Source organism: Phalacrocorax aristotelis, chromosome 6 (genome assembly GCF_949628215.1).
Source record: "Phalacrocorax aristotelis chromosome 6, bGulAri2.1, whole genome shotgun sequence".
NCBI classification, from domain to species: domain Eukaryota; kingdom Metazoa; phylum Chordata; class Aves; order Suliformes; family Phalacrocoracidae; genus Phalacrocorax; species Phalacrocorax aristotelis.
The window spans coordinates 25,425,970-25,498,058 of NC_134281.1; the positions used below are offsets into that span (position 1 = coordinate 25,425,970).

The following is a 72,089-nucleotide window of genomic DNA, read 5'->3' on the forward strand; positions in this document are numbered from 1 at the left end:
GCGGTGCCCACCGAGCGAGCAAGCGAGCAGCCTGCCCGCCGCCGCCCGGGCTCACACCGCCCCGCGCCCCTGACGTCACACCGCCTCCAGCTCTGACGTAACACGGGCGGCGCCAACCCAGCCCAGTCGCCGTGAATCATAGAATCATTAAGGTTGGAAGAGACCTGTGAGATCACAAAGTCCAACCGTCAAACCAACACTACCATGTCTCCCCTAAACCCTGCCCTGAAGTGCCACATCTACGTGTTTTTTGAACACCTCCAGGGATGGTGACTCCACTACCTCCCTGGGCAGCCTGTTCCAATGCCTGACCACTCTTTCAGTGAAGGCATTTTTCCTAATATCCAATCTAAACCTCCCCTGATGCGGCTTGAGGCCATTTCCTCTCATCCTATCACTAGTGACTTGGGAGAAGACACCTCAAGCATTACCTCATGGAGGAACGTCAAAGGCAAGTCATGGGCGGTAACAGCAGAAACAAACCGCCCCATCCTCGCACAGCAAACATTTCAGCCGCAGAGCAAGCAGGTGGGCAGCACAAAACCCGCAGCACATTGTGCTGGTAGGGGTGGACCTGGGGTTTTGGCCACTGTTTTCCATTTGCAGTAGCCAGCAAACATTTGCAGAACAGCCGAGACGCCAGCTCCGAGCTGGCAGCAAGCCCAAGATCCATCCAGAGAGCTCAACTGCCTGACCCTCCTCAAACTCAGCAGGAGGCAGTACCACCTTAGCAGCAAAGGAAAAGGGAGTAGCACAAGATTTCTAACAAGGAAATAATGGATTTTTTTTCCTTAATAACAAACCAGACATTCTTTCTGGTTCTTCAGGAATCAATGCTTTTTAGAATAAAGCACATCATGTATATACACAAACACTGCGGTATCTTGGATGTGGTACCTGTATTGCAAAGACACTTCCCAGCAACTAGACTTGAAAGTGAGAAAAGAAGCACAAAACATCATTAGTTACTTGATACTCTGCAAAGCTGTCTCTCTTTATCTTGCTCATCTGCTCATACCAATTAGGTAAATCCACTTATTGCCTAGTACTCCCTCAAAAATATTGCTCACCACCCTGTCTCTGAGACTCCAGGGAGAAACTGATCCTCCAGTGATTGCATTGCATGCACTGAGACAAAGATTAAGGAAGGTGTCTTTCAATCTGCACCACTTACATGGCTGGCATTAAAGGAAACAGAACTGAATGCATTTCTAAAACACAAAAATAAGCCAAAACCGATGTAAAGAACTGAACAGTTTGGGAGGTTATCCCTTCAAAGCTCAAGCCAGGATCATGCACAACACAGAACTCTAAGGCAGACAAGAGAACAAGCTACATATTAGCCCATATAAAATGACATTTATTTTATAATCACATGTTCAAGGCTGAGGCATTTTACACATAGTATGAGCTATAACCCAACATATGTCTAAGAGCAGCTGCACACTCAAAGAAAGAGTTAATGCAAAGCCTATGCACCGTTTCATTGTCTAGGACAAACTACAAGATCAGTTTCCTGGCTTTGGCTACAGAAGCTTCCCAGCCCCAACTCACCCAGCAATTTAACAGCTGTACAGCCATCAGAACACAGGCATTTTGCTATAGGCCACTGCTGGCAAACAATTACTCTGCAATTTGTTGGCTCAGATGCAACCAAAAAGAGCATTCAGCTCAAAAACACTTAGTACTCAGAGCTACAGAGTGAATATTTAGTACAGCAGGTTCAAGCAGCAGCCACAGTTTGCATTGCACAGTCCCATATTGCATTTTTGTACATTTATTCCATTTCTGTGTTGGTCAGCAGAGATCAGCACTGCCTTAAAGTCTTCTCTGTGTAGCTCATGCTGTTCTGGCTCAGGGCTGGTAGCTACTCCTCTGAAACTGCATGCAGTTACTATCCTGTCTCAATTTTCTCTCTTTCTTTCCATTTATTCTATTTTTATGCCTTCCATCATTATTACTCTGTCCCTGGTCTGTCTTTACCCTTCTGTTTTCTGTCTATGTTATACATTCATATAGTGACAGAAGGGACCAACCATGGGTATTATCAAACTCCCAGGCCATAAACACTGTCCAGCAGTTTTTGGTTGTTTGGTTCCCCCACTATCTAGTTTGCTTATCTCCGGCACGTGGTGCCGTAAATCTACAGCAAGACTGGCATTCTTCTTCCAAGCACTGTTCCCCTGGAAGAAGAACAGTTGTACTGAAGAGAAAAAAACAAAAAAGAAAAAAGCGTACGGTCTAGCAGAAGCATGGTTAGCGAGGGGCTGCTCACAACAGAGCTTTAATTCTAAATGCCTTTTTGACAAGCCCATTTGGCTGCTCTAGTTTTTCCTGTTGGCGTCGTGCCCCGCCCGCCCCGGTCATACCATTGTTTGGTGACCAACACTCCTGAAGCATACCAATTTATTAAGCTTCAGGAACTCAGTCAGTGGTTTAGTACAAGGCAACAAAGCCTTTATCCTCCACATACTTATCTTTTCCATAGATGAAATACACTGGTCTGATGCAGTACTGCTAGACCATAAACCTGTTAGCATATCCATCATGAGAGGAGCCTGTTTCTTCATTCTCGGTGGCCAGCAGTTTTAGGGAAGGAACTCTGGGAAAGAGTGTTGTCTTTTATCCACACGCTGTTTGTATCGCTGTAAAAACATGTCACCTTCTCTAAACTCAAGAACAGAAAACACTCAAGGGACAGCAGCAAAAACTAAAACCAACTTTTGATAGGTGCTTGCAACTCAGAGCACACAAATTATTACAGGTCATAAACATACTCATTTGCTGCTTTATTACAAAGCAGAAAAAGCTACGCTGCTAACAGGAAGAGAGAAGAATGTGTTTGTAATGTTAGTTGTCTGCTCACTATCAATACTTGAGTTTTTGATTCTTTTTTTTCTTTTAAGATTTGAGTTTTGCATCTATGCTTCCCACTTTCTCAAGGTTTTGGTTTTTTTGTTAATCATTTATATCAAGTAAGACAAAGCCTACCTCTGTAGTTTAGAGCTTTGATTGTTCTGGAATGGATTATTTACAACAGATTGAGCTGAATACTAAGAGCATCTAAAAACTCAAATCAGTCCTGGATACAGTTACTTGGTTGTTAAATGCTATATTCCTTAGATAGCACTTCCATTCCCAGGCTGTAGATGTCCAATTTAAAATTTCATTCATTCAGACTTGTATAATGATAGTAATGATAGAGCCTTACAGGCAACTAGCAAACAGACTTGGCAACTAGCAAACAGACTTGGCTGTAATCTGCATCTTGTCACAGGATACACAAGCTAAGAGCAGTAGGGGACGCAGAGCTTCACATCCCTACATGGATGGCTGTTCTTGATCCCATTCTTTGACTACAATCAAGGAAACAACACAATCCCTCAAGCTAGAATGAAACAAGACATCAGGTTATAAATAAGTTTTACTAAAAATATGTGAACAAGGTATTGCAAAGTTGAAAGTATTTACAAGAATTGCTGAAATATCCAGCATTTAAGCAATTCAACCAGGCATGGTTACAAACCACAAAAAGGGTAACAGTTTGTAGACATATTGCATGTGTTATACAAAGAATCAAATCAACTTCAAAGTCACTCATAAGATCTGCCATCAAGGTATCTCTAAACTCTAAATAGCTCTAAAGCTATTCTGGTAAACTGCTCTGTTTTGTGGTTCTGTCTGCAAAAGGCACACCTGCACAGATCCTTTTACAAAGTGAAAGGATCGGAGACAGCTGCTGAAGACGTAAGACACAGGTTAACCTAGGTTTGAGCTTTTTCAGCACTGCAGTGCAAGTCATCTCAGTGGATAAACCAAAATGATGGTTTTCCTTCTACAGAATAAACTTCACCAGTTTACCCTTAACATCCAAAGTGACTATCAGAGCTAAAAGTGATTGCTGCCAGAATATATCAACCTGTTGCTTTAAAATGGATTATATAAAACCCAGGACATACTGGTTCAACATTACAATCCTAAAAGTGTTTTTGCTTCTTCACTTTGCGCCATAAGGGTTTCACTGGCATACTTCTGAAGAAGCTCCATCTTCTTTCTCCGTACAAGAGCTTCTTCAATCTGCAAATAAAAAGACAGGATGACATTCAGCTTAACTGAGATGCTGAAACCTAGCATCCTTAGCTATTAAGACAGGAGGAAGAAAAACATAGGAAACAGCCTGTGAAAGTTACAAGTGTGTATTAGCATAAAACTAGTTGAATTAAGATGAGCCAGGAGTATTTTTTTAATACTCAGCTGAAGCTCATGGAAGTCAAAAGTAGGAATAAAACAGAGGCCTCCATTTCAGATCTCTGCTCCTACCCTTTTTAATTAGGACGTTAGCTGCAATTTTATTTTACTCTCAGTACAGTCACTTGAATTTTGTTTCAAACAACTGCCTCTGATATAGCTTTAACAATTGCAGACAAGTGGAGTTATGCCACACTAGTCCACGCCCCTGAAATAAGAGTTTAGCAAGTGTACCTTTCACATTAGCAACAGCTATAAACCTCTCACCTGAATTTTGTCCAGAAGTGCCAGCAATACCTGAGTCTTTAACAAGCACGTTCTTTAAAGATCTACTAATAGCAACCTGTGAGACTTGTTTTAATCTCAATAAAGATTTTGTATTTGTTCAAATCGCACACAGTATCTCTCAAAAATAGATGTTCTGAACCTTAGCTTTTTGTAATTTAGCATCTAGAAGGCATAATTCCATAGGCATAAGGTATGGAGTGATTTGCCACTAAAAGAGAGAAAAGATTACACTAACTACTGTCTAATTAGAAGACATTTCTATGTAAATCAGTGGTTACATATTAGGAAGCCAGTTTTGACTCTCAATTATGCTCTCTTCATTAAAAGAATATCATCTGCCAGAGAGCAAAGTTTTTAATCGTTATTTCTCTCCTACGGTTTTGACAAGGCATTACATGCATATTTTGTTGAATGTGCAGGATCATGACTTCACAGAATACAGCACTGTTATCTGACAAGATGACAACAGGGGACAAACTGCCACATGCTATCTGTGTGATGTAAAGGCGTGCCTACCGAAAGATACCTAACTCCAGAACCTTCTTGCCCAAGTTATATTTCAAACAACCTAGCAATATTAAGGTAATATATACCCTAGAGCAGTTTCAAAGTATAATAGTCAATTTAAGGTCATGCCACCCAAATAATTTAGAAAACTTACAAGAGCAATTCAGAAATCATCCCATTAAATTAAAAATTAGACTGTCAGCAGCAAAGCACAGTAACCAGGGTTAGCTTGACCGTAACACCACAACACTTTCCAATTTATGTAATACTTACGAAGGCTTTTGAAATTTTCAAATGAAAAGGGGTATAGCAATGGTACCATAATGCTGGCCAGTCCCACAGTGTTTGCAAGAGGATTAAACAGCAGCAGAGCCAAGTCACAAAAATAACAAATCAAGGACATTTTTACTGATGACCTGGCACAAATTAAGATCTCTGTCTTGCAAAAGCCAGAGTGCAATTCTGCAACTTAGTCTGCTTATGTCTTACCTCCTGTTGAGATGGCACTGGAACATGTGCAATAAACTTCTGTTGGCCTTCTTCACCTTCTTTTTCCTTGCCACTCTCCTCATCAGACTAACAAAAAAAAAAAGCGCCACATCAAGTTTACTTACTGAAGCGCTCATCACCAACACCTTTTTTACTTGTTCTGCCAAGAATGAACCAGATAGAGAATGACTGATGCTACAAACACAAGAACTAGGTGAATCGGACCAAACGACAAAGGAATATAACAAGCATCACATTCAGATCCTGCTCCTTGACATTTTCAGGATTGTTCCTTTCCCTCTGCTGTGGCATGAGTGTGAATGGAAAGCTATATTCCCTCCTCTTCCATATCTCTCTGGCTGCCATAGCAAAGCTATAAAAAAAAAAGGAGCTAGCTAACTAAGAAACAAGCAGGTATCTTAAAAATATATGTACCACTTCCCTGTACACCTCTGTACTGCTTCCTTCTCACACCTGAGAGCTCAGCTTAAGAATCATGATATAATACAAATAAAACAGGATACTGAAAGAACCACCAGTTTTACCTTATGGACTATCTCCTTTTTATTCTTGTGATAAACACACTTATGTACGGACTGCAAAATAACGACTTGCTTCCACTACACCTTTTACAGGTCTCTAAGAGGCCAGGCAATGTCCCTCACTTCCCTTACTGGCACTGGGAGCAGGAAGAATAAAGCAGCAATAGCCATGTCACACCAGTGACTACAGCATCAGCAAAGCCTTGCTGTATCAGGATTCAACTATAAACAAGACCCTGGCAGCCCTTGGTTTTGCTACGCATTGACAGTGTGAAATCATACTGTACACAAATCTACTTGTGCTGTAACTGATATAGATCGTACTTTGAAGCAAGACTGATCAGTGTTAACAACACACTACCTTACAAATACCAGCGTTCCAGGCAGTGACAGTTAAATCGCAAGGTCTCAGCAGTTAGTTGTTTCTCACTCGCATATGAAGTCTCCCCTAGCTGCCAGCTTTCATCACTCTCTACACTTAGAGCCAAGCGTGCTCATTTTTACTAGCGTACTGATTTTTACTGAACAGGGACAATTGTGTAGTAAGTTAGGCAGAGAGAAGAGTAGAATGCAGCAGCAGACAGATTCTCAGCAAAATACCTCTGCTTCCAAGAAGGCAGTGTAGAAGACAAGAAATGTCACATCACCTTAGCCATCACATACCTCATCATCGTTGACAGCATAGATATTTACTTCCTCCTCCTCCTCCTCCTCCCCTCTTGCAAGCCGTGCTTCTCTCTCCATTCTCCATTTTTCCACTGCTTCTGCTATAACTGGTTAGCAAAGGAAAATGGCAAGTGTATCTGAGAGCAAGTTAAAGCAGCATGGGCCACCTGAAGCCCCTGTTTCTTTGACAGCAGTTCTGCAGCAACTGAAGTTAGACCTCCCTTGCTTTCCCTCCTACTTCAAAAGCTCTTCCAACAGACTTAAGCTTCGTGCTTAAATCCTCTGCATTGGTAACATGCACTTACTGTAGAACCTTGATGTAGTATCTAATAAAATAGATCAATGTAGTCTGAGCAAACCCAATGCTAGAGTTGTGAAAGTGTGGTACTTGCTAATGCCCTAATTTGGGTATATTTTAGACTCTAAACGTCATGGATAAATATCAACCTACTTTCTGAACTGAGTAACAGGGGTTTTCAGGACCAGGCTAAGCAGTTCATAGCTTTGTAGCACGTCAAAAACTATAGGAATGTGATCACCATGTAATTAAACATGATTATGTTCCTTAGAGTGACCACCCACCTAAGTCTCATTTCATCTCATAGTGTATTTCTTTTCTTTTGTAGCACGATTCCAATTCTGTAACTCCCTGCTAGCTATGAGCTGTTAGGCGGCTACTCTCAACTACACAGCAGAGCGCTTGTAAGCCTGCTAAAACAAGCTTTAAGAAGCTTAATTAGTGACATCACCAGTACCTAAAAACCCTAGGGACCTGCAAGATTAATGCAACTAGACAGTATGAAATGCCTACAACTATGGAAACCAGCAGCCATTTCCCCTGGCTCTCAGAGATTAAAATACTCTCCCTGAAAAGGCAAAAATCTAACTAGTGGCAAATAACTGCATTTTTAGGTGGTTTTGTAACAGAAAAGGTGCCCAAACTAAGAAGCTTTTTCAATACTTTGTGTCACAACAATTTTATTCTTCTGATAACAAGGTAAAAACTACAAGAGCCTAGACAACATGTGACCCTAAGAGAATCTTCACTATTGTGCATTAATAGTACACTTACTGGTTCTGTTAGCACCTCTAGCCTTGTTATTTCAAGCGGCAAAGATGATAATTTTCTTAAATAACCATATGAATCCAGATGAGCTACTTCTCCTGTCTGCAATTCGCAAGGTGTGCAAGACGAGCGCAGAATGGGACGCCTTTCAGGGACCACTGCACCACCCAGCTTCCCTTCTTACACTATCACTTGTCTGCCAGCCATCTACCCTTCCCTTGGTTTAAGGCTCTAAGCTATGCTGCAGGACACACATAAGTGAAATATTTCTGTTATCCTCCTCTTCCTCCCTGTCCTATAATCTAACTGACAAGGCATGATCTCTAACACACAATACTCTGAAGATCTCACACATGGAAAAGGGATAAATATTAGTGGATGACCACACCAAGAGATACTAAGTATTAATAAGATACAAGCTCAACAGCTTAAAATCATTTAACAAGTCGCTTCCTGCAGTTTCATTTAATGTTTTTGTCTCTAATTCCAGAGATAACTGTAATCAAAAAGAAGCACCATTCAAGCAAAACCTGATTTTTTTATCTGCTGCGTTCTATGGAAAAGCCTGCCAAAGGATCCTGTACCATGACATTTCCTACACGCACTGAGGAGCTGCCTGCAGCTGAAGCTTCAGAAGAAGTTATTATAAAACAAACACAAAATGCAAACAGCAAAAACTTGCCAGGATCAGACCATGTTCACCAGAAGTACTGAAAGAACTATTTAGAAAACAGCTAAGCTCTTAAAGGTGGTAGGTGGCTTCTCGCTTAAAGCTACACAAATACCAGAAGATGCCAAAAGGAACCCAAAAGGGTTTCAAAAGGAAAAGATTCACTAATGTGTTGAAGTTCCAAGATAGACAGCATGTGGATAAATTAACATAGGCCACCTAGACTTCAGGGTTTCCAGAAGGTCCCCTCTAACCTCCAAGGAAACTAAGCAGCTATGTTTACAGATAAATAATCAGGTGAGACAGGAAACAGATGGTACAGTTGGTTTTCACAAAGCAGAGAGGTAACCACTTGAGTTCCATAGATCTCCCTGCTGCAACCTACTCTTACCTTCTTAAGCATGAAAAGGTGGGGGAGGGAAAAGGGAGATCTTGCTTCAGTAGCGAATCACTTGTTGACAATATAAATCATTAACAGTAGTAAAGATGAAAGTGAACTCTAAAGCATGCTCGCTCACCCCTGAAATGCCTTACACAACAGTGATCAGGATACCTATGTGACAGATGAAATCTGACAGCTAAGCACAAGAGACAACACTCACAGGGGAATAAAGAGGTATCTTCAGAGTCCATCACCCCCCCTTCTTCAACTGATTTATGCAGGTTTTGAATCTCACATACCTTTCTTTTCATGTTCTTGTTCCAGTGGCTCCAGAATACCATCATCTTCATCCCTGTAGCCATAATATTCGGCATCAATGGCTTTCATAAGCTCAGCTCGAGTTTTCCGAGGTGGTGGGAGGGCTAAAAGAACACACAACTGTCATTCATCCAGGTCCATCCTGACCACAACCAGGCATGCTTAGCAAGCTATCAGCCTCACAGCAACTACAGCTGTGAGCTAAGAACCAGTGTGAGATTTGAACTGCTGTCAATATTGGGAGTACCGGTATTTTACTCTGGCCTGCACAAGTCAGTTTAAATACACGACCCAATGCTTCATATTTCACAGTTCCCACGCAGTGGCAACTCCACACCGTCATGCATATGGTTGTTTTTCTCCCTGTACCACAGTCCCAGTACTAAGCAAGACTACTATATGAAAGGAACTAAAAAACTGTCCCAAGCTCCCTCAGATCAAGTAGTACTTCCCATAATTTTTCTTTGCAGATAGCAAGTAAGAAATAGCTGATTCAGTAGGCTTGTCTCACTTTTGAGGGCCATGTAATTCCCATTTATTCTAAGACAAATCAATATATAAATTTTTATCTACCTATGTCTAGTTTTTCTTATTATGAAAGCTGATTCCTGCTTCTAGAATTATGTTCAAGCCAACTTCCTTTTTTTTATTTTTAAATTTTGAACTCAGAGTACTATTTAGAACTTATCGATAAAGTTAACCTGTTATGCTGGGAAGTTTCTACAGAACACCAGTCCTTACTATTTAGAACTTCCAGTAGAAAACAGACTTTACTCTTTTCTACATTTCTTTTATTTTCTTTGCCCAAAGAAATAGCATTTAATTAATTACTTGTGTTCAGCATTTCATTTAGCTGATCTAAGACATAGGCTAGAATACACTGTTACTAGCATTCCCCACATACTACAGCAGACATTTTACTCAAGATATACTACTATGTAGATTCACTCTGGGTAGAGTTGCTATTTACTTACGTTCTTTCTCAAAAAGTTCTCTAACTCCTGGTAAATCCTTTGCAGCGCCAAAATATTTATAACCTCTGTTTCCTGGAACTTCTTTCCCTTCATGATCCAACATTTTTGGTCCAATCCGCTGGAAAATAAACAGAGTTCATTGTTTAAAATTTTATTCCTCTTGCATCTTCTACTTCCTGTTTTCCTGGACATCTTAATAGATTAAAGGATTAAGAAAGGAGATACACTACACCAGTTCAAACTACCCCACAAGTAAAACGCCCTCATACCTCATTTATACACAGGTTCTCTACCTTTACTACAAATCACACATTTAAAATGACCATACAAACCACAGACTGCCCACATCAGATTAGCCTTCACAAAAAAATCGAAACCTGTCTTATTCTCTGTACTAGTATATTCAGGTATCAGATAAACAAACACTACTAAATCTGAAAATAAGCACACTTCTGATGTTTCAGCATGCCAGAGCTAGAGCCAACATTTTGTTTTCAGCAGTAACTAGGTGAGCCAAGTGAACACCCTTCTGCAGACTGATATAGACAAACACCTACTGATGGGTAAAATCAGACCATTGCTGCAAACTCTTCACAGGAAGGCAAGACCCATTGAAACAGTGTTCCAGATTAAAAGTCTGATTTGCTCACCATGGAAACAAGTATTTTTTCTAACATAACCTAACATTTTTAGGGGCTGAATAAGTTCCTCTCTAATAAATGTTGGCCAAGAAATAGGTGGTTAACTAAACATTGCACAGGTTTTTCTCATTAGTCACTTTACTTGTAAGCAGAACCACCTTGTAGTACAGAATAATCTATACTTACAGCATAATCAGGACCTCCTAGCTCCTTTATTCTGAATTCCCAGTGTCCTTTCTCCCTCAGAAGTTTGTTTATTTCATCATTCAGGTCCCGAATTCTGAATTCGCCTAATCCAGCTGTTAGAGGGGAAAAGGGCAATAAGTTATGTGGCATACCAGAAGCACCAGAGAGATTTAAGAATTTATGCAACGGAAACAGTATAGTTCATATGAAATACGATTTTTACTGTAACTGCTTAGGACAGGAGATTCAAAAAAGTAAAACATAATTAGAAAAATCTTACCATTTTGAATCTGCGCCACTTTCTTGGAAATTTCCCCAATGATCTAGTTAAATAAGAACACGGAAGTGAAAAAGGCTGAAAACAACCCCAGAAAGATCTAACTTCTAAGCTGGCTTTTTGATCTAGTAAATGGACCTGAGCCTATCAATCTCAAATATCAACACAGATTTTATTCAGACACAAATATGGTACCTCAGAAGCTTACACGGGGATATTTTTACAGCTGTACATGTGATGAGGGCAGAAGCACATGTAGTACAGAGGAAGGCTGAGAGAGAAGTGGGCTTGATCTGCCTTAAGAATAAAAAGGAATAACTTATTGCCAGCTTCAACTACCTAGTGGAGGGTGTGAAGAAGACAAAGCCAGACTGTTTGAGGGGTGCATGACAATAGGACAAACAGCAACAAACCCAAGCTGGAATGGGGAAAAATTGGATTAAATTTTACGGGGGAAAAAAATCATTAAGAAGGTAATCAAACACTATGGAACAGGGGCCTCAATAAGCTCTGGAATCCAAATCCCTGAAGATATTAAAAACTCAGTTGGACATAGCCCTGAGCAATTTGATGTGGTAGGTCCTACTTTGACCACCTTGGTGAACTATATGATCTTCCAGTCTGAATTATTCTGTGATATAACTGTCAGCATACTGAAGAAGTCTGAAAAAAAAATTGTAAGCAGGCTGTCTAAAAAGGAAGTGCTAAATTTCTACCTACTATAGAATTGAAAAATATCTATAGCTTGACATTACCTGTCGCCTCCATTTCTCAGCTTTAGGCAATTCATTACACTCGGATGCAAGGAAAGGTCTTCGTTCCTGTTTGACAGAAAGCCACACACCATGAAGTTTTAATATAACATTAATTTAATATATTCACAGCATTTCATGCAAACATTATTGCTGGATTAATCCCAAACTATGCTACCAAGCTCTGGTGCCTTCTGCTTCCACCAATCTTTACTAAGTGGAAAACAATGATCATTTACAGCCCTGCCAAACTATCAAAAAAGAACCACCTACTTAAACTCACTTTATTCAAAACAAAATCTGTCACCCTTTTTTTCAAATCACACCAGTCTCCTCCAATGCAAATAATGTTCCATTTAGGACAGCTGAATTACATCATTTTCAGTATACTAGCATCTAAATAAAATCTGTGATTTTCCAAGTAGCTATTGAGTTTAGGCCTTCCTTTCTCAATTGCTACTACCTAAACACTGTAATTTTTTCCCAAGATTATTTTTTGTACTCTCCAGCTACAGTTTATCTAAAAACACTTTTCCCCCCAACCTTATTCACATTCGACTTGCTTACACAAACTAATACTTCATCCTACCTCTAGGACTCTGTGTGCAGTTATTTTGTCTTTCCCTAGAGTACTCTCATAGCTCTACCTTTTATATATTAAAAAGCCTTACTTTGCATAATATACAGGAACTCTACTCCACCTTATTCTCTGGCTGTTGTTCATGGAATCTTTTCCACAACAGTTTCCCAAACTGTTATTTTCCACTTTAGTGTTTCATATTGCTCAAACTCATGTGTAAAACATAATTTCTTAAGGCACAAATATAGGACACCTCAGTTAGTTTCCAGAATTCCTTCGTCAGTTACCCAAAATTATAAACCTGTCCAAAAAACAGTTATTGAGAGTACTCTGAACCTCACATAAATATTCTTGCAATTTGAGTTATGATTCAGTGAAAAATGTACAGGAATATCCACAGATAGTTGAGAATCTGTCTCTAAGGTTCTGTGTGGGTTTAGGGGCGCTATTTCTTTCACTACAGTGATGGGTTTTTTTTAAATTACAAAGTTGCTAAGTCCATTTTTTTTGGTCAATCCTACACCCATCAAATAAAAAAAGCTGCATGACAGCGAAGACAATTATGAACAGATGCGCAGCTATCATGTGTTAATAACATGCCAATGTTATGTCTCACACAAACCTCAAGTTCACACTGATCCTGAAGGCCCTCTGCATCGTGGTTACTGTTCTGTCAGAATATTACCAATGAACAAGATTATGAGAACGATTTCTCTCTACCTCTTCTGGGAAGAAATCCAAGCAAACCTCGTGATTACTGACAGTAAAAATAAGTGTATGTGCATCAATTTCCATAAGTAGTTACCAAAGATCACTTCAGTCTCAGAAATAATTTTCATCTCCTGCTCAGCATACTGCCTCTATTTATAGCATTATTGTAGTTTGCTTTTTTCCCCAAACTATTACATATTCTACCAACATGACATAAAAAATTATGCTCAATTTGCACTTTCGTCTAAGCAGCCAAGCCAATGTACCTCTGAAACATACACAGACATAAATTTTTAAACAGGCTATTCAGTTAAGAAACTTCTATTTACTATTTCTGTTTCATGGCATTGTGAAATACAGCCCCTGTATTTCTGTCAGACTCCTATAGGATACCTGTACCTGGCACACAACCTTTCTGACAGCTGTCACACAGCTCTGTACAGGGCTTCCATTCCACTCTTGACTAGAGCTAACAAAGCTTTAGGTTTTTTTACATCATACCTTAACTTTTCCTTCCTCAAGCTGAGCTTGGCGAAATCTTGCCAAGGCCGTCCTAAAGAAAAGAAGCAGATTTACTTTTACAAATCTACATTCCAACAGGAACAAATTTTGCTCTGGATGTTTATTATGGACTTAATTACAGTCTGTAGAAAAGAAAGGCTTGAAAATATTCATTGACTAGCTCTTCTGGCTAGTGACTTCTTCAACATGAGAAATCTTCAGTGGTTAATTTCTTAGATAAATATAAATCCTGGTAAGGCACTAGGTATTTTTGTTGCTGTTTAGCACAGCCAGCCTGTTACACATTAGCGGCAAAAGGACGCTAACAAGTTATAAGTACATGCATAAAGTTTACATATCTTAGCAGGAGATACATCAAAATGCAAACAAAAAACTCAAGAGGAAAAAGCAGCTTTGGTAAGGAAAGCAGCAGTTAGTAATCGAGTTTATTAACATTACCAAATATTTTGAGTCTCTTGCAACTGAGCTGAGACTACACACACCAGTCTTAAATACAATTTTATTTATTTACTAGATATTTAATAATTATGTAAAAAGCACAGAACAATTGAGCACATTTAAAACCTTTAAAAGCATGCCTATACCCTGCACCTAAGCCAATTATCCAGGCTCCATCTGCTATTGAGAGGCATTTCCAGAATGAAAATCACACCATCTAATCCAGTGCCCCAGATGCACCAGAGAGCATCACCATAAAAGAGCACCTCGCAAGGTATTCGATTGCTGTAAACCCTTCAGCTGCTCTCTGAGTTACTGTTACAAGCTTGGAAAGTGTTTTAGGGAAAAGAAGAAACATAAGACAAATGTACTGAAGAAACTCTAATCTAGTAGTTCTAAATATGTGGTCTACTAACTTATTTGAAAAGTACTTAAGAAAGGCAACGCAAAAATAAACATGTTTAAAAGCATTGGTTTAGCCCAAGCCACTCCCAAGCAAGAATAATTATATTTAAACTAATGCTGACAGATTCCTATTTAGCCTGGCATCTCTGTTCCAAAAATGGGAACTACCTAAAACCATAAAGGACTCATTAGAACATATTTCACCACGTTTCTAATCCAACCCTTACTGGAGCTTCTCCCTGGCGCTGGTTAGCACAGCACCGTCCCGCACAGCTGCACGAGCTCCACGCCACCAGGTGCGCAGATGCCTCGTACCCCTTCTACCCCCGGGGCTGGAAGGTCTCTCTCTACCCTCAGGCCAAAGCAAGCGGTGCTGGTGCTGAAGTGCCCGCTCAGAGAGTATGAAAAAGGGCGGCGGCCCGTCCCAGCCGGGAGCCCCAGCCCGGGGGGGCGGAGCCCCGGACACACTTACATGGCCTTTTCCGCGTTCCGAGCCTGAAAGAGAGAACAGACGCGTGGTTAATGAGGCAGCGCCTCACGGCCGGCCCCACGCCGAACCACCCTCGCTTCTAAGCGCCTGGATGGAGGGAACGGACCCCCGGCCACCTCATCACCCTCACCAGCCCCAGCTGCCCGCCCGGCCTCCGCCCGCCGCAGGAGCGGCATGGCTCCCCACGGAGCCCCCAGCGCCGGCCGAAAGCGCCGGCGGGGAGCGAGGCCCGGGGGCAGTGGTGGTGACAGCGCGGCCCGCCGGAGGCCCCGCACTCACCATGACGCCCACCGGAGCCCACCGCCAACCGCTCCAGCAAGGCCCAGGAAGGAGACGCGCCGTCACCCCGGAACTGAAACCGGCCTCAACCGCGCACGCGCGCACACACCGTCCGGAGGGGCGAGGAGCTACGTCACAGTTGGTGTCTACAAATTGCATCCGTCTAGCGCCTTTTTCCTCCCCGAAGCCGCGGAGACCTCGCGCGGGGCTGGGGGTCCCGCTCTCCTTTGCGGTGCAGCTGGAGCTCCGCCCTGGCTCGGCTGCGGGTGCGACGCGTCTCACAAACTGCAGTTTGTGAAAACAGGTCTGTGCTTCCAGACGTCAGATTTCCGTACCGCAGCGGTTTTTAACGCGGTGTCAAGAGTCTCACTTCCCGCCAGCTGGACCCGGTTGTACCGCGTTGCTCTCCAGGGCCGGGGCCCTGCCCGCGCAGACCGTAGCTGCTGTGACCCAAAGAGCGGGTCCATTCGCCCTGGGTGCAAAACGCCACACTACGCACAGGGCGGAGGTATTTTATTCAGTTCATTTTTGCACAAAGACAGGTGCTAGGTGGTAACTTAACAAAGCACAGTGCACCGAGAAACTACAAGGCATTTATACAGTTAAGTGTGTCAGTCACAGCTAATATTCACAGCCCCCAGCTAATAATTTGTTAATTTCTTTGTCATTTAAAAGTACAGCTCCCTTTAAATTTGCCATGTATGCTCAAGGAGTAAGGGGCTGATTTGAGGGGGGTGGGGTGGGTCTGGTCTATGGGCATGATTTTTAGTATTATAATGAGAATAGTTCACCTGAAGGACACTTAGCTCTTATCAACATCCCAATTAGTTGTTCTCTTTGACTATACACTTTATCACCCTGTTCTCAGCGTCTTCTGGGGTGGGATGTTCCCTTCTATTGGTCTCTCAATTCTTCAAGGATATAGTAGTAAAACAAATGCTTCCCTATCTCTCAGCTCTCTTCTCTGGCGACCAAATCCTGCTTTGCCAGGCTCACACGATTTGTTGTTATTACTCAGAAGAAAATTCCATTTTCTTCAGGATATCAGTATGGCTCAGGAAATACAACTCTTCCACAGGTGCCACTATGTTTATACCAAGGAAGCAAGCACATTTCAGAATGGCTAACAGTAGCCTGTGCAGGAAACCCAACACTTTGGAACACTGTTAAATGGCTTATGTGCTAAAGGAGTCCCAGAGTTAGCTTGCCTGGCTCACAACCTTCAGAATACTCCAAGTAGGAGATGTGCAAAATTTTGAACCCCCAGCTATTTTGTATTGCACAGTAATTTTTGTTAGTCTTATATAAAATAGGAACTATTTTTCCTGCTAATAATTTGTAGCCTTTAAGTATTTCACTTGAAATCCAAATATCTCTGCACAGTGCTCTAATCCAGCATTTTTGCTCCCCCCATACTTCAAGGAACATCTAGCCATTCTGAAAAAGAAAGCCAGAGCCTGTCTCCTGTATGAGTGCACAAAATTTATATAAAAAAAAAACAAACCCAAAAGTCAGTAAAAAAGCCTTTCGTTTTTTTCCTTACATTTACTTTCTCCACTTACAAATGGAAATGTACTTTTTTGCAGGCATTTCATAGATCGCATTCAAAGCACAGCAGCAGCATTACAAGACATGGATTTAGAAACGCTGGCACACATACCAGGCTCGCTTTAACAGGAAGAGGCACACAGAGAAGTGCCCACCGTGCCTGAAACCCGCACAGTACGCCTCGCTGCCTCTAACAGTCAGCAGATTCTCCTGTTATCTCGACTTCTACAGTCTGCTGACTGAGGCCACAAGCACCTTACTGTGCACAGACTATGTATCTCATTCTCAATGGAGCCATTATGTCAAACCTTTGCAGCTGGTCTAAAAAACAACTGGGAAGGCTGGTTTTTAGTGAGAATTTATTCAATGCCTCAATAATTTTTATAAAATAAAATTTCCCTTTCCAGAAAATGCTAGCCCTTTAGAGAGTCCTGTTTATAGAAAATAACCTATTACACATTTCTCTCTCAGCCTTTCTGATCCATATAATCCACCAGATCTATGAAAACCACTACGCCAAAGTTTGCAGGGGATTATTCTTCAAAATGAATGAGGAGATGCTTCAGTGTTAGCGAAATAGGTTAATATGGAACAAATAAAATACTAGGTTTGGATTCTCCAAGTCGCTAGAGTTTCTGAAATCACTATTTGCATATTCATCTTTTTAACTTGGAAACACCTGACACTTGAAGTACCAGCGTCAATATTCTAAACTGTTCTCTACAGAAAGGTGACTAGGAAGATACACCTCAGTTGGAATACTTTCCTCCTTTTTGAAGTTACATCCTGGTTTGTACTTCTCAGCTTTCAAATCCCATTTTCTTTGCTAAAAAAAAAAATTATTGGAGAACACTACTACTTTTCAGACACAGAAGAAATTACTCAGTGATAACACAGCAGTTAAGCACCAGAGTACTAAGAAGCAGTAGCTGCAGGATCTGTGTAGCCAAGCTTAATCACAAAGGTCTACAGGAATGGAAAAGCAGACTGTAGACATCACCAGCACTACCACTTGACACAGCAGCTTCTTTAGCTACAGGTTAAGTCCCAAAGACTTTTAGGTTTTTGTCATCACAGAGCTTCAAGCTTTATTACTGTTTAACTAAGATAACTGTATGTAAGGATTCAGTTAATCCATACTAACCTACCCCAGGGCTGAGCAAGAAGATGCTGTGATTAGGCTATCTGTACTACCCCAAGACAACCCACTCATTTCAAGTGTGCTTACAAGAGCTTTGGCAATCATGTTTAAGACTCAGAAGTACATTCATGCTCCAATAGCAGCTACTACGCACCCCCCACCCAAACCTAAACACACGTCACATGTGCACCACTCAAAATAACCCACACAATTCAGCAAGAACCTCCTCCCCACTCCTGAGCTCCACAAAAACTTAAAGGCTTTGTTCTTCAGCAAGTAGGTAGGGCAGAAGGCATCCTGCCAAAGCATCCCGACCGCTGCAATAGCAATCACCATCTTATTTTGGTTTTGCACTCTGTGGAACCTGCCTTCCACACCTTTATGCCATGCTGGCCAGGCAGAAGCAAATACTTGGGGTTTTTTCTGCTTAGGCAAAGCAGTACAAGAGCGTTGCCTCTTTAAGCGCTTCAAATAAAGACGCTTCTTCCACCAGTCCATTTCCTTCAATCTCTGCAGCATCACCAAGTCAGCCTTTCTCAAACCTGCTCAGGTCAGCTGCTGCCAGCCAAGGCGCCTGCGCTCTAGCCACCTTATACTTCATGTTCTTGCCAAGAATCTTTTTTCTCCCTGAACCATGGCTCAATGTTTTCCACAGGCTTTGAACATCAAACCCAGGCTGAAAACTTTAGTTCTTTATAAATCTTTATTTCATTAAGTGTTATAACTCTAGATTGCTATGGCAGCCCACTGCAAAACAACAACAATCTGACTGGAATTCACCTGAGGTGACACAGCAGCCACAACCATCACAATTTTCTTGGACACACATATTTTAGGTATCAGATTTCCTGAAACAACCCAAAGATTACCAGGTAGCATGCCTACTTTTACGGTTTCAAACACTCCAAGGCAAGACTCCTCATTGGGATCTTCTAGGTCATCAACTGAGTTCTTACTGCTCTTCTGTAAGTCTCACCTGTGTGCTGTAGTCTGCTGAAAGCCAGAGGCGTAAGTTGTTGCTGGAAGAGCACAACCTTCTGGGGCGTTACTGCATGACTGCATCATGTCTAACAGCCTTATTTCCAAAATAGAAAACCATAATGTGATACTTAACTAGTTAGCTGTAACACAGAGCTAGAAGATAAGTAATAGTGCCAATTCAGTTTTACTCTAGCATAGCTGCACATTATTGATCTGTTCCTTCTCCTGTCTCTGAAGAGAGATCTGCACATAAACATCCCAACGTCACAGGCTGTTTTTTCACCACTTCAGCATATATAGCCTATGAAAAACACTGGGGCTTGAAAGAAAAGGCAGCCGTTAGTTTGTGCGTACAGGTGCAAACACAAACTGACTACAGTATGCTACCCCAGCCGTTAACTGGACAGAGCTGAAAGCTCAGGAAGCATGCAAGCAGCAGTCACTCTTAGTGGCCTTGACCCCCTGATGAGAGACACGTGCCTCATGGTAAAGCACCGGTCAGTCAAGAACTCCTGCCCTTGTGCTTCTTACACACCCAGATGACTTTATTCACTTGTTGAGTGGATATGCTCAAGGTACACTCTGCACCAGCTCCCTTGCCATGTGTGTAATTTTATAACTGTTTACTAACCCTGAGGCAACCAACATCACAGAACAATGCATGGGAATAGAAGGCCTGTAATATTAGATGTTTTAAAGGATTGTTCTTAAGTGTAATGAGATCTGTGAAGGCTGAAGTACTGCTAACAGACCCATAAACTACTCCAGATTTGGAACTTGTACCTTCAACAACTCTGTGCCTTTATGATTTTTAAAGAAATGCTTTAACTGCATTGGCAGAGATTAAGTAAGCCCACTGAGACCACACATGCAAATACATGAGCATGTGCAGGTACTCAACAGCCTGGAAGCAGGACCGCATACTTATGTATTGACAATTTGATGCCACTGGATGGAAACTTAACAGAAGACAGTACAAAAGAAAAGTCCAAACTGACTTTATATACCTCCACATACCCCTTTTTAATATGTTACTTTGCACTGTGTACATGAAAACCAAAAATAAACAAAAGGAACTTTAGCCAAACTCCCCTTCCTCCTCCAGCTTTATTGATAGTTTAAAATTACATTTTCTATGTTCTAGGACTTCAATTGCTTTTACCATCTTACTTTAAAAACTGATTACAAGCAAATGAAACTCAGTTGCCTAAGTGATATAGTATACAAAAATAACATCTTGATTTCTGTGAAAATGCATTTATTTGCAACTCCTGAATAGCTCCAAATTGTATATGCTATGAGCACTGATGTCTGGGTTTCAGATTTACTTTGAAATATTTATTCAAAACCTTCCCATTACGTTCTGTATCTCCAACATGAACATTCATTGACTGAATTACTGTTACTTTTAAGTTTATTCCTGATTTCTCTCTCTCTCTCTCATGGCCATTAACAGGCATGTGCATCTTGTTTATTTACTCCCACACAGCTATATGCTCTAGGTAGGGCCTGATACAGATATTACTTGGTGTTAACAGCTACTGAGGTCAGACAATCCAAGGCCATTGTAATAAAATCAAAGTTATGAGGAAGTTTAGACACTTCCAGAATTTCTTTCCTCCTGCATAGGATCACTTCCATGTAACCCAGAGAGGGTTTGCTGGTCTGACTCAACTCTTCCCACTCATCAATCCCTATTCACCAGTGGCATGGAAAGGGGGTTCTTTAACAAAGCATTATACATAACACCTCTACCAAACTAAACATAAACATTTTTGTAGTTAAATGCAGAAAGTTGATTTTTCCACCCCTTTCCTCCTTTTACACTGCAAGTAAAGCTCACTGGCCTGGGAGTAGCCTCTATCTGCCAACCTTTGGCCAGTGAAGAGGATTCAGAGAAAAATAATACAACCATCAATCAGAAAAAGGAGGGGCGACAAAGGAAAATAATTAGGCTGTAGCTTCAATTGTGCATTCCCGTGCAAGGTGCCCTGACTCGCCGCAGCGATAGCAGTTGACTTCACTGGTCTTGCTGCAGTTGATGGCTACATGGCCAGTTTCACCACACCTGGAAAAGCAAAATGATTTTATCAAAACCATCCAGAACAGTTACTCAGAAAAGCAATCCTACTCTGTCAAGTACATTATCTGCTTAACTTTCATGCAATGCTAGTTCCACACTCAAGATTCCTGCTCCAGTGTCCCGGAGTTCTTTGACATTAGGCAAGTTTCTGTCTTCACTAGAGCCAGGAACTTTTCCCCAACTGATCAATTTGTATTAATTGCCATATACGCCAAATCCACCCTACATCAAATAGAGATTTATTATTTTATTTTTTTGGAAGTGTGTCAGGTTTTGCCTGCTCTGATGCTTCTGTCTGCAGTTCAGCCTTGTTTTGAGAACAACTAGTTTTAATTCAAATGGACCATGTTCCTTCTCCTTCCTCCACAGAAGGGAACCTTGGTGGGGGTGAAGCATACCACATTCAGGAAGATGCTCTTTCTGGTATAAGCCTGCATTCAAAAACTAGACAGCATTTTGAAGCTGCCATTTCAAACTGATTTAACATTTGCTTCTATGTGCAGTTCCTGTAACTAAGGCATCTTAAGCATAATTCCTGCTAGGGCTGGCTGTGCTGGTCCGCCAATTTGTAAAGCTGGAGTCTACTAGTGCCAGCATAAGATACAGGGTACCCAACTCTAGTTTACGTTTGTGTTATAGGCAAGTACCTCCCGTTACCTTCTGCAAAGAGATATGTCCCTTTCTCCTGTACAGATTAAGTGATTTAACATCTGCATTGTTCTGGCCACCTAGAGATGCACATCATTCAATCTATTACTTGACTTCACTAATAGGTGTTCTAACTCTTAGTTTTGAGTAATAGTAGACAACCATTTAAAGAAACAAGCTACCAGTCAAAGCTGAAACTTCACTGCCTAACCAAAATCAGACACATAATGCATCTGTCACTTAAAGTACATTTTGCAGTTGCCTCTTGTCAGTTCTTACCTATAGCATTTCACTTTGGTGCAGTCTTTTTGAATGTGTCCAAACTCTCCACAAGAATAGCACTTCTGCTCATCTGCATGGTCACAGTCACGAGCCAGGTGGCCAGGTTTGCCACAGTTGTAGCAGCACTGCTCTCTCTCCCTCTTTGGCTCCTTGCAGTCCTTCGCAATATGGCCACCTCTACCGCAGTTATAGCAGGCTTCCACAATAAGAAAAACATACCAAACAAGACTATAAAACCTTGGTAACAGGAGATGTAGCATGCTTCTAATGAAGGACACACAGAGCTTGTTTCCAGTGAGTTATGATCAGTATACTGTATCCTTTCCTTCAACCACAGATCTCTGTCCATGTGACTGAAGAGATAGAATATTTAGTGATACTTACCATCCTCCTGAAGATCACAGTCCTTGGCAAGATGGCCAGACTCACCACAGCGGTAACAGATGTCCGGGAGAGGTGAAGACATGAACTGGAAGCCTGCTTGAAATGGGTAACAGGAGGTAAAAAAAAGGCTTAAGGATTAAGTTAAGAATATTCTTAAGAGTTAATCAAGGACACTGCCAGCTGAACTGACAAGTTAATTTCACTCTGAAGCCCCCTGCAATATTCTTATGCAGTGTTAAGAACCAGCAAAATCTATTACTGATCTGTGTCCCAACTTCTCCAGACTAACAAATCCAGCTTTACACACCATTCAGAAGTCAGCTAAAGGTCTTACTGTAAAAGTACTGAAAACCACAGCCATCAATCACCTCTGCCACGGCTTCTCATCCCACGACCACGGCCAATTCCAGAAGGGCATTCCCGAGCCCAGTGGCCAGTACGTCCACACTTGAAGCATTCGTTGCTGCTCATGGCTGCAGATTACCTGCCTGAAGAAGAAAGGCATTTTTAGAAAAGCTTCCCCCTCCCCATCCAAAGGCTACATCAAAATAAGAATCAGAGGCTTCCCACCCTCCCAGCAAAAGCAATTAAAACCAAGCAGGACTTCTGGTTAACTTAGTACTTTATTTTACAATACCTGATCATGACTATTAAAACACTTTCTTGGAGCAAGGCACCTTTGAACAACCAAAGAAACAGTGTACTACAGATCTTTTCCTCTGATCAGTTCTTGTAGCCAGCCTTCGCTTCAACAACTTACAAAATGCTTAAGAGCAGAGAAAAAAAAACTAGACCCCTTTAAATACTGTCTTCCCAGCCTTACTGTTGTTGTCTTTCAGTAATGCACCTTTTTCCTTATTCTGCAGAGTTAAACTCCAAAGCCAGCTCCTTATCTCTACAAATTGTTTCTTCCTGATAGGTTACGCTTTCTCTTGAAGTATCTGGCTGGCAGCTACTACATTTATTGAGTGATCAAGCTTCATTCTGGAAACTAATTGTAAGAATAGGCAGTATCAAACCTAAACCCTTGAAGAGCATATTAGCTTAACACTTGACAGCTTAAGTTCTTTTATGACCTAAATAGCAGTTAAACTCTGAGAAACAAGAACTACAACTGCAGTATATTAACCTATAGCTCACGATGCATACTTCCCTCCCAGGTTTACATGAAAAAAATGTTCAAGACATTTGGCTTCCCTAAAACACACCAGATACTTGCCAGATATCTAGAAGGCTAACTTGGAAAACATCCGTAGAACGCTAGGGAAACATCAGTGAGGCATGCCTGTCAGACAATATAAACCACTTCTGCCCATATTGGGGAACAGAGGTATGCATTTCATTGAGCAGGAAAGTCAGTCTGCCACAGGTCACTGAAGCAGTGGTTAGGATGGGGTAGGTTAAGCAGACTGTGGTCACAGTACCGTAACTCCCCTAAGCCGTAAAAATTATGCAAGACTTCTAGAACTAGAAATAAAAGTACAAGGAAATTGAACATTTGGAGTCTTTTTTGACGTGTGCTTGAAGACAAGTTTAAAGTACACTGGTTTAAAAATACACATGTCAAGCTTTGTTTTGAAGTCTCCTGAAGTTTAAATACTTCACATTCTCTCTCCCAATTCATTACTCTTAACCTAACAGATGTAGAATCATTATCTTGTATGTTTGGTCAGTTTACCTGACACCCCATCAACATAGTCCTCCCAAAACTCTACAATTTGTGTTACAGAATGATTCCCTCCCCTCCAAACCATCCAGCATTCCACACTATGAGGAACATCTGTGAGTTGCGTCTTAAAGAAAGCTACTAGAGAATCAATAAGAACACATGCCCTCAAGAAGGAACCAGAATTGGCATCCTGAAGTTTAGATCTTAAATGTAGAGCATATATCTAAACATGATTTTTTATTTAGAGTTATTTTTGAAGTACTCCAGTGTTGAACAAAGTTACTGTGGCTTTTTAGCCACCCTTCCCTCAAAACAGTTCCTCCTTCTCCAATCATCTTCAGCATAGAAGTGACCATCCATCCCTTCCAAGCACAGTAGAAGCCTGAGAATTCAAAGTACAAGAGAGACGAACTTTAGTATGCCACTTCTGTAACCCCACATCTACCTTCTAGCTGGATCAGATGACGGTATCTGCCCTTAAAATGAAGTTCTGCAATAAAAGGATGCAAGAAGATCTTAAACAGATGTTAACAAGAATAAAACAACTATCTGTCTGAGCACTTGAGATATACTTAAGAGTTTACAGATAACCCAGTCTTCTCTGCTTCATCACAGCTTTCAAGATTTTAAACTATCTTATTACGACACCCAAGGGTGAAGAGCTGACTGCTATGGTGACAGCAGCTGGCACTCAGCATGCTATTGTTTATGCTGGTTTTCATAGCAACTATGTTGACACTGCAGGACAGGAAAAACACAAGCAAAGCCTTGTTTTCCACTTGTGTTTTTACTGCAGGAGCTGGGCTCAGGCACAATAGTTGACACTGCTTTTAATTTCAAGAGGGACAAGATGGGGTCCCTGAATTATATACCAAGACATACTCTTCGCTCAATTTGCAACTCTCTTCGAAAAAGTCCTCACACTGAAACATTATAAAACAGCAATGTAATACCTGTTAAAAAAAGAATAGTATGCCAAAGCTGTAGCAGAATTGCAGTATCTCTTTACAGATAGTAACAACTACCAGACTTCAATTCCAAACCACAAACATGAGTGTACAGCAGAAAGTGACAGGATTGAACACTGCCAGCGGTTACCCATACGAAGAACCTAACATAACCAGTTAGGTTAACATACAGTAGAAGACAAATGTTTAATAGCTGAGCTAGACCTGCTTTAGATGCACAGTGGAAAAGTTCTTATACTAGGAGTAATGTGACAGCCTGTATGTAGTCCGTCAACCTTCCAGTCAGGGTCAGGATCTGTATGACAGACAAAAGCTCACTATTCGCTACCGAAAACAATCTGAAAAGAGAAGTTTTACGCCTGATTCAAAGTTGCTTCCTTTTTAACTGCTCCTTCAAGAGAAAAACCTGAAGTTTCTTTCCTCTGAAATGTAGCAAATTGACAAAGTTAATATTATGCAAACTGAGTAAGAAATCTAAGTCAAACAATGGTCTCTGTGCAGCTATCCTTCAAGACTGAGAAATTAGTTTAAAAACCTTTATATTCAGAGGGCCCTTACCCCCCGAACTCAGATTACAAAACACACTGTTGCATCTTCAGCTACCTTAAGTATATGAAAGGACCAAACAGTGTCTGGAATGTCTCTTCACCAGTATTTTAATGTTTAACTTCTGCATTCTTCCTGTAAAGGATCTGAAACTGAATACAAATTCACCAGCTAGAGGTGGATACAGCTGGCACTAGTTTTACTTGCCCCACATTCCAAGAAGCCTTACACAGGACAAAATTCCCCACTCATGTAAACCATTTTAAAACACGATGCAAGGATTTAGTTTTCATATAAAGACAATAGCCACCTTTAAGGAGCAATATCCAGAAAAGGCTGGTTCAGAAGACAAGTCCTTAAATGGATAGCCTCCAAGCAGTTTGGACACCATCACATTTTTCAGCTACTTACAAAAGAAAAAAAAAATTAGTCCAGTAAAAGCCACCCAAGTTCAAATTCTCCTCTATTAGTCAATACTCCTCCATTTGTCATCACAGGCAAGTTTCCAGCAGTTTCTTTTATCTGCCAAGGCCACCTTAAGTCAGTCTTCTGCAAGACTACTTTTTAAAGTTTTCTTGGAAAGTTTTCACGCAGTCACATCTATCAGTGTTTTCTGCAGCTCAAACGTGTCATACAAAGCAGCCTGCCCCCCAGCCCCCCTCCCCCAACTATACATCCCAAAACCAGATTTTTACCTCACCAGGAGAGGAAAAACACTATGGCCTCATCTAGCATTTCTGATCCAGGTCAAATTCTATCAGATGTACTAAGCCACAGCCTCAGAGACTAGAGTCCCAAACTGGTGAAGAAACACAAGTCTAGTTGACTCAACCTTTACCTTTCTAGTAAAGGGAGATGGTAGGCACTTAGCCGAACTCCTTCTACAGAGCTCTGCAACTGCAGCTGAAGCTGAAACAAATCACCCTGCAGCAATTCAGCAAAACATTAAGAATGAATTAGACTTTGTTCTGTATGATTACCCTACTGCCAAAGATCATGGGCTGAGAACAGCTCAAAGATCCAAGTGAGAGGTGCCACCACAGTGGTTTCCTAGGTCAGCTCTGAAGGTTCTGAGTGCAACTTTAGCACCAAACTTCAAAGTGACAAAGTTTCTTTGTGATTCTTCTGGTGATATGAGAAACTTTGAAGGCATGATCTTAGAATCATAGAATCATTAAGGTTGGAAAATACCTCCAAGATCATCAAGTCCAAGCCAACACCCCCATGCCTCCTAAACCATGCCCCAAAACTTCAAAGTTTCGCGTATCAAACTTGTAAATGGAAGATCATGTCTTTCTGTGCGTTTACAGTTAGTATGCATTCAAAACTTTTAAAACAGGAGAGGTGCTATTAATCTCCAGTATGCACACACAAGATTCAACAATACCCAGGTCTGTTTCAGTAACCCATCTAAACGTGATGATGGAAAGAACTACCACTAAGCTCCACTGCAATTCTCCTTATTTTATGGCTTTTAGCCTAGATGCCCTCTGAGGAAGAAGTTTGTTTTAAAAAATAAAACTAACTTGGGCTCCTCATAATAGAAAAGAAGCTGAACTCCACCTCTAAGATTACTCACAATTCTTCTGGATACTAGCAGTTCCTTAGAAATCAACAGCCCAGCCTAAGGGCATTTATCTTCATTATACTTACCAGGTGCTTTTATCTAGAAGTATCACTTCCATTCAACATTAATAGGACTTCACTGCTTCAACCAAAGGACAGACTAGATAAAAACCACTGCTAATACCAACATACTTAAGAGCTCTTTGGCAAGCCAGCTATATCAAAGAGGCAAATGTTGAGAAACCAGCAGTTTCTTCCCAGGCTGTTGGTGGCCAACCTACAACACCACACCTGAATTTGACAAGCCAATCTGAACATGGCAAAACCCCTAGGTAACAGCAAGCATAGCTTTGCTTTCCTGTAAGATTAAGAAATGGAAAGGCAGAATAGACTGCCAACAGAAGTGCTAGCATTTCGTTTCAAAAGAGAAGTCAAAATTTTAAGAGAAATGCTACCCGTAGTGAGTTTTTATTTCCCCAAGAGCATGTTTTGTGAATTCTTGAACACAGGACACATGACTCTCACCAAAGCTACTCACTATTCAGCTGGTTGAATTTCCACATCTGTAACCTCAAAATATGCTACAGAAAGAGTTAGCGATGCTCCTGCCTCCAGCTCTTGTCCTCACTAATAAAGATACAAAATTAATTATTCTGACCACCAGGTAAGAACACCCCAATTCTGAAAGTAGCTTGAAACTTCAAGAAAACCTACAGATGTGGAAAGCCAAGCCTACGCTCCATTTGGGTCCCCTTAATACATTCCACAGGCAAGCTGATCCAGGAATGCTGAACATTAACTAAAACTCAAGAACTTGGATCCCTACTAAGTGGCCAGAAGCCAGGTCAAAGACATAATGACTTTGATTAGACTAGTAATTCTTGGATAGCTTTGTTGACACAAATCAGGAAGAGAGCAAAAGTTCATCAAAAAAGTGATTCTGTAGCACTTCCTACCTATCCACACTAGTTACACAGAGCAGGAGAAACTTTAGATTAACTATCAAATATGCACAGTCTGCCATCTTCCCCTTTTATTTTTTAACACTATCCATATAAAGTTCTAAATTTAGAGAAGTAAACAACATCAGCACGTGCAAACTTTTTAACATAAAATTCAGTCCAGACATTAACAAAGTCCGTTAAAAAAAAAAATGGTAGGTTAAGCCTGTAACGCTTAAGGTTGTTGCACAGCCCTGGTGAACTCATTTACCTTCTTCACTTTGAAGGCAAGATTGCTTCTCTAGGTAAGTGTGCATTAAAAAAACATGGACTAGGCAGCCCTAACGCTGCACGGCAATAAGATCTTATTAAGCGTCGAAATGAAAATAAAAACCCACTATTAAGTTTAATAATTCCTTATGACAATTCTGGATACTAAACGAGTAACAGCAGTTACTTGAGAACTACGTCTGACAGGAACTTAAATACAAGGCTGTTCCACTAGTCCGTGATCTGTAGATGTCACAGGCTATTTTTCCTATCCATTTATAGGTCACACTTGGATTTGGAGCAGGCCCCCATCCGTGCCTGTGGTCGGAGACAAATAGTTGCAACACCTCGACCCTCTTGTCTCTTGCGGAGCCTCACACGTGGGGCAGCCACGTGGTGAGCCCCGGCCCAGGCCCCGCTCAGCCACTGCGAGGGGCGGTTTAGTAAAGATTTAAAAAAAAAAGAAAAAAGAATAACACACCTTTATTTCGGCCACTTTCCGCCCAGCCCCCGGTCTCGCAATATCTTCTGCCAAAACTCGCCGCAGCCGCCCGCCCCCAGGGAAGCCAGCCGCACGCCGCGGCCGGAGCACGCCGTTTCCCCTTCCCCGGGCCGGCCGGGCGAACCCTTACCCCCGCTTCCCCGCCACGCGGGTCTACCCGGCGGGACACGTTGTCAGAGCCCCCGCCGGCGCGCGGGATCAGTAGGAGGCCGCTCCCGGGCAGCGCCCGGCCCGACCAAGCGGGTCGGGACAGCCCGCCCCCGCCCCAGCCTCCCTTCCCCCAGCGCAGCGCAGGCTGCCTCAGCGCCGCCCGGAACCCGCCAGCGCCTGACTCACCCGCCGCCCCGCCGCCACCGCCCGCCCCGCCGCGTCCCAGTGCCTCCCATCCGACCCCCCCTCCGACCCCCGGGCCTGGAATCCGCGCCCCAGCCCCGGCGGGTCGGCCAGCGCCACTTTCCCGCGCACTAGGCCGGAATCCGCCAGCGCCATCATCGCTCCGCACTCTACCTTCGCCCCCGGCCCCAGCAGCTATCCCCGCCACCGGGGCCGGCTCAGCGGTTACCTGCGGCCCTCGGCCCCGCTGCGGCAGTACCCGCCCGGACGACTGTAGGCCCCGCTGGCTCCGGCCCTACCCGCCCGCTCCCGGCTCCTTCTGCCTGCGCCACACGCGGTTTGCACACGGCCCCACGCACTCTTCCCCCACAGATCACCCCGCCCCTCCCTACTACTCTGCGCACGGCTCACTGGAGTCTACCTTTCAACCAATGGACGCAAACCGCTTTTCCGGCTGGCCAATGGGAGTTACGGTCGGGGGCATCCAACCATGGCAGTCGACAGGTGGGAGTGACCCGCCTAGCGGGGCTTTCGGCGGGGCAAGGGGGCGGGTAGCTAGCTGTCTTGTCTGTCTGTCTGTCTGTCTGTCTGTCTGTCTGTCTGTCCGTCCGTCCACCCGTCCGCGGGGCGCGTGCTCGGCCCTATGGTACCTCCCTGTCCTTCGTACCCTGACGCGCCAGCCAGGCGGCTCCGTACTGGGCGCCCCGGCGGAAGGCGCGGCGCGGGTTGCTCCGCCGGCCGCCTGAGGCGGGAGGTGAGGCCGGCCTGGCCCTGATGCGGCGGCGAAACGGCGCCTCAGGGCCGCCCTTTCTCTGTCCCCGGTATCCTCCCCCTCTCCGCAGTCTGGGTTAGATCCGGCGGTGCCGCCTCGGGAGAAGCGGCGGAACCCCCCGCAAAACCGAAGGCAACGGCGCGCTCCGTTCGGGGGTGCGGGGCAGGCGCGGAGCTGCCCGCCGCCGCCCCCGCCCGTCCCTCCCTGCGCAGCGCCACTCCGAAGGGACGGACTCGTTCCCCGCTCCGCGCGCCGGGCCGGGCGTCCCACGGGCCTGGGGCTTGCCTCTCGGTGACCCGCCCGTTCCCGCACGTCCCGGCGAGGCTTCTACTGCCGCCGCTCCCCGTCCCCAAGCAGCCTCCTTCCCCCGCTGGCGGCGGGGCTTTCCCGGCCTCCCTCCTGCTCCCCGGGCCGCCCTGCCGCAGGCGCTGTGTGGGGCGCCTGTGCCGCCGGTACCGCGCCGGGGCAGGGGGCTCGGGCTAACTACCGGGCTCGACCCGCCGGCGGCGGCCGCCTGCTGGCCCTGCAGCCGGGCCTGAGCGGCGGCGGCCATCTTGACAGGCGGGCTTGGCTCCCGTCCTGCTGGTAGCACTAGGAAATGGTGGACACGGGGTGGGTCAGGCTGGGGCTGGTGGTGGCCGCCGCGAAGTAACCGCTGGTTCTTATCAGACGACTCTGACTTCGTTAGTGCCGAAGAGGACGCGGGTTAACAAGGCTTCTGATATTTTCACAAATTACAGCCAAAAGATGCGAGGAGGAAAATGTTTTTTGAATTGAATTACTGAACAAAATTTGCTCTCTTAGAATCTGTAACTTGCGCAAATCTCAGAAATAATGGTACTGTTTAGTTTAGTACTCGGCTATGAGGATTTTTACATAAACCCTCTCTTTTGCCTAGGAACTTTGTAAATTGATTAGTGAATAAGTAAGTGCTAAAACCACTTCTGTGTGAATGGCGTAGGAAGCACAATACACCAGCAATATTACAATTACTCCATTCATTTGGTCGTCACCATTTTGTTTAAAATTCCCCCATTTCAACTTTATGTTGACAGACTTTCACTGACAGACTTCCTGTCTGTCAGTGACGAGAGCAAGAGAGCCCCACCGGGCCCTGGGACTTGGGAGTAAGATGTTGATGCAAGGCTGATCGTAAAAACACTTTGGATTGACCTTTTCTCAAGCTGTAAATCTAATATTATAGCACTATAGTTAGGTTTCTTTTATTAGAATATCAGTAACACGTATGTCTTTTCCTCTGTGTTAAGTGCAGTTCATTTAAGATGGACTTTACTTGGGTTTATTTCTATTTTGCATGCTGTATTTGCATGACTGTGTTGTGTGTTTTATAATATGCTGTATTTTTTACAGAACTAAACCTGGCTGGATTGCATCAGCATCAAGGTTCAAAAAGGGGACGAGCCTTTCAGGACTATCTCTGGATGTTACATTATCGTGTCTTACTAAAACTTTGGCCAACTCTCATTCTGGTATTTGTTTCACAGCAATGTAAAAACATAAGCATTGCCAGCAAGCTTTGAATTAATAACAACATTTCTTCCCTTTAATTTTTTCACCTCTACTGTCATAGTTAAGCATAATTTTGATGGCCTTTGGTTGCCTCAGATACATTACAATCCTGTTCACAAATAGTCATACTCTTAGTTTTAATTACTACTGTTTTCAGGTGATAAAGGGAAGAAAAATACTGTGTGTTGTTAAGGAAGTGCTCAGAGCTTCTAAAGCATGAGTGTGCCTACACTGCATTAAAACAAACAACAGATCCATGTCACTAAGAAAGAATGCAGAGAGGAAATCAGATCCTCAGTTTTTAAATCAAATCTTTACCTTTTTTTAAAGTACTAGAACCTGGCTTCTGTATGAGTCTTTGTTACAAGACTTGGGAATTTCAGACTGACAAAACAATTGTAATACAACTTTTCTTACTACTTCTTGTGTTTTGCTGGTTCTTACTTCTGGTACTGTCTGTGAGGCTAGGAAACTCCAAGCTTAATCTTGGTTGCAATCTGTAGACTTACTGTCATATAAAGTTTTTGTGACAGATAGAGCCAGTAAATTCCCCTGAACAAATCAAAACTGTTTACTTTATTTGAAGGAACTTCAAATTGTATCCTGGACTTTCCCTCAGTTGAAATGGAAATAGGGTGCAACTGTGAGTGAAAAGGCATTGCTCAAGAAGTTTTACTGCTGGTGACAAATGAATTAATCGTCCTCTCTAAGTGTACTGCCTCAGATACAGTTCCAGTGTTCTTACAGGAATTTTTTTTGTCTATGTTTCATTATAATGGGTGAAATCTTCCCCTAGTAGATAATAAGAGAGTCTTCTAACAGCATCTGGTTTGTGTACTTACGTCAAGAATTAATTTGGCTTGTTGTATCTTAATAAAGCTCACAATTCTTCTTTTGCAGGTTTGTCTTTGACATTTAGGCAAAGGATAGTCTTGCAGTTAAAGAACAAAAGTGAGAGGCATGACATCTGTTCCTGGCTCAGATAGTACTTCCTGTAGAAAACAAAGTAGACAAAAAACAAGGTCAAAGTACAAAATCTTTGAATTTCTTTTGCGCAGGACAAGAATATTTCACTTCAGTTCCAGACTTCTCTGTTGTGTTAGCTCTGCTCCAAAAATTCCAAGCCTCAAGAACAATTTATGAATAGCAGTGCTCAAAGAAGCTCAAGTACAGTAATAGTTGAAGGTAATCTGTTGTTTCAGCAATATATCTTACCTAATGCAGACAGTTCTTAGAAGTGTTGGATGAACAGACAGATCATTTTAAGACCAAATAAAACAACCTATCACATTTTGCAACCGATGTTTTTGCATTGTTTTCCTCTGAGTGGTTGGACATGTGGGTAGAAAACTGTTTCAGTTGCTGGGCAATTGTCATTGCTTCTCAGCCACATATTTTTATTGTTAAAGTAAATCTAATTGCGTTTTGTATGTGGGATTTTTCAAAACCAAGGAGACCTGAAATAATCGCTATGGATCGTAAGTATTCAAAAGAGAAACTGCTTTTGGAGTATGTTTTAGTTGAAAACAGCTTTTAAGCAGCAGTTTCAGAACAAGACAAGTATCACTTTCAATAGCAGAATAACTGCTAAATTAACTAAACAAGTTAAAGATTGGCAAGTGACATTATCCCTCTAAGATCAATAGAGCCCTTGTGACATTCTGTATTACAGCATCGCATAACAGAAGCATATTTTACTTGGTTTAAGCCCAGTGGGTCAGCAACGTCCACCAAGATTACTTCTGCAAAAAGAGAATCGTGTTGCTAAAAGAAACAAAGTGAGTCTTTAGTCAGCTCTATATATTTATCTCTCTAAATAAGTCGTAGTCGACTATTTTGAAGATAGACTGGATAAAACACCCAGTGAAATCAGCTGGCATATTGAGAAAGGAAGGACTGACTCTGGTTAATACTTGCCCATATAAATGACAGTTCAGGAAGCTTCAGTGGTGATCATAGCAGACTTTTGAAATCTAGAAGGCATAATCATGTGGATGATCCAACAGATAACAGGAAAGATCTGCCGCCTGCTTTTATAAAATATTCATATTTATATTCAAACTTCATGGCTGAATTATTTCATAGGCTCATATATCCTTGTTTTTTAGAGAGTATGTCTATTCTAAATTAGCTACGTACAATCTTCTAGGGTAAAATTATTCTGGTTGAAGAGAAGCGATCATACTGACTGCTTCCAGATGCTTAGTTCATTTTAATTTATTATGATTACCTGATGAGATTTCAAATAATTACTTATTTAATGTATATAATAATACAAGAACAATTAGTTAGCTCATGACTGTTGCACAGATATCCACATTTAGAGTCTGGCAAAAAGAACTTCATTTGCTAACTAAGGGGTCCAGCTACACAGTCATCCTTCTATTTCTCTAAAGAGAATAAAACTCTTAAACATGTCTGAAAAACTATGCTCTCTAAATATTTTTTAGAGATATATAAATATATGCAGCAATGCATATCTTATTTGGCAGTGACCAATGAGGGCCATGTGCTCCCCGAAGGGCAAGGAGCCAGGAACCAAACATGACACCAAGGTGGTGGGGCCCAGCCCACAGCACCCAGGCAGGACAAGGCTAGGGATGGTAGCAGGGATTACCCAGGAGTCCAGATCATCAGACAAGCTCATAATGAGGACACAGGTCTGAGGTGATGCCAGGAACTCAGTTTGCAGATGAGGGTCAGGTCCAGTGGCAGTAAACAGAGTGAGATGCAGTCTAGTGATTGCCAGGAGAGTCCATGGTGGCATGGCAGGGCTGAGATCAAGCCAGGAAGAACCAGGCTCAGGTCAAGGAGGCACAACCAGACACAGACATGACTGTACCAAGCTGAACATGCAGCTGGAAGCCAGCACCCCCAAGCATAGCTCAGGTGGCAACTGAGGGCCCAGGGCTGAGACAGGCCCATGGGCAGGGGTGTGGGTGGGAGCACCAGGAAAAGCTGGTAAAAGGAATTAAAGTCTCTTAGTACACTCATGGCCCTGACATTATTAAATGTGCTCAGTGACTCTGCTGTGTCTTTAAGATTTAATGGATTTTTAAGTGAGTTACTCCATTGATTTTTCGCTGATGAAACAGATGACTTCATTAGCCAGACGGGTTTTCTAAGTGTGCAACAAAGTTTATAAAATACATGAAACCGGTTATTCAGAATGTCCTGTGGAATAAAAAGCTAGAGCTTACATGGTACAAAAGAGAGCAGAAGTCTTCAGGACTCAATTAGGCAAATGTCCTAAGGAGCAGATTGGTGTCACATGAAAATGGGAAGATACAACCTGCGTATGAAGGCACCATGAGGTCATACTCAACGTAACCAATGGCCAGTGTACCAGACTGAGATCCAGTGAGGAAATATCTCAGTAAAGTATTCTTTAAAGCATGTTCTTTGACATGGAAAAACCATCAAAACATCTTTTTGCTGTTCTATTTTTAAAACAACACATGGAATAACCTGTTGGGACCTAGATGCTCAGTATACTTTAACATCATAGATTCATAGAATCCTTAAGATTGGAAAAGACCTCTAAGATCATCAAGTCCAACTGTCAACCCAACACCACCAGGTCTCTTAAACCATGTCCTGAAGTGCCATGTCTACACATTTTTTGAACTTCTCCAGGGATGGTGACTCTACCACCTCTCTGAGCAGCCTGTTCCAATGCCTGACCACTCTTCCAGGAAAGAAATTTTTTCTAATATCCAATCTAAACCTCCCCTGACGTAGCTCGAGGCTGTTCCCTCTTGTTCTATCGCTAGTTACTTGGGAGAAGAGACCAACACCCACCTCACTACAACCTCCTTTCAGGTAGTTGTAAAGAGCAATAAGGCCTCCCCTCAGCCTCCTCTTCTCCAGGCTAAACAACACCAGCTCCCCCAGCTGCTCCTCATAAGACCTGCTCTCCAGACCCTTCACCAGCTTTGTTGCCCTTCTCTGGATACGCTCCAGCTGCTCAATGTCCTTCCTGTAGTGAGGGGCCAAAAATTATGTCCATCTTCAAGCTATCATTTCTTTTTATCACACCGGCAATCGTACTATTAGGCCAACTGTTACGTCTGTTAAGCGGACTGCAGTGTTAAAAATTACACTAATATTTGATGGTCTGTATGACACTTCAAAGAACTATATAGTGCATGATGGAGCAGTCCTCACTGAAGGATGTCTGTAAGACCACACACATAGAAAAGATTCAAGAATAACCTATAGAATCTGAAGGATAAAGTAGCTTAGGCACTATACCATGATAATAATAGTAGATGTTTATGTGTACATAGTCTTGATGGAGTTCTGGTATCCCTCTAAACTGGGATATTCAACTGATGGGTCAGACTTTGTAGTGCTGCTGCTTCTATTTTTATGTGGTGCCCTAAGGTTAAAATGTTACAATGTAAAACGAAGGTCAAGAGGTACCCTTGATCGTACCAGGGAATGCACCCAAGCACACAAAAGTATATTATCAGCTGTCTGATCCTCAGGCATCTGCTGCAGTCAATCTATAGCCCTGGGTGCTTGTTTGCTTGCTTTCAAATGCTTTTCTCACTTCTTCCAGTGATCTACACATGTGATTCCGAAATATAAGTTTTGCTGACTAGGAACCAGTGACAGAAGATCTCTAGGTAGTGTTTTATTCCAGACACAACTGCAAATATTAATTGTTAATTTAACATGATTGGACTGTATGTGTCCAAGTCTTCAGTGATGTATATATCAGTTGAATGCTTGTGCAATTCTATTTAGTACAACAGTGTGCCTCCTGATCTGTAACTCCAGAGGAGTATCAGATCCAATAGCTAAAACTTTTCTTTGCTGGGCAATCATACTGAACTGTGCAGAATGGATTATGAAGTCTACATTTGAGATTGATAATCAACCCATCTTGTATCAGCATATGGTTGCTGTGAAGCAACTGCAACTGGACACCAGAGGTTTTACCTTGTTTAGAGGGCAACCCCACATGGCTATTCTAGTTAAGTCCAGGGAACAAAGAGATTCTTAGGAAAAAAAATAGTATGTCAAGAGTGCATCGGCAGCCCAGACATATCCAGATGCTAGAACAGCTTTTTTAAGTTTTCAAGAGGCAACTGTAAGCAGAGAAAATAGACTGTTCTAGATTGACTTGACTGCAGGACAGCTAGAGCCTAGAAGAGAATTAAAAAAGCAAAGCTTCTTTGTCCTTTCACACTCCCACCTCTCCCCAGTATCAGGTTCCTAACCTAGTTTGGATGCAGCAATACTCAGCTTGGATCCAAAACTGAAATGAGCTCTTTAACTGTACTTGACTAGACTCCAAATGATTTCAGTAAGAGGAGGCTGAGTAAGGACGTAGCTGTAAGTGGATCAGAGACTTTGCAGTGTTTATTTATTAAATATATCCCATTTGGTGTCCTGTTTGCAGCCTGCCAAAGCAAACAGGATTAAAACTCACTCCCTACACCCCCAGCCCCTCCATCTCATTACTGAAATAATGAGTAGAACTTTTTTTTTCCCTCTACATTATTACTGGAAAATCTGTCAAGCAAGCAATTGAGTTGTTTCACCTTAACGCAATCTTTGCCAAGAAAGATTTAGCAGCATGATAATTTAATGGAAAATATTATGGCCACGTTCCTTTCAGACATAAATTCTGTGTTGAAAGATAGACATCTAATGAGAAAAATGTTTGTGTTAGTATTACAGAGATTTATCTGCTTTATTGTTTTTTCCAGTGTGGTATTTCACCTGAAATAGTGCAGAGCATATATGAAAACAAGCTAAGTGAAGTGGATATAAAAATGACAGTATCCTTTCAGCTTCATTAAATATTAAGTAGAAGTACAAACATAATTATCACAAATACTCTTTTGATAACCAAAAGATTATTTAAAAAGATGTTCACTTAAAGGTGTGCAAAGCAAGGTTGGGGGGTAAGCCTGTCAGGAAGGAGCAGTGTGAATAACTCACAGTCAAGGCAGAAATTATCTAAAAAATGTAAACATTATCAACAACAAAAAGATAACTGAATTTCAACCAACTAGCAAACGAAAACAATCGGGCTCTACCAACACAGATGACAAACAGTTCTGTAGTTCCTGGAATATTTTTATGTGCTAAAAATAGGCATGTCTCACTTTAATTGCATGAGAAACTACAAGCTGAGGATGAGGAAAAGGTCATTAAAAGGTGCTTTGCTTGAAGGTAGAAAAAAGCATCAGAGCAGACGTATCAGAATTAAAAGTTATGATAAAGATGTGTATGTTAGATATTCTGCAGGGCTGAGTTAATAGAATTGCTTTAATTATGTCATAAGCTAGAAGTTAGAGCAGTAATATACAGCTGAAACAATGTTAAAGGTTAAGAAAAGACCTGTGGGGTTCTGTGGGGTTCACCAGCAGTGCAAACATATTGTGTTAGGAATTGTAAAGATGAAGATTTACAAGTAAAAACTCTATAAGTCGTCCTGACTTCCACTCTTCTCATGTCAATTCCACGTGAATTAGACAGAAGTGAAACCATATCCTCCTCATAATTGTATAATAATATAATCTTCGAGCTGCTTGTAACAACAAAGCCAAATTTACAGATCTAATTGTTTGTTTCAACCAAGTAGAAAAAATCACCACCTTCAATGCAAGCTTTTAGTAAGTGATGACATCCTAAAAACATGAAGCATCTTTTTCTTTTTCTCAACGCATATGGCCAGGTTCTGCTCTTCGCCTGTTGGGATATTCTCAAGTTGTTTTAAGGATTCAGTCCCAGAAATGCAAATGGACATTGCAAAAATGTGTAGAGCTCCTGGGGCTTGCTGGCTGTTAGAACGTAGACAAATGGCTCTGCATCCCTAAATTCAGATTGTAATGCTGACTTAAAGCCACCTTTGTAAGCCAGGCCCTGCGGAAGCTACTCATAAAGGCTCAGCTCAGGATGTGCCATTTTCATTTCCTGTGAGTTCATTTCACTGATTTAAGCAAGACCTTTACCTGGGCAGGAACTATCTTCATTTCCTAGGCTTATGGCCTGGGCATGTGTAAAATTTAACTTAGTAGATATCTACCTAAGCCTTTTCTTGAGTAGCAGAAAAAGACTTACTCATAAGCACATATGGTCTGCTATATAAATTCATAGTTCATAATTCACAATAGGTGTGATCTGCTCTATATAAATAAATAATTTTCTTCTGTTTTCTAGCTTTTTTGAATTGATTATTCATAAAATCTTGTGGTGCATTAGTCTTGGGGAACCTATGAATAGCTGTCTCTGGAACACACAGTTTATCTTAATACTTTTACATAAACTCGTCTCTGGTATTAATGCAGAAAGGGCTTCCATTTATCATTTGACCTTTCAAAATATTTTTGGCAGTGGACTGTCTCCTTAAAAGGCCTTCCTTCTCACACTACATACATCCAATTCTACTACTTTACTTGGAAAACTGGATTTACAGTTAGGTGTTGGATGTGTGTGTAGGGACACTACTGCAGAGGGGTCAGTGGACATGTACTAGTGTATAGCAAATAAAGACTAGACAGGAGCCGTATATTGGACAAGTTGCTCTTACATTGCCTGGGGAGAAGCAGGGGTCCTGTGGGATGAAATGAGACGTGATGATACAGTTAAGAACCTCAGTTCTGTTCCTGTGATACACATGGGTTGAATACACACTATCATCACTCTGGCCTTTCACAGTCTCAGAGTATTTGGTCATCTCTTAAGTGGGTATCTGCATGTGTGAAAGCTAAGAGACTCTTAGTGCAGCCAGCATGGTGGTTTTTAGACAAAGGGCTGTGTCAACATAGCACATTGAGAAGGATAGTCCTGGATTTTCATGGATTTATCTCATCAGCCTCCATTAAATGCACACCTAACACTACAGTTTCTTAAACCTGTATTCAGAGGAAACTGAGGTAGGCTTCCAAGATCAGGCCTTTAGAGAAGCTGGTTATTTCTATTTTGTAATGTTGTATGCAGTGAGATTTTTTTTCCCCGATGTTTTTTATTCCCATGTGGTCTTTCTGGCATGGCTGGAAAACCCACTTACAAGTTTTGTATGACTTCACAATTACACGGAGTGCAAAAGATTCTTGTCCCAGGTATTGCTTGTGATATTGGTTGTGATCTGTAACTAAACTCCTATCTTGCTTTTGTCAATGTCACAACTGGTCTTTTTACTTCAGAAAAGTAGCTGACATGGCTCATAATGGAAAAATACTATTATTAAAATTACAGGATTAAGCACTGTTATATCACAAACTGGCAGAAACAAACAATTACAAAGAAAGATGTTCCTTCTTGCATGTTCTGTAGCTTGACCAATCTGCATTATAAGGAACAGAAGTGAAGAGCCACTATCCAGTCTACTGCTCAAGGAGATCCCATTCATAGCAATGGAAAGAAAATAGTGCCTGATAAAGAGGGATACCCTTCTGGAAAAGAGCAGGAACACATCTGCCTGAAGTAGGGGGTAAATACTAGATGACTTTTTAATACAAAATAGTAAGTGATGTTTTTAAGATCTTAGTCTTAAGTTAAGAATGATGGAGGAGTCAGAATAAATCCAGGTCTTTGAGAACATGTGGAAATGCTGTTTGAATTTCTTTCCCCACTACATGAGCAACGAGACTTCACAGTTTCAAGGCATTTTCTTCCGAGTGGTTCATGACTATTAGCCCAAATTTACAACATCTTGGGCATGGAAAAAGATAAACAGGATCACTGCTGAAGTCTCTTGGGTAGAAAACAGGATTTGCTTAAAACTCTGTTAATTCAATTCGGCCAGTATTTTGATTCTAGTTCTTTTAGGAAGAGTTTACAAGAATCATAAAAAGCAGGACTATACCTATATTATAAATTATAAATTACCTATAATGTAATTTTTGAGAGAGCTGTCAGCAAAGTTTCTTTTTCAATGGCAGATACAGATGGGTGGAATAAAGTGTTTATTTATACTCCAAAAGGGGATTCCAAATTAACTATGTAGTGACTTACACATCACTGGTATATTTGGCAAATAATATCAAACTGTGCATATGGACTATAGAACTGCAGGCACTTAGTTTTCAAGATACCTCTAATTCCAAGTTGATGCTATGACATATAGTACCTATGATGACTGTTTCGTAATTCATATAAAGACTATAAAAGTAGATGGAGTCACCTAAGGGAATGATGCATGAATGGTATTTGCTTATAGCATTCATTATTCAATAAAATGGAATAAAAAGCCTGTCTTTGCTCAAAAGTATAGTTTGTTTTTCCTCACTGGTGTCCTACTTGATAATATCATACTATAGTAATTAAATATGCAAGAACTCAGCCTCAGATTATTAGTATCATCACCAGCTTTAATAGGTACACTTCATATTAAAGTCTTCTTTAAAAAAAATTTTCTTATAAGATTCAGACAACTGAAGGTCTAGTCATAATTATATCATAAACATCATCTCCAAGGTTTATCAGACTAATAAAATGAGTCATCTAGAAGGATGTTTTATCCATGTGAGTCTGAAAATGGCACAATACTGGTGTTTAGCAAAAGGCAGGAAAAAGGAGGTTGTATGTGAAATTACGAGGAAAATCAGATACCCCTGAAAACTAAAGAATAAATAGAATTAACTGATTTCTGCCTTTGAAGAGGGAAGATATTATTTTTCAAAAATTGACATCTTTTTGGCTTTAGTGTGTACCAGGATGAAACACATTATCTGCTAGGGTCATGATAATTTTCCTGGAAGCAGGTCTCCGTCAGCTTCAAAGTGGGGAAAGCGCTAAAAGCAACAGCAAATAGAAAGTACATCAAGAATGTATTTTCATATTTTGAGTTGGGAATGACCTTGGGTGTTGCGTGATCCTTCTGTTGTTACAAACGTTCATACAGTGACTAATGTTGACACTGGAGCATTCAGAAACAAATCCATTAATTAGTCAACTTGATGAACAGGTTTGTGGTCATGAAACTCCTGCCAGCCTACATGAGCAACTAAAAGCTCCATGCATTTGGTTTGAAATAGAGATCTGAAATGCCGAACCTCCATTGTATTGCCAACTGTAACTTACTCTTTGTACGTCTGCAAGTTGTGCTGTAGATGGTCCTGATGACCATCTCTTAGCAATACCACGACTAATGCCAGACTGTTTCTCCATGGAGTTGACAATCTGTGCTCCCTAAAGGCAATGATTCTAGCAAGTCTGAACAGGTTTTCAATTTGAAGGAAGAACATTTGAAGGCATGTTAATCAAACAGCTCATCATTCCTCATCTGATGGACATAGAAATCTCTTCCCCTTGTACATGTATAAAGGGAAGGTCTGAGTGGGCTTTTCCATTAAATTTTCATTTAATGAAATGAAACCTCCCCTACTAAGACAGGAGACTGGCCTTTTGGCCAGTCCATTCGTATTGGTGAATATAATTGTTAATTCTTCAGGCCCACATATCTGAGCACTGAGACTGCTAGAAACAGTAACTGCAGAATGTTGATGATGCCTGTGAATTTCTAGACAAAATTCAACCAGAGAACAAATGCAATTATTAGAATACATGCAAAAGGTTGCAGACCAGGCAATCCCAAAATTAGGGTGTACTAGAGTTAAGTCTGCTTATACAGCTTTAATTTAGGAATCTTGTGGACAGAATTACAATAGCCTTTAGTGAAATAATTCAATGCTATTTTTTCCAAGCCTCCTTGGAGTGAATCAGGGTTGCATGCTAATGGAATGTTTACCTTGTTGGAAAAGCTGGAGACGGACAAGGGGACAGGAGACTACAGGAAAGGGAAAAGACAATTTCATGGCTCAGAGAACTGAGCATTGTCCTTGGTAACGGAATTCTGTCCATGTTTGTGTCATTTTCAGAGGTTCTATATTTGAGACACTCAGAAGTGAAGAATGACCACAGTTGTAGGCAAGTCCTAACCCTGAAGCATGGAAGCACTGGAGTTATCACAAAAGAGGTCACAGAAACTTCTTCTAAGCCACGGGTCATCCTTGGAAATTGTTGAATCAGTTTTACTAAGTTGTCCCAATATAAACTGCATGTGTGTCTAACCAGATGGGGGAAGACATTAATCTTGAAAAATGTAGGAAAATTATGAAAATTTGGTAGAGTCACAAGCAAACCACCACAGAGTCTCCCAGAGGAAAAGACTGGTAAATAATACATGGTACTCTATCCCTCTTCGGACTACTGCTAGATAGATAGGGGAACCAGTGGGAGAGATGACAAAGTGAGGAAGACAGGGAAACTTCTATCTTTCCAGTTTTAAAAAGTATATCATTGATACAGCACAGACTGAACAACAATGCTTTAAAAAATATAACAGACCACTCACACAAGTGTCTCCATGCTGATAATTTGTTTGAAACAGAGGTTGCTCAAGTACACTTTCTACTAATACAGATCCTAAAAACCATTTAGATGCATTGCCTGCATCTAAAGGCAATGTTAAGCTTTGTATCCACTTTACATAGTCCCCCATCCTACAGTTATATCTAAGTCTACTGACTCTTTAATTCTAAAAAGTCCTTTCAGAAATTTACCCCACCCCATAATTTAGAGAGGAGTTGTGCAAACCAATCAGCACATACTCAACTCTAAGATTATGACTTAATCCATTGCAGTCAGCCTTTCTGAGTCTTGGGTGTGATGCTGACCTCAGCAAGATCACAGTACCTCCTTACTGCCTGACGTACTTGTTGATATTATTCTTACTCCTCCCTACCTCCACCTCTCTAAAAAATTCTAGGTCTTAGTACAGTCTTAGCTGACATCAGCAGCTACTTTCAGATGCGTTGGTAAGGCGATACAGCTGAGGAAACTCACCTGAGACTATGTAATAGAGATCAGTGTTCACAGAGCCATGATTCCTCTATGATCTTGTAACTGTCCACTGTTCTATGTAGATTTCCGGTGGAGCTCACAAGTTTTGATGCCAGCTTGCACGACTCCTAAGTTTTGCTTTGTTTCACTTTCCTTTTAGAGAATAACTTGATAGAAAAATGACTCCAAAGTAATTCTTCTAGATTACTTGGATGCTGATCAAATGTAATGCAAGTCAATGATTTTCTGTCTATTTATTGCAATATGACTAGAAATGCAGACTCCTTGGCAATACTAAACTTGTCCAAATCAAATCTGAAACTCCTGTTTTGTTTTTCTGTTTGACACCTCGCTGGGCTTTACACTGAAACTCAGGAAAACAATACTTGTGGAAAATGGGGGAGTGAAAGTGGTTGAGAGGGCCAGGGGAATCCCTCTGTACAAACCAGCCTACCTCCCTTTATGTCTCTGAGAACAAGATGACTGTTCATATATCATGCCCTTTTGTACTGCCCCTGAAAATAAGCAATTTATTTCTGAAAAACTAGAAAAGAGGATACTGAGAGGAAGACTGTCTCTAGCTAGTCACTGGCTTCCCCATTTAGATTAAGTTTAAACAAACTAAAATCACATCCAGTTAAAGAAGTAACTTTAAAGTGCTCTTCTAAAATACAATCCAACTTATTTTTCTTACTATATCCTAGAAAGCTACTGGTTTAACGAGGTCAACATTTTGCACTTGCACTTGGGAGTGTGACTGGATCAGGGAAGTAATTCTATATTTGAATAATGACAAGGCAGAAGCCACACAGTACGTGATGTGACGGTGGTCCATGAGGGATGAAACTCAGAAAGTGCAAGGGCCATTTCACCCTGTTCATGCCATGTAGAACAGGATGTGTGAATTCCAACAGATCTAATTTCAAGTTAACTCCATATTTATACTCCTGGTGCTCATCTGTTCCACCAAGAAAAGATCATCTGAAAAATGTGATCCCTGTTAATAGTAGCTAAAAGGCTTGTTCAGCTCATCAAGTAAAGCAAGCAAAAAGCTTACTGGCAGGAACAACAGCTGTATGCTTGACCTTTACCCATTCTCTCTTCTCTTGCTTCACATTCAGGACCAGGCTCAATGCATACTTAGGAGGCATGTATTTGGAAAGAGAGGGCTATTTTTATTCACCGTGTGGTTTCTCAGCATAGTGGGTCTTTAGGAATATTTCCTTTCACGTCAGTCCCTTTAAGTATTTTACAGAACATAGTCTTTTCTGGGAAGTCAGTAAATTTGAATTCATGTTTTGAAGTTTTATCATTACTTGGAATTTAATGTGCTGAAGGCAGATAGAACAGTTGATGAATAAAGCAAATGTGGACAATGTAGTCCTGCTAAAGCTATTACCAGAACATTCTACATTTTCTGTGCATCCAAATTAAACCCTTTATACAAGCAAAGTAATCCAAAACCATCTGGCACTAGAATTTGGGATTTCATAACGCTTTAATGCAAACCATGTGAGCAAGATGTCCAAAATGTCTGTGTCAGTGGGTTGAATTAATACACATAAAAAGTAGTTTTGTCCAATTTTCATTATATTTAGTCAAGGAATACCTTATACCACTGCTGTTCAGCAAGGATAACTTCTGCACTGTTGCCTTTCCTTGCCTGACACTTGTCACTTCACTGTTCCTGAACATAGAGGAATAACCAAGATTAGAGAGGAGGAGCCCAAACTATGAAGCCAGATGTACAACTCCAGCATAAAGCTAAATAGCCACATGACTTTTTTTCACTTTTTTGCTGAATGACAGTAAGAATTTGCTACTATGGGTCATCAAAGACCTATTTGGCCTTCAGTATGGAAGAGATGCTTCATCCTTTGCCTAGCTGTTCTCTTGAAGTGCTTTCCCACCCTACATTTCAATTTAATAAGCAATGGGAATAACTGTGACAAAGGGAACTCAGGATCACTTTGAATTCCATGTCCTTCTCTGCTCTCAGGCCTGAATCCCACAATGAGTCACCACTGGGTGGCCGGGCAAATACTGGTTCTGCCTAATGAAAGCCCAGTATTTTCAGAAACCAACTGACTCCTTACATACTTAACAAGTCTACGCTATGCTGCAGGAGTACTGCTCAGCCACAACTATACCTGGCCATGGACTCCATTGATCCTGACCTCTGGATTGACCTCCCAGCTTGAGCTTGGGTCTGTCTCTTAACTGTGGACCTGCCCAGCAATCACTGGACTCAGGAGACCTGATCCTGGCCCTAACTTGTGGACTGACCTATTTGCCCTGTCTTATCACTGTGAATTTGTGGGATTATCTGGACTCATGGTTGAATCTAGCTACTATCTTTGGGTCTGGCCTGCTTGCCCTGGTTGGTTACCATGGGGCTGGACCTTTGCTGTGTTACTGCCCTGGGCTTCTGGCTCCCTGCCCCTTAGGGACCAGCTGGTGCTTGCTGCTCCCTGACAATGGGCACAGTCTTGTTAGCCTGAAGTTGTTTACAGATCCCCCAAAGTTTGAAAATCCAAAATTTGGTGACAACATAACTGAAAATAGACTTGGAAGAAATCTTGAGTTCTGATTTCAGAACTCTGATTATTCCAGCAACCCTGCTGGAAAACAGAAACACTTTATCCTGTGGTGATTATTTTGCATTAACCCATGCAATGCCCAGCTTGATTGGTGCAGTGAATTCTGTTGGCTTCATCAGCTGCTGCAAGATGACTCTGCTCTACTCCTGACATGTGCAACACGCTGTTCAACCTGATCTGGCGATGTTTCTAAAGAGCATCAATGACCTTGAAAGTCCTTAGTACTGGCCAACTCTGGTCAGTCAGCATTTTGAGAACCAAGCAACTGAAAAAAAATCCAGGCTACTCTTCACTGAGTGTTCACTTCTAATTTACATAGATTTTAGCAGCACAGGAAATAAACTACAGCTAACTGCTGACTTATTAGTATAGCTCATAATGTAGCCCCTCCTGTTAATGCCTGTGTTGTCCCAAGGTTGCTCATGGGTGTGGGATGTCTCCTGTTTGGCACAGGAGCTCCCAGATGCCCTCCTGACTTCTGCCTCTGCCACAAGCTGCCTCACTATTGTAAGTAAAGCACGTAGATGAGTTGCTAGTGTGTACCGCTGGCATATCAAAGGGGGGAATTTTATAGGTTAGTCCCATCCTTACCTTGAAAACTGCTTCCTTTGCCACCACCTTTGTCTTTTCTCCAGATACCTTTTTGTGGATGACCTGAGATGCTAACCCCAGACTTAGGGACACAGGAGGACTTCCTCCCTACTGCACAAGCATTATGTGGTGCTTTTCCTTTTCACTTCCCATGTCCTGAACCTCCCTGCCTCTAGATAAACTTTATTACATTCCTCAGTCCTGGTGCTGTCATAGAAGAGGTGAATCCTAACAAGATAGGATTGTTGCATCTCTAATGAGAAGAAACCAGCTTTCAGGTTGCAGTTCGAAATGCGTACAATATCCAATAGGCAAATGCTAAGCGTGAATGTTAGAGACAGCTTTACCCTGGCAGGGTGGAGCAAGAGAACAGAAGACTTATCTGGCACCAAGTGATTTTAGGCAAAATTTCAAATAAGAAAACCTTATGTTAGTGTCAGTAGAGTAATCACAGTTACATTAATCTGGGAATGCAGACCTGAGATCCTTATGGCAACTTCAAGCCTCCCCTAAGCATGTTGAAAATCACCTAATGATTGCTCAGTTATTTCAGGTAATCAATCAGGCAAGGGCCAAATAAAGGCAGGAATCTCTTTTATATAACTTAGCTATGCTTCTATTCGAGCCTTAGGCAGCTATTTCTTATTTGCAAGAAGCACAGCTTACCCCACCCACCAGTCACACTGGTTTGTATTTCCATCTTCAGTGTCTGAATGGGCAGAGCAGGTTCCTCTGGAGCTTTTCTCCTTGTCTCTGCCTTGAACAAGCCACCCCCAATTCCTGGTTATCCATGCTTGCCAACTTTCCTTTTCTAGTACCCTCCCAGAGCACAAGCTATACTAGCATTAGTAGTATACTAACAGTAATATACTATATTGGGATACTATACTAGTAGTATAGTACTAGTATAGTAATTTTAACAGAAATGTTTACTAATAATTTAGTAGTTACTTTATTCCAAAATAATTATAAATTCTGTTTTTCAAATTAACAACTTCAAGTGTTTTGTTACTATCTTTTTATAAAGGTGTGTCTATATATCTTTGAATACCAAAATAACAGCCGGTTTACTCTCCCTGTTGCCAGGTCATGCCTAAGGACAGCCTAATCCATTTTAGGGCTTTAATGTGCATTCCCCAACACTGTGAATCTTCACGTCAGCCACAAGAGGGAGGACGTGACATGCAGTACACTGAAGATTCCAGTTTACCAGAGAAGTTTCCAGTTTACAGCAAAGTTACACTAGTTTACGTTAAGATTCTATTTTAAATCAGTTTAGTCAAAATCAGTGCAAGAAGTTGGCTGACATTTGTAGTGAAGGATAAGAATAGCTTATTTTGGGTTGCCATAAACAGATTCCAGATTGACATAAACTAAACTAAGGGTCTTTACAGAAGTGTTTATACCAGTTTAACTGAGTTGGTTGAAACCTCCATGAAAGATTAACCAGTGGGACTTTTGTGTTTGGATAAACACTAAGCCTGAAATACACTAACTTAGCTTAGAATAGGAATGGAAAATGTCTAGTTTATCTTCAGAAGTAAACTGTGTGCTATATTCATCATCAGCTTCACAGAAAGTCCCTCTTCAAGAAGAGACTACTCATCTGTATTTTATTGTTTCTATTTTAATAATTTGCATTAATTTTTGTTGTTGATTTTGCTTCATATGAACAATCTCTTAACACTCGGTCATGCTGTGAATGCAGTGACACAACTGAAGGCCAGGGAGAAAAGATGTTCTAGCGCTTGGCTATTTGGGAACTTTGCATTTGAAGCAAAATTTGTAGCAGACTTTCTGGTAGGTCTCTAGAAAAAAATTGCTCAGAATTTGTTTTAATGACTGCTGAAGTGTTGCTGGTTTCTTTGTTTGTTTGCTAGGGTAGAGGGGGAAATCAATGTTCAGAGTAATTAAATTTTGAAAGGTCTGGATCTGTGGAATAGCTTCTGAATATTTTTTCCATCACTTGCTTCTCTCAGTTAAGATTGCCTTGTTCCTCCCTTTCATACACTTCCTCCTAGGCTTTGTAATCTACATTGCCCCAAGGAAACGCAGCTGTCATGATGGTTCACAGATCAAAATTCAGCCTTTAATGTAGCTAAGGCTTGATCCATTAACCACTTTGAAGATTATGACCAAAGCCTTAAACTGGCATCTGAAATATGAAACTTCAGCATGAGTTAATGAGGCCCAGGAAAGCTGCACAAGAGGCAGCTATTGTATTCAATATGATGTGATTATGAAGAGAGACAAAAGCAACTAGCACTGCAGGAGAAGTAAGCAGCACAGCAAAGTAAAGCCTGAGACAGTCTGAAGCAAGATTAAAGATGAGTAATTTTAAAAGTATGGAGGGAAGTTTTGTCCACAATATTTAACAGATATAGAAGATAGCAAAGTCTAAAGGCAAAAGTGATGTGACCTTGCTCAGATTCACAGGAAGTCAGGCAGCAGTTGTCATGTTTAGGAGTTACTCTGAGCAATGCAAAACACAGAGAGAGGTTGCCCTGGAAGTGAAAGGATGGATAGTGGTATTCCCAGAATGCATAGGAGCCACTTGACAGTGGGAGACTCTAGTGACATAAGTGACAACGATCCAGTTTGACCCCATGGGTCATGTCAGCTGACAGTAAATGGAGGAAAATAAACTAGACTGAGAAGGGATGTGTCAGTGACAACCGCATGTTCCTATCTGTTTCTTTTGAGTAAAAAAAGAACTTCAGTACTTGAAACTATTGTTAAAAAAAGTTGTACCTACATGTTTACCAGCACAGCACTAGAGTGCTGAAGATGGACCTACAGTTTTACTGGGTCTGAGCTGAAGGAGAAAATGAGCAAGGAGTCATCCACAGTATCAATTAAGCAGGATACATTTCAACATCAGCATAAAGAGAGATGCTAAGATTAAGGATTGACCAGAAATAGCCCGATAAGTTTCCACTGAATCAACATTTTCTGATGGAAAACTGTCCTGGCAGGAAAAGTTTCAGCAAGCTTAAATTCTTACATTGAAAGGACTAGTTATCACTTCTCTATTCTCTAAATACCAAATGCTCATGATTGCTGGCTTTTCACGTTTATAATAATTCTAAGTATAATTATGCTGTGTGATTCATTGGAACAGACCAAATGACAGAAAATGTAAACTGACAAAACTTAGAGATTCAGGTATTAGAATTATTCAATTCAGCATATACTTCATGGAGGCTCCCATTACAAAAATACTGTACAATTTTGTTTTCAAATACTTACCACTACTCGTGCAATTCTAAGTAAAGTCACTACACCTTGGTTGTACTCTGCATATTCACTATCTTCTGTTTTACACACCACCAGCTGAATGAATGTATTTCCATCTGAATACTACAGAAGACAGCCTAAAAAGCAAAAAAATGCATGAGTCATATTTTATATTTTCAATTGGGTGATATTCATGAACAAACAAATCTTTTATCAGCTGACACAGTGAAAATAGTGATAGCCTTGTTCATACAATTAGTCCTAGGTTATCCTTTAGGCTTCCTGACCAAGTCAGGCAGGATTCAAAAAAGAATGAATTTGAGATGGCAGGTCATTACCCAACTGATAATGAGCAATTTCTTTTGTGATAGGAGGAGGGCTGGACCTGAGGTCCAAGGAATTTCATTCTAGTTCTATGCTGTAATTTGGACAACACTATAGATTAACTCAGTAACTCAGTTATTGTGAATGAAATAATCCCAGCAGAGTTAGTTCACAGCAGGTTGTTAGTGCCAGAACAATTGCATCATATACAGCACACTGTAACATTCTGTTGAGCGGACAGTTCACAGATGACTTCCAAGAAGTGAAGCTCTAATTTAGAATGTTAACTGCTTACTGGTAGTACTTTTGTTCTGACAAGGTATTTAATTTGTGTAGTTGTTTGGCAGCTGCCAAACAGTCAGGCTTGACTCCCTGCAGCTGAGAAGCAAAATATGAAATGCAGCTCAATTTTTCATAGTGACTTTTTTTTTAACTTCTTTACACTGGTTGAGGTATAGATATAAAGGTATAAATCCTTGTGCTTGTTTCCCAGGCCTCGTCTGACAGTTCATTACAAATACACATACTTTGGGTCATGGACTCTACAGCTCGATAAGCACAGCTATGACAATGTCTTTGAACAGCAGCTATGTCCCTCAAAACAGCTCAGTCATTCGTACCATGTCAATGGCTCGGGCAGGGTATAGTCACACAGGCTCCAAAACCATCTTAAAATATAGAGTCCTCTATCTACATGTGCAGCTGTGCTCACTAATGATTTGCAGCGCTTCTCATCTGCACAAGCCAAGCTACAGTTTGTGGTTTATGGATTGCAAGCGTTTGGCTGCAGAAGCTTCCACATGTTCTTTATATCCTTGTAGCTGGAATTTTTTAGTCTAGAGCCATGACATGCCAGCTCCAGCACTCCCATACTAGCAGTGAACACAGCACTGAGAATCTAGTACTTGTCTGCCTTTTTTTTTTGATGTTCCAAGAAAGACTTAAGCATTAGCGGGCTGTTGTGATCCAGGATTTGAATAAAGTAACCTGAAAGAGTGGCTTCAGGTATTCAACCCCTTAACCTCTTTCCTCCATCTGACACTGCCACAACCATTATTAACTTGACATATAGCCATCAGAAGAGATACTTGTTTCTGCTTGTCTGCTAGCTGCAGAAGAGGTTTCCAGATGCCCCCATACTCCTATGCCTCCGCAGGTATTTGTTTCTAGCTACCTGCAGATATTTTGCAGGAGAATTTGCTGCAGGGAGCAGGGAAATTACTGTTAACTCTTTCCAGGCCAGTCTGTAATCTAAAAGTGAGCCAGAAGTCTTGGATTAATACAAGAATGTCAGTGTTTTGTTTAGGAGCTCCTGACAACCAAAATCACATTCTTGGCCTATAGCATCAAACAAGGCTCTTGGAATTCTGAATGTTCAGTGAGAGAATACATGGGAAGTTGCTACTTGCTTGGAGTCATAAGGAGAGAAGGAAGGATTTACCCTTGCTGGTGTTCTTGTTGAGCTCAAGTCTGAAGCTCTGCCACTGGAAAAAATATAAGTCCATGCAGAATGCATGTTTTAAGTCAGACAATGAATACGATCTCCAGAATGATACAGCATATGCTCAGGATAGGATGTAGTCCCCATTCATTTGATCATCAGCCTCTGCTGCACCCCAGCTCTGATGCGCCAGGACTGAGTTCATCAGATCACACTGCTACTATAGCAGACTGCCTTAAGGGATCAAAGTCCAGTCAAACTCCTATAAGTCTGGATGTGCAATGCAGCTTTCCCCATACAAGCTGTGGACACTTTAAGTAATATTTTCAAATTGCTACTGATGTGCATAGGAAAGGAAATATGGCAACAATGCAAATATGATGCAAGATCCCAGACTGACTTGTTCCGTCTTCAACAGAAATTAAAGCCTTGTTCAGACTTCCCAAGGGAGAAAAACTTTAAGACCCTGTTCACCACGGAGTCAAAGAAACATCTATAAAAATAATCTTGGAAGAAATTTGATTGTACTGGGTGGTACTGACATATCAGTACAGCATCTTAGATCTTTTGTTGGACAAGAAAAGAGGAACATCTGTATTTTAGCTTTATTATAGCTTTGCAATTAGTAGAAGGCAATCTATTATTAGCTGTACAGCCTCGTTAAAGTAATCTGCGCTTACACATATGTATGTTTCTCTGTCTTAGCAAGGACTCTCTAAAAAAATCTCAAGTTTATCCATATTGGATCCTTGTGATTAGGAAGTCTTTTTCAGTTATTATTTCTGATTTCTAATGCTTATTCTGAGTATTAAAAGTACCCATTCACTGCTAAGCACTTTACCATAGATACGCTTCAAACCTTTATTAAACAACAAAGAATAATACAAAGCTATTACCCCCAATTGTATGTAAATGCAAGTAGGCCAGTGTCCCCAAATGCGTAATTTATCTGTTAAAGGCATTTGATTGCTTTATTATGGCTAACAGGCATAGTAAGAAGGAAGCTAAAGAGAGTGTTGGTAGCAACCCATATTACTGTCATTGAGTATGTGCCCCACAACTGATTTCAGAGTGGCTCCTTCCGTTTTCTTGGGATACCCCATGAGTCATATGTGGCTGTGCAATATTCTCATGCCCCATACACTGTATTTGTAGGCTCACGTCACTCATCCTGTTTCATTAGGGAAAGTATGTTTAACAGAACTGCCATCATATGCCCAGAGTCACTTGGTGGTGGTTCGGAAATGCACTGACTGTTGCCCAGCAGTGGCAGTTTTGCAAGGGTGTAACTGGAAGTAAGCATGATGGGCTCAGCAGGCTTGTTTCATTAGTGTTCTGGCCTCACCACAAGCAATCATCTCCTCCACAATCTTCCTTGCAAAACTTTAGAAAAGCAGTGTTTTCAATGTTTTCCATTGTACTGCTTTGTCACAGTGATGCCTACATAGAATGATTCTTTGACTTAAAAAGCTGGATATTTGAGGCTCTGAGTTTTGCCATAGGTCAGGCTTCCCAGTCAGGGAACTGGAAGCTCTTTCAAGACCAGATATAGAGTCCTTAGCCAAAACATATTTCCACTGAAACTCTAAGGCTAAACTAGTACAGCGTTACAAGTCAGACAGCTTAATTTTATCTCATTCTGTGCAGCACTGTCCTACACTTGGTGACTGCTTATGATGTTCTGCATAACCATTAGGAATAAGGGGGACAGCAGACTCAATTTGGAGAATGAAGCCTACAATCTCAGGGAGTCTGTTGTTTCAGGGAGTCTGTTACTGATTTTTCTTGCTCTCTCTACCTTCAGACAGCATGGGTGAAGGGCATAAGTCCCATTAGACTAGCCAATCAATAAAAAATGAACTAATACCAAGAACCAGTTTCACATGGGACTTTAAACTGAGCAACACAAAGCCTCTCTGAACCTGATTCCTGCTGAGTACAGCACTGTGTACAGTGCTGATCTGCTTTCTCGGCAGGAAGACAGGAATGGCTGTGATGGTAGCATAGAAACTTCAACACATTGTGCCAGACTGGTTCCAGCTGGTGGAGGTGCTGCCTTTACGTACCATACCAGGTAAAGAATCTGAATTCCTTGACCATCTGGTGCAGACTGGCTTAAGTCTGCATTGCATAGCTCTGGACCCTGTGTAGCTGGTCCCGAGACTACTGTGATTGTTGTTTCATTTTTTATCTCAGCTGGAAATGCATGAAGTAATAGTTGGCTGTGTTGCAGCCCACCACAGTTGTATCTTTATAGGATGATGCCAAAGGTACAGATCTCCTGCCTTTAGGCATCTGAGGATGTTAAGAACTACTAGAATAGTATTAGAACAAACTTGGTACAGTTCATGTCCATCTAATAAGGTTGAAAATGTTCCCTGGTTTCCTTTCAGTTCTAGAAGGAAACCCAGGAGTAAATGAAGGCGCCCTGACTGGGGCCTTAGGATGAAACAGCAGTTGAGCCACATTGAATTTGTACATTCACATCACTGAATCTTCAGTGGAGTTTAATGACATAGGAATGATGATCTGCATATTTGTATCTCGAACTGTTCCTTTGAAGATTTTCAGCATCTCCCTCGGTATAGGAACTCCTGTCTTCTGGGAAAGAATTCAAAGGTGACTAACACAATGCAGGGGCTGGAAGCTGCCTCAGTTTCAGGCCTTGGCTGCTTATGTCCTAGGACACTTCTTAGCCAGCTACAGAACTCCCTCTGGCAAGTGGAGCAAAGGGGCCCAAAAGCTGTTAATAAATGAAAACTATTAGAATACCTAACTCTTGATTTTGGAAAGAACTGCACAGAAGAAATAGCTCCAATAAATACAATATTTTATACTTTATCCATAAGTTGAAGCTTTATACACAACCTTAGCAAACTTGGGCAGTAGCCTTTAAAAACACAGTGTTGGTAGTCAGTTTAACACCCTTGCTTCTATTGTTTCTAGCTCTAATAAATACATTTGTCTTAGGCCAAAGCTCTCCATGATCAAAGGCCAACTTTCATGTTTGAAAGACCAAGTGAAATGAGTTTTTGGCTGTGAATTATTCAAAAGTGGGAGTAGGAAGGAAAGAGACTTTAACATTGTCATAAAAAATATTGCCCTCTGGTTACTAAAAATTTCTAATCAACTTCAGCCATCTTCTCAAAAGTCTGTTTGGACTGAGGAGAATCAGCTCTCAGTGACTCTCGATTCGCCCTGACTGATTAAGGTTGCTTTGGGAGACATTATCCTCAGAGATTCTCATAGCTTTATTGAGGTCCATGCAAATATGCCACAAAGAACTGGGGATCAGATTTCACACAGTCAGCACTCCTGCACTAAGCTTATCTGCACAAAAGAGAATCTGGATATACGAACCAAAAAGCTCCTTCCTCAAGATGGTGCAAAAGCTCTCCCATCTGAGTATCTCTACAGTTGTGTGGGAGAAATATGAATGCCGCCTAAACCAAACAGACTGAGCATGCAAAAATGGGTGAATTTCTAAAGGTCACATTGCTCTCGTGCTAACTTGGCTCTGGCTATGCATTTTCCTTTGCAAGGTAAACCTCCATGGTTACTGTTATTTGCTCTTTGCATATACCATGAAGTATACAGAGTATGAAACATGGAAGATTCAGAGATGCAGGAACACTTCTAAGTTAGAGAGTCTTCTTATTTAGTACTGAACTGAAGTTAAAATTTCACTTCTGGTTTGGTAGTTGCCCTCAGTACTTCACAGTGCCTCTTTCACCAATGAATTATCCTGTGTCTCATCTGGATACTTGGCTGAAGGCACAGAACTCATACAAATTGTAAGAGATCCTGGGCCTGAGTCAGCAGCACGCCTTTGGCCTTGTTAGACAGACTGGCTGAAGAGCAGAAAAATATGCAAATCAAATCATCATGTTTTACCATATATGCGAAAGCCCAGTTACCTTTATATGAAAAGCCTTAACAGTAGATGTCATTTGGAATTTAGACCCAGTCAGAAATAGCCAAAACCATTTAGGCCATATAATGAGTCATGGATAATCACTTTGAAAAAGACCTCATGAAACCACATATGAAGGGCAGACTCAATCTTCAATCTTCAATGCTCCAGGTACCTGTGCCTTTAAAGGAGCTGACATTCACTTAACCTCAGTGGTATGCAGTGTCAGATAATGAATGCTCTGCTGAACAATAGATAGAAAGCTGACAGACTTTCAGAGGAGCAAGCTATGTTTACATTAGGCATTTTCCATCAGGTCTTTTGAGAAAGTACACCCAGATCTGAGAAAGAGAGCAAGCAATAATAACTGCACTTAGTAATGTGTATAGTAAACAGACTTGAGAGCAGGTGACAGGCTCAGCTAAAGTGCATTTCTAATCTTAAAAGTGACATTGTGGAGGACTGCTTCGATCTGTCTGTCTTTTTTATAAACAAGTTTTTCCTTGAACTGTCTGCCTGTTCCCTGGAGAGGCTAAAGTCAAGCAGGGTTTCTCCTGCCTCATGCTTCATAGACAGCAACTGAAGATGTGTAAGTGAAACTCATTTAACCCTACCCATGACGGAAGCTATTAGCTCAGTGGTACTTTTCTTACTAAAAAGTAACTAGCATGTCTGAACAAACATACAGCTGTTTCCTAGGTACCCTTCATCTATCTGAAGACCTTCAGGAATGGTTTAAGGTGACTCCTGCAGTGAGACTCAAAGCATCACAATTAGACCAGAAGACATATTTTACAGTTACAGTCACCATTAGAAATATCAAGCTGTCACTAGTATGAAATAATCTAAACATTAAAAATGATTGAGATGCTTTTCATGTCACAAGTTGTTTTTCTGCTCTGTTCTTCCTGAAGCTTAGAGAAAGCTAAGTCTAATTAGGATTTCTTCCATTATTTTCCAGGAACTTCTACTTTTTGTATGATAAATAGCAAGGAATGACCAGAGAAAGTTCAGGCTGTTGCTCATCTGAACTCAAAAGCTGCAAAATGTTCCTTTTCTTGTCTTGTATGCTACTCTTGCAGTGTCTGTACAACCTACCCTCCCCACAATTTTTTATCACTGAAAGACTTCACTTCCCACTTTCTGGTGTCTTTAAGGAAAGTACTGGGCAAGATGCAGAACCTTGTTAAAGTCATGCTAAAAACATAAAGGGTCTGTGGCTTTGTACCAAATTCTCTGGTTATGAATCTGTGCAAGAAGCACTGTGCTGAGATGTCAGTGGTGGCCCTGAATGTCTTGTTATGCAAACAAGGGTCTGTCAGTGGTTGTGTAGTTAGAATACATTATTCCAAAAAATAAAGTTGTTATTGTTACTAAGCAATTAAATTATTAGGTCTGAAATTTAACTGCTATTTTACTTTGGACTAGAGTTTCCGTAATTTCACTTTCTTTCTAGAGTGGGAAACTAGATCAGTTAACAGAACTTGTATCTACTGAGTTTCACTTACTAATACCTTTGCACAGTTCTGCTTGGTTTGCAAATAATGTAGGACATATCTAGATAGATATATATAAACAGAAAGCTGTTTTCATTGATTTGATTTTTATTGTTGTTTTAACTTCTTCCTAAAATTAGGACACTGAATCCAAACTCCTTCACAATGCAAACTTACTCAATAAGATTTTTTAGCCCTCTGTAGAAATTAGAGAGAGCCCTGTCAGGAGTCAGTCCCCACTAGGAGAGAAACTCAAGCACTTGCTCCCAGCTGATAACAGGAGAACATGGAGCCCAGGGACTCCTCCCACCCTACCACATGAAACAGGGCACTGAATATCAAGGATACAGTTTCAACCACAAAGCAGTCGTTACCAGCACCAAGGAGTGTCTTTGTTCTCATCCTGGCTCTTGACCTGTATCATGAAGGTAAATATGTTTCATGGTTGCTTTTCCTAATGCATGGGATAAGCAAGAATGAACAACCATGAAAGTCTAAAGACCTGTTTCAAAAATTTCTGTTGAAATCCTGGCCTGATCTAAGTATATATGCCATTCTTTATGCAACATTGTCTTTAATAACACTTCTGCTTATTTAAAAGGACCTGTAAGGGTAATATTTTACATCTACCATACATAGACATTTTTCAAAATCCTATTTGAAAATATCTATGTATCTTTATTGGAGTTTGGATGGTATATTGACCATGTTGATAGTATGACATCCAATACTATATTATTTTATTATGTTATTAATGGTATTATGGCGAATTAATCCATGGTTACATGATGGTGGCAAGTCTAAGACTAGAACACAGAATTCTGTCTCAAAAGTCCTTATTGTAGCTCAGCTATAACTGTTGACTTGGACGACTGGTATTCTTTCACTGGTTTTGCCTCTGCTGAGATGCTGAATTGCTATTAGGACAATTTAGTGCTTCCTGCTGCACTCATGAAGGAACTCATGACACCCTAACTCACCCAGAATTATCAGGATCATCAGAGTAATTCTGATCATCAGTTTTACGAGGTAAATAAAACAAAAAGAGTTCTTTCTTTCCTAAATGATACTCCTTTTTCATTGTCTTAGGCTTCCAAGGGTACTTAAAGAGCTGGCTGGTGTCATAGTGAGACCTCTCTCAATGATTTTTCAATGCTCTTGTGAATCTGGAGAGGTACCAGTTGACTGGAAGCTGGAAAACATTGTCCCAATCTTCAAGAAGGGCAACAGGGATGACCCTGTTAACTACAGGCCTGTTAGTCTTGCTTCTGTGCCTGGCAAAATTATGGAGATTATTCTGGAAGTTATTGAAAAACACCTGAAAGACAATGCAGTCATTGCTCCCAGCCAGCACAGGTTCATGAGGGGAAGTTCTGTTTAACAAACAATTTCCTTCTATGACAAGGTCATGCACCTAGTTGACCAAGGGAAGCCAGTCGATGTAATATTTTTGAATTTCAGTAAAGCTTTCGATGCTGCCTCTCACAGTATCCTCCTGGACAAAATGTCCAGCATACAGCTGGATAAACATGTAATGCAATGGGTGAGCAATTGGCTGATGGGTCGGACTCAAAGGGTCATAGTAAATGGGGTTACATCAGGCTGATGGCCAGTCACTAGTGGGGTTCTGCAGGGATCTGTCTTGGGACTGGTACTCTTTAACCTCTCCGTAAATGACTTGGATGCAGGACTGGAAATAATACTAATTAAGTTGCGAGGAGCTGTTGACACTCTCAAGGGCAGAAAGGCCCTGCAGAGGGATCTGGACAGGCTGGAGAGCTGGGCAATCACCAACCATATGAAGTTTAACAAGAGCAAGTGCCGGGTTTTTCACCTGGGGCATGGCAACCCTGGATGTACATACAGACTGGGGAACGAGAGGCTGGAGAGCAGCTCTGCAGAGAGGGACCTGGGGGTTCTGGTCAACAGCAAGTTGAATGTGAGCCAACAGTGTGACATGGCGGCCAAGAGGGCCAACTGTGTCCTGGGGTGCATCAAGCACTGTATTGCAGCCGGACAAGGGAGGTGATTGTCCCGCTCTACTCTGAACTGCTGCTGCCTCACCTCGAGTACTGTGTGCAGTTGTGGGTGCCACAGTACTTTAGGGATACAAAGCTACTAAGGAATGTCCAGAGGAGGGCCACAAAGTTGGTGAAGGGTTTAGAGGGGAAGCTGTATGAGGAGCAGCTAAAGTCACTTGGTTTGTTCAGCCTGGAGAAGAGGAGACTGAGGGGAAACTTCATTACAGTCTGCAGCTTCCTCACAAGGGGAGGAGAAGGGGCAGGTGCTGATCTCTTCTCTCTGGTGACCAACGACAGGACCCGAGGGAATGGCAGGAATATATGCCAGGGAAAGTTTAGGTTGGATGTTAGGAAAAGGTTCTTCCCCCAGAGGGTGGTGGAGCACTGGAACAGGCTCCTCAGGGAGGTAGTCATGGCACCAAGCCTGATGATATTCAGGAAGCACTTGGATAGTGCCCTCAGACACATGGTGTGATTTTTGAGGTTGTCCTGTGCAGGGACAGGAGTTGGACTCGGTGATCCTTGCGGGTCCCTTCCAACTCAGGACATTCTATGATTCTATGATTCTATCATTTTTAGACTCAGCCCTGCCCCAGATGTACAAAAAATCTCATTTGCTGTTTAGTAGTATGGTGTGACTGTTCTAAGAAAGAGAGAGGCTGCTGATACTTCTAAATTTTGTAATAGTCGTATGGGAGCTCACTCCCCTGCTCAGATTTGGTTCCTGGTTTTCAGCGTTTCCATCTATAGAGCAATATATATTACATGGAGATTTCAAGGGTGTTGAGAGCCTGTGTAAGAAAGGCAAACAAAATGTTAACTATTACATAATCTTAGAATATCAAAGTGGCCAGGTACAGAAATTTCTCTAAGAAATCCAGGATTTTGTTAATGTTTTTTGGTTTCAATTTTGTTGAATATTAACTCTCAAGAATGAGGGCATAAGGCATATTTTTGTCAATAGGGAGAATTCAGTTAAGCCTATCAGGAGATAAAAGTGATGCAAAAAGAGACCAGACACAATAGCTTACTTACTTTGATTCTGGAAAAAAAGAAAATCTTTAAGCACTGTAATAAATTGTATCATCTAAAAATTAATTTATTTGGAGTAATCTATTTGCTCATTTTAGTAATGACATATTTAACTGTAGCCAGGATTCTTATTTGCTACAGACATTCAGGTGTCTGCTGCCTGCCCTCCCTGAGTCTGTACACCTGCAAATTTGAAAGCATTTGCCTCCTTTGCGCTTGGGTTTCTGGTCTGGATAAGCAATCATAAATCATACTCAAAAATAGTGAGAAAGAAACCAAGTAAAAATACTGTAACAACACTAAAGAAGCAAGTCCAAGTCAATAACAAAATGGTATTGCTAGGAAATTGAGCTCCTTGAAAATATTCTTTTCATATGTAATGTTTTTTCATCACCGAACCTGTTACAGCTAATTCAGATAATTTCCCTGCACACAAACAATTAGGTCAAAGGAAGTACAAAGTATGTGTTATAAAGGAATGTTCAGTTTGCTGATAAGTTCAGATCATGATATGTAAGAAATGAGGGGTATACTTATCTCCCTATGTGAAGGAAATACTTTTGAAAGTAGATATTTAAGCTTTTTGGCTGATGGCATAAACAACAGGCAGAGTCATCTATGATTTGGAACTGCGCTTAAAAAGCATGTCAATGAAAACCATGTATTAAGCAAAACAGCACTCTAGCTCAGAGGTCTGGCTCTGATTAACATTTGACAGACATGTAATTTTTCACTCCCAGTGAAACAAGACAGAGAGATCATATCCTTCTCAGTCTAAAGCAAAATCCTCACATTGAAGGAATTAATGTAAAGTGATTTGGCTCCGGTAGTCCTGGCACACTCTGTACTCAAAAGAGAGAGAAAAGATCTTCCAGAAAGTAACTCAAATAAAAAAATGAGAGTCCACTTCTTTCCATAGACACCCCAAATTTAGATACTGCAAGTTAGACTGCATGGATACTCTCATCCCCTCTCAAAAACATAATTAAGGTTGCTCTCTTTAAAGTTACAGGACTGAATAAAAACTTTCGGATTTGAACTTAAATTATCTATACCTTTCACAATTATCTCCCTATAATTGGTTTTAAAATCTGACTTCTCCACAATACAGATTCCTAGATTAATGGTTTTTACCATGCCCCAAAAAAGGAAGAATAAGTCAATGACGTAAAGAGCAACGTGCCTGCAAGAAACATGTCAGGGTAAGTGGGAAGCAATCGTTCTTTAGAGATTAGTTAAAAAGAAACTGTTTATTAGTGGCAGCTACACAGCACATAAAATAGACTTGCATTTGAGAATAAAATAAGAATTTATGTTTATCCTAATGCACAGGACTCACTATCTGCTTTACAAATATTTACATGCTAAGACTTAAGGCTTCTTGTGTGTCCCACTCTCCTGGACTTGCTCCTCTATTTCTTGGTGACATAAATGCAAGAAGTCAATTAATCATGAGCAGTAGTGGTAACTCAGTCCTTACTGTTAAGCCATCTAAGCAGCACCCCATTTTCTTTTTATAAGTACCTCAGGCTACCATGTAGGCTTCCTAGAATATCTGCCCAGCACAAATATTTCTGCACCATCCATCATAGAAGAAGCACTGCTATGTACATGAAAAGCTGTATACAAACACATACCACACTCAAAATCACTTTAAGCAAGGGAACTTATTAAATAGCATGTAATATATACCCCGAAATTATACTTTAGTTCTCAACATTATAAAGGCTTGTATTGCAGCCATCCATGCTTTCTCATGGCAGATTCTTCCCAAGGCAGGAAGAGCCCCACTGACAGAGCACAATGTGGTGTCACACATTTTCTGTCCTGGTGGTCACACCTGCTTTTCAGTGCTAACTCCATCTTGAGTTGTGCTGACCTCAGAAGGCTCCTTGGTGGTAGACAGTCCATAGCTGCTTCCATTTCCCAGAGACCAGACCACTATCAGCATTCACTGGACTTTTCTGCCTTGAGCGCCTTCTCCAAGCCCTGTGGACCAAGCAGAGAGCTTTCTGAGACAGTCTTAATACATCTGAGCTCTCTGACAACTGCTGTGTCAGCTCACACTGTCTGACATAACCTGTGAACATCCTGAATGTTAGAAAACAGGAAAAAAAAAAAGATCAGAAACTCCCTTAACAAATGAACATTACTGTTTTATTAATTAAAAAAAAAGCTAACAGGCAAATTCCCAATGGGCAAATTGCAAGAATCTTCGACTCATCATTAAGCCATGATCTGAAGCATTTTCAAGTAGGTGTGTCAGGCTGCTAGCCAGCAGCAGGAAGGTAAAGCTAAGGCTTTGGGTCATTTAAGGAAAAATCTTGATGAGAAGAACAACTCTATGGAAAAGTTGCATCAATATGGGAGACTAGCAAATTTTCCACTTTAGCTATGCTTGACGTGATGAGATGGTGAAGCATCAGAGTGGCAACAGCAGTTCCTAAACTGTGATATTCATTGTCGAGGGTAAATAATATCAGTTTTCTTGTGTTTCCTTTTAAAAGTTTGCAAATTGGGATAATGAGAATAAAGGGTTAACCATGAACCAGGAGGATCAAGGAGAACCAAGAGGAACTGTGATACAAAGAGTAACTGAAAAATTAGAGGATGAGAATACAGCAGGAGATTACACAGGGCATGTTTTTACCGTCTCTTCTCGGTTTGTGACACAGCAGACCACTGAAGGCAGAATGCTTCCTGCATGTGTGTAAAGTGGCATTGCTTACAGCTGGCAGAACTATTTCAGACTGGCTGTCCAAGTTTCGAATTAGTTGAGCAAATATTAATACCGAATACCACCTATGCCAAAAATATATGTTAATGTTGCATAATTTGCCCAAACCAGTTTTAAATATGCCAGGAATAAAAAAAAGATAGAACCTTCTTTATGCAATGGAGAAAACTGACAGATAATGTTAGTTGCTCTGTTCAAGATCTCTGTTTTACAGTTCTTTTACTCTGCAGTTGCTACTTATCAAAAGACAGAGAAGCTTCCTTGTCAAAAATTCATTTTCAAGAAATTTCAGTGTTACACACAATCTATATGTTCAGTGTATTGGCAGACCAGTGTTTTTGTTCTCTCCAAGTAGATTTTTGCTCTTGCAGTGTCCTTTGTCCCATGGTAAGACCAATGCTTTTTCTGTTTTTCTTGATTTGCACTCCTTCTTGGCAACAAACAATTAAGCCTGCCAAAACTTAGATAAACAACAAGGTGAAGTACAAGGGCAGGAGCTGAGCATTTACCACCTAGCTAAATGAACTTTATTCCCTGGAGGCTGCAGGAGGAACAGTGGTTTAGTGAGCTGCATATGGGATGGGCAGTCTGAACACTGTATTCTAATCTGGGCTCTGCTGCTGACTCACCATGTCACCTTTGGGAAATAACTGCCTTGATACACTTGTTTTTTCTTCAACAAAGTGGTCATACTCCGTTGTAGACACTAGTTACCATAGTTACAGGTCCTAGAATAGTTATGATGAACAATTTCTCGATCAGATAAACTGGCAATCCTTCATTTTGTTCTCTGCTACAGGAAGAAAGGGCTATAAGTGATAGAAAACTAAAAAGTAAGTTCAAGCAAGGTAATTCAGCTCCTTAGTATCAGAGACCAGGTTTATTCCAGTTGCATACCGTGAAGGTGTAAGGTAAAAACCTGACACCTACTCATCAAAGTCTGGGTAGAAGATGGTGGCCCACACTAATCCTAAACAGAACTGGTAGTTACAGTTCTGTGTGTATCAAACAAGCCATCATAACTTGGAAAATCTGACCTGTGAGATTATTGTCAGCAGTGACCTGCTGCCAAGCAGCTTATTCTTATTTATTCCACTAAAGTCAACCTTGCTGACACAAGCCTTTTTTTAACGGCAGTGTGCTTTCTGCATGCCTGTCCTGTTACTAGGTTACTAGAGAATGAAATATCTCTGTTTTTTTGTAAATCCCTGTTCTTGCTTTTGGAAGTCTGGTCACACAAATCTGTTGTAGAACAGACCTATTTGCGTCTTTGATTTCTATTTACTTACCCCTAATCTTTCTCAACTATTCTTTACATTTTGATGAACTCTTCTTGCCTCCTTTCCCAAGCCCTGACATAAGATAGAGGATTCAGATTATTTGGTTTTGGCCAGCGCCAAGGCTTGCTTGCGCTCTCGGCAGCATGCTGATCATGGCTGCAATTCCTGGCTTGCAGGGACTTGGGATCCAGTTACATTTGCTGGCGTCAAGCAGACTCTACAGACCACTGTGAAATACTGAATCTAAAAATAAAAGAGTGAAGAAGTATGAAACCAAAGAGAGTGGGATACTAAAATTCCAGGAAAATTGTACACAAGTTTGGAAGAGGCACATAAGCAGTCTCAGGGGAAAATGCTAACATATTGGGGGAGTTTAAATTAAGCCTATGGGTTTGCTTTTTTTAGCTCCGTCACCCATGTGACACTCAAGAGTTCAGCCTCTGGGTCCAGGTATTTCTGCTAACACAAAGAATGCATTAGAGCCTTTTGGAAAGGCAAATCATTCTGACTGTCTCAGCTTCTTGCCTTTTCTCTGCCTAAGAACTGTTAACCCCAGGTGCACTTGGTTTCTGTTTGCACACATCCTCCCAGCCAGGTCCTGTTGCAGCCTTTGGATTTCTCCTTCGGATCAAAAACGCTACTGATGGTGCCTGCGAGCTAGCTGGGTGTGGGAAGAAGTTTCAGGCTCTGGTGAGTCTCAGGGGAGCAGAAGGTGGGGAGGGGGGGGCGATATTATTTTCACCACTTTTGCAGTGCTTTTAATTGTACAGTGACATATGGAAGATTAGTGAATCTGTGAATCCGGGCTAAAGGGTCAGGATCAAATACTTGCTGGACCTGCCTCACAAGGTTAAATTAATTAGTCCGAGATCAGACAGAAAAGCCCAAGTGCTATTTCTAAGGGGCATTTTATGAATCTCATTTAAAGAATGTGGTGGGAATTTCCTTATTTTCTGAGGAAAAATCTAATAATCTTTGAAATTGTCTTTTCATATTTAAATATTAAACCAGCACAAGAATTAAGTTGTACCAAGTACAAAGTTGCATTTTTAAGTGCAATGTTTGTTGTGACTGTCTGTCCCTGGCCAGCACGGTTCCGTTTTAGGGTTTCAGACTGCCTGTGTTTGAACTGTCTGCAAAAACTCTTTCTAGATTTAATCGAGGTCTATTTGCAGGAGACTTTATTTCTGTGTCCTTTTTAATGCTTTGAAATTAAAACCACGATGACTGTGAAACTGAGGTTTAAAAGTAGATGTGTGTTTGCATAACAATGTATTATATATACACACAATACTAGAGCTCCATGGCTACCCGTAATTGCAGTGATAGTGTATCTGCAGCGGTAACTCTTTGGAAGTTTGCATATAGGTCAGAAGTTTCCAAATGATGATTGAGATGTATTATGGATTGCATTTTTCCAAGTATGCCACAGTTTAGTCATGGGACTCATTAGCATTCATGAGAGCTGTGAAGTTCTGCTCCTTCATACTAAACTGAAAGTTCAGCTCTGTGTACCTCAGCCATCCCTGTTTCATATTGCTGAGATATTGCAATGTCTCGTCTTACCTCTTACTTCAGTTTCTTAATACATTGCTGCAACAGAGTCTATTGCAGTGGGTGAAGCAACAGGACCCAATACCTTTCTTCCTTGGCCTTGTGTGTTATGCAATTTTTAGATTTCCTTTGGTTCTTCATCTTAAGTACAGTCATACTTAACTGTGCTTTCTAAAGAAACCTAGAAGTTATCTCCTGCCAAGATTAAGTGGATGTTTAAAACTGCATGGGTACTTTTGTTGGGGTTCCTTCTAATACTCTAAGACAAAACCTCTGTTGTCCCAATTGTGTGATCTTGAAAGTACTTCACATGCATCATTTTATGCAAGTTGTTTTTTAATAGTACAGCTAAAATGAAATGGTATAATAATATACAACAAATTAAAAGACACAATCCAAATATTTTAAAAACTGTACTGCTAACTTACATTTCTTCATTTCCCTCATTAACTTTCTAGAAGAAATTTGGACCTTATATTTTAATTTACAGCAGAGGAAAAGCTAATGGAACCATCAGGCAGGCATTTGAAGCTTTTCTCAGACTGTGTCTGAGGCAACCTGAGAGCCTGATTTAGCGTAACTCAAGGCAGAGTTTGTGTGAGGACTCACAGCCGTTATGAAATAGCCAGAAGGCTAAGGCAGGATTCGAACCATGTTGAGCCAGGCACTGTACCCATATAGCAGAGGTTCACCTCCTTGCTGTTCAGCCCTCCTGGGCTCCTGTGATATCTCATCTAACTATAGTGTCAGCTATAGAACAAATCATATGAAGTCTCTATTTAATAAAGATGAGCGAATAGGCTGAATTTCTTATTAGAACAGAAAACTGTCAAACTCACCCCCTGAAGGTTTAGTTTTTACATTTTTTTTTTCCTAGATAGTCTGAGGTTTAATACATTTCAGCTATTTATTTGGAATTCATTTTAAGGAAATAACAGTTATTCATATCCTCTGATAAAAAAAAAATACCAAGCTTTTTGATGACTGTTGACAGTTGGACAATATCTGGCAGCAGGTCAGAAGTTGCAATAAGAGCAATAATATCCTCCTTTATCAAAGCCTATGTCAGCCAGGACATTCAACACACAGGAAGGTCTGGAGTTTCTGCCTGACTCTTAAATTCTTCAGCTGCCTCAGAATCGCAACCTCTTTTAACTCTTTCAGTCTTGTGTGTGTCCAGGTTCTCTCTCTTGGTGTGCCCAAGTTCTTGTGAAATTCTTCCTCTCACCGCTCAGTAAAAATAAGTTATTACATGTGTTGTATGAAACCCTACCATACCTTTTCTTATAACTAAAACAGGGATCAAGACAAAAGGTAGGGGACATGAAATACCAATTCCTCTTTTCCAAAATGGGGAACCAAGGCAGAGGCTAAGTTGCTCAAGAACACACAGTTTCCACTAGTGGTGAGGGAACCTAAACAGACTCACTGAAGCTCACAGGAAGCTATGAGTAGCATAGAGGAAGAGACAAGCATGCTTTTGTACAAGAAAGATCCAGAGTAACTGTGGACAGAATGATGTCAAAATAAACTGACATTTAGGAGCGGCAGCAAGATGAAGTTCTGAAGAAAGGTCAGGATCAGCAAAACAGAACTGTAGAAACCTGAAAGATGCTTAGCACAGTCCCAGATCTGTTTCAATGTAGTGAGGAAAGCAAGTGGTAGGAATATCATTTATCTGCTTTCTTAATCTTCTTTCTGATGTACCTTCTAAGTAAAAAGTAAATGTGTTAAAACTCTCTTGCAAAGTCTGGGCGGTGTGTTCTGTCTTTATCAATTGCCTCTGAAATCACAAACAGTGATCACGGGGTGTGGTCTGGGGAATGTGCAGAAGTTTCTCCATAGGTTTGATGCAGACGTTTCAGGGCTTCAACATTTAAACTCTCTCTCCACCATGAGAAAGGATAACGGGCACAGTTTTGGCCCTTTGCAGCCCATGTAGAAGCCCATGCTGTTAATAATTTCAGTTTACTAGGGACTGTAAACAAACAAGTGATTCAGCCTGTACACAAAACCAGAGGATGTCCAGCAAGGGGAACTTCATCAGTTTACAACGTATCAGTAGACACATCCTTAACCAAAGCAACTAACTCACCAAATTTGAAGCCCTTGCTTGAAAGACTGAGCACACTACAGCTTCAAAGAAATAGTTGGAAAATGCTTAGCAGAGTAAAGTTTACTATTTTTCCTTCTTGAGCAACTGATTGTTGCTATTTTATCCATATGGGGACACACTCACACACACACAATATCACCTTAGGGCAGAGACCCAGCATGAAAATTTACAGTCCAAATAATCTGTTGCCAAGCTAATAAGCACCAGAAATCAGGATTTTATTGGAAATGTCAAGTGGGCATTGTTATCTATACCACCTGGATGTACGCTGTATATTATATGTCATGTTCCCAGACAGATTTAAAATCTAGCTTACTGTCTTCATATGTTTCATGTAACCCCATCTATTATTCTGCACTTTTTCTTTTGGTTGTATGTAGCCATAGATGTTTCACAGAAATCAGCTAAGTTTTTAACAGAGTTGTCTAATATAACCCAGGTGTCTCTGCATGCATTTTCACTATTGTCAGCAGCAGGTGCTAGCCAGACGGGTGCTAAGAATAATTTAAATGTGTGCACAGACTGCAGTGTGCTACCAAAATCCTTTGGTTATTGGATGGTCATAGAAACATTAGTAATTCAAGATTTGCAGTGGTGAGCAGTGTTTATTGACCTCTACACTAACCCTGACACCTTTACCTGTTGTTATATTTTAGGCTCACATAACCGGTACAGCAGAGTTAGAACTAGTCCTCCAAAGATCCAGGTCACAACTCACTTTTACTGGTTTCTAAAGTTATTAACTAAGGTAACAGCGGAGTTAATTTTGTATAGTGTCCTTTATTTTTTGCCCTATTTTAAAGAATGATTGCTGGAGCAAGTTGAATGTTTTGCGTCTTGAGTATTATTGAGGCTGGAAAGCAGCCAGAACAACCAAGGAGCAAAACTTTTAGGCAGTTTTCCAATCTACAATAAAACTCAAGTCTCCAGCAAAGTTATCTAAGGAATCCAGGCTGAGAACAACAAATGAAAAAGGAATGACACAGAGTGGGCTGTGCTATAAGGAAAAAAAGTTAAGCATTTTATGCTTTTGGACAGTTTCCTGCAGAGTTATATCACTGCATTGCTTTTACGCCTAAAAAAAAATCCAAATCAACATACTGCCACTTCAGCAGCTACATTCAGATTCTCATTCTCTGGCAACCTGGGTAAATCAAAATGATCGCAGAGACAGATCAAAAGTTATTACCCACCCTTGCCCATTCATATGTGAAATAAACAATGGTCCTCTAGCCAAGGACCAAAATGTTGTGTACGCTTTTACCCACTATTTTAATTATTTGGTGCCTCAGCTATGGTACAATTCGTTGAGCATTGTTCCATGTTCCTTTAAGAACAAGAAGACTATGCTTATTGTGTTTTGAATGTCAAAGTACATTTCAAGAAAAAAAAAACTCCATTGCTCTATGAGCAGCAAAACTAAAGCAGCTTCACTACAGGTTTATATGGGCTCATCCATAAATCACTTTTGCTCCCCACTATAATAAATAAGGGTATCTTAACTGTGTTTCTCATTTCAGTATCACCCCCACAGGGCAAAAACATCACATACTGTGACTAATTCAGCTTTAGGTAAATGGTGACTGCCAGCCTGCTATAGTAAACAGTACAAGGTACAATGATTGGTTTCTGAGTTCTTTCTTCCCTTCAGCTGAGGAATGAATATGGTTCCTTTTTCTGTCTTCAGTTGCTGACTTCCAAGAAACTTTAGAAATGTAATTATTTTTGAGACCTTGGCTCATGTGGCGAATATGTTTGAAATTTGGAGCAAGAGATAGACTGAACCGTTACATAAGTTTCGTCTCCTTAGGAAAGCAAGCTAATCAAGATTGTTCCATAAAAAATCCTGCACCCAAATGACTGGAAGTGCATTTTTTCATAAAAATATACCTCTGCCAAACAATAACCATCAGAACTCCTTTGCCCAGTGTCCTTTTTCTTGGCAGTGATACATACTTGTGTTTGACAATGAAGCACATATTGTTTGTCACCTGCTTTGAAGAGGCGTTTACATGTTAATAGTGATGTCAGATTATACTCCCAACTTTGATTCAGTTGAATCCAAATCATTAATATATTACCATTAATCATGCTGTAGGAGAAAGAATAACAAAATGGAAATGTAGTAAGATCTCTTTTTCCTAGAATGTTAGGTTACCGTACTTTTTCCCTCTGAGGTCCAAAGCTATCCTGTATGTTATTTCATTGGCGAATATCCCATACATCTTCAAAATCTGAAGCAAAAAGATTGGGATGAGTATTCTGGGCATTCATAGTATATTAGATTAATATTGTTGGCTATGCACCCTGCATATCATGATTAAATCAGCACTCCCAGATCTGCTAGCTAGTCTAGATTCTGTTGTTGTAGTTGATGTGGTTGCTGCCTACTTCATTTTTGAAGCCCAAATGCTATTTTTTTCTGGGTTTTGCATGTTCCTATAGTATGGATTGTGCCGTATGTGGGGTGCTCTGCACTCCTTCCAGTACATCTCTGGGGAACATGTGAATATTGACTGCACTTTTCCCCCTAAGCACAAAAGTACTATATCACTTCTCCTGGGAAAACCAAATGAGGAGACAGTGCCATACCTAAAAACAAGAGCAGTAGCTGCATGCAAAGCCAAAAGATAGACCAGCATTTTAAAGAAAATGAACTGTGTTCCCTTTGCCACTGAACTGATCCGTGTACAAAACCCTGCTATATTTACGCAGTTCTCCCACAAAATATGTATTTGGTTTTATTTCATTTTTAATCATACTGCACTGGAATTTTAATTTAATACCTGTTCATTTGGATACTCAGAATTATACTAACTTTTACAATCAACTGAATACAAGCAGATTCAGTTTGATACTCAAATTTAGTACTTGACCATTTTGATTCCAGAAGGTACACAGAAGTCCCTGCTTAAAGAACCTCATGTCTGAGGATCCTTAGCTCATTCCCTCCTTTGATTATTTCCAACCAGGGATCACTCCTTCCCCCTGCCTCATATTTGGTGAGAATCAGCTTTTGCTACCCTGGAATGTATCAGGTAGCAGTAAGTGTCAGGGGGTTAAGACAGATACCTTCTTACTTTGGAGGCAGCACAGAAAGATTCCAGAATTCTGTGACAAGGTTTTAGTCCACTCTATCTTGTACCCTTATTCATTTGCAGAAACCATAAGTAGTTCCATAAAGAATGTGGACTTTTACTGAAATGGAAGAACACACCTCTCTGGTGCCCAAACACTCTGGTATGTGAAATGATTGTTTGGTTAGGAAAAGAAAAAAAAAAATCAAAGTTTTGGCAAGCCCTGGTTTTGTATGCCCCAAACACCAGGTAGACACCTGCACAAATATTGTTTGCATACAAATAAAACTGTGTACACAGGAGTCTGGATAAAAACTCTAAAAGCTGAACCACACTATAGAAGCCAAGCCCCAGATCTTTTACAGTATGCCATTATTGCCATTACTTTAAAGTAATTGTATTAAAGGAAAAAGTGGAATAAATACGTTTGCTAAATGATGACAGATTCATACCCTCTGACACTGGGACTTTACCAGCATTTTTAACCTGTTGACTGAACTTTATGGAGAGGTATTTTTAGCTGCACCTGTAGGTTGGTTTTTCTTTTGTAAAATGTCTACACACATAGCTACAATCTTTTAAGCTTTCCCACTGTATCTACATGCTGATCAAAGCAGTACCATACACAAAAAGAATCATCCCACAGAGATCCTTGCCAAGAAGATATCTGAAACAGATGATTCTGCTTTATAATATCCACAAGATTTACAATGTCTTTTTCTCTTTCTAAAAATGGGGAACCTGCAGGTGGACAACACAGGACTTAAGCTGTTCCTGAGCGGAGGTCCCAAACATGTCAACTAGTGTTGAAAGCTCTTCCAAGCCTGGCATATTATGCCAGAAACTGTTACTGAACCACAGCCTGCTTCCCACTGTTTCCATGTGGTGTATCATTTATAATCCAAATGTGAACTGAAATGGGGAAGACCTGCTTGAACTAAACCCATGAATTTATGGATACCAGGACAATATTTTCTTAAACTGAACTGAAATTAAGTCTTCCCAACCACCAGCTTATATTTTCTCACTTTTACTTGAGTTATTTTACTTCTTATCATATACATAGGAATAATTTTACTATTTTTACCAGGAAACTAGAATTTAATCTGTTTGTCTACCATTTCACTGGTACCTAAAAACAACCCTGAGTATCTTTCCCCAACTTTCATATGGAAAATTATTCAACCTGTTTTGATAGGAAATCTGTAGTGGATTTGAAATAAACTCTGTGGTTATGAGAACTAAATGACATGAAACAGTTTTGAATATA

At 41.0% G+C, this 72,089-nt stretch overlaps 3 protein-coding genes across 18 annotated transcripts in view; all 3 read right to left on the reverse strand.

The window, feature by feature from the left end:
- The window catches only part of LOC142058828 (haloacid dehalogenase-like hydrolase domain-containing 5), a 13,328-nt gene extending 13,244 nt beyond the window's left edge, over positions 1 to 84 (reverse strand). Inside the window, exon 1 of the mRNA XM_075096718.1 lies at positions 1 to 84. This exon is cut by the window's left edge and continues 185 nt beyond it. The gene's annotated coding sequence lies outside the window, so the exon portion shown is untranslated.
- Positions 85 to 3,406: 3,322 nt separating this feature from the next.
- On the reverse strand, positions 3,407 to 15,764 carry ISY1 (ISY1 spliceosome associated protein). Its single transcript, XM_075096721.1, has 11 exons — positions 15,432 to 15,764; positions 15,135 to 15,157; positions 13,799 to 13,850; positions 12,010 to 12,075; positions 11,258 to 11,300; positions 10,978 to 11,090; positions 10,151 to 10,268; positions 9,158 to 9,280; positions 6,738 to 6,847; positions 5,533 to 5,619; positions 3,407 to 4,077 (listed from the first exon to the last, which is right to left on the reverse strand). The coding sequence occupies exons 1-11, from the start codon at positions 15,588 to 15,590 to the stop codon at positions 3,970 to 3,972; spliced, it is 1,002 nt and encodes a 333-aa protein (XP_074952822.1). The 5' UTR covers positions 15,591 to 15,764; the 3' UTR covers positions 3,407 to 3,969.
- A 4,331-nt stretch (positions 15,765 to 20,095) lies between these two features.
- On the reverse strand, positions 20,096 to 30,353 carry CNBP (CCHC-type zinc finger nucleic acid binding protein). 16 transcript variants are annotated; one of them, XM_075096736.1, is made up of 6 exons: positions 29,523 to 29,668; positions 25,992 to 26,084; positions 22,867 to 22,986; positions 22,499 to 22,591; positions 22,112 to 22,310; positions 20,096 to 21,169 (listed from the first exon to the last, which is right to left on the reverse strand). In XM_075096736.1, exons 3-6 carry the CDS (start codon positions 22,967 to 22,969, stop codon positions 21,052 to 21,054), a joined length of 513 nt encoding a protein of 170 aa, XP_074952837.1. In that variant the 5' UTR covers positions 22,970 to 22,986; positions 25,992 to 26,084; positions 29,523 to 29,668; the 3' UTR covers positions 20,096 to 21,051. The 16 variants fall into 16 exon arrangements, with proteins under 16 accessions (XP_074952837.1, XP_074952830.1, XP_074952826.1 ...); XM_075096729.1 differs by having other exon boundaries at positions 22,112 to 22,313; positions 29,523 to 29,656; XM_075096725.1 differs by having other exon boundaries at positions 22,112 to 22,313; positions 22,499 to 22,594; positions 29,523 to 29,656.
- Between the last annotated feature and the right edge of the window lie 41,736 nt (positions 30,354 to 72,089).

Coding starts and splice junctions, on each gene's coding strand:
- ISY1 (XM_075096721.1), bottom strand. CDS start 15,590: ATGCAATTTGTAGACACCAACTGTGACGTAGCTCCTCGCCCCTCCGGA. Junction 11,091..11,257: donor AGTGGCGCAGATTCAAAATG/GTAAGATTTTTC, acceptor CCCCTCTAACAG/CTGGATTAGGCGAATTCAGA. Junction 5,620..6,737: donor ATGCTGTCAACGATGATGAG/GTATGTGATGGC, acceptor TTTTTTTGTTAG/TCTGATGAGGAGAGTGGCAA.
- CNBP (XM_075096724.1), bottom strand. CDS start 22,969: ATGAGCAGCAACGAATGCTTCAAGTGTGGACGTACTGGCCACTGGGCT. Junction 22,595..22,866: donor GATGAGAAGCCGTGGCAGAG/GTGATTGATGGC, acceptor ACCCATTTCAAG/CAGGCTTCCAGTTCATGTCT. Junction 21,170..22,111: donor ACCAAAGTGAAATGCTATAG/GTAAGAACTGAC, acceptor TTGCTTTTCCAG/GTGTGGTGAAACTGGCCATG.